This window comes from Balaenoptera physalus (assembly GCF_965194825.1).
Source record: "Balaenoptera physalus genome assembly, chromosome: 13".
NCBI classification, from domain to species: domain Eukaryota; kingdom Metazoa; phylum Chordata; class Mammalia; order Artiodactyla; family Balaenopteridae; genus Balaenoptera; species Balaenoptera physalus.
Genome location: NC_138892.1, coordinates 62,767,874 through 62,818,464, shown reverse-complemented (window position 1 = coordinate 62,818,464; position 50,591 = coordinate 62,767,874). Strand labels below are relative to the sequence as shown.

Sequence of the window (50,591 nt, the reverse complement as noted above, 5' to 3'; positions counted from 1 at the left end):
GGAGAGCAGATGCTAGACCAGAGACTCAGGCTCAGGAGGAAGTCGTGGAGGATCGGAAAAAGCAAAGTTTTAGGCCTGGTGTACTGTCTGACGTGTGCAGGTTCCTGCACGGAGGAAGCCCACCAGCTGTCTGCCCTCTCCCTGAGCAGTGTCACCTGCTGCCGGGTGACAAACACACAACTTCCTAACAGGTGTGAAGCTCCAGAACTCAGTGACCGAAGTGGGGCTTGGTGTCTCAGCTGAACACAGACCCTCTCAGGCCAGAGAGGAGCTCTGGGGGCTCCTTAAACCTGAATGGGATTCCAGGAGGGGGTCTAGCACCAGCCAGACAGCCCTTCGGAGTCTGATTGGAAGATTTTCCGAGACTCATGGCCACCAGAGGGCACCACCACCCCACAGTGTGGCATCCTGGGCTCCCCATCACCTCCCTGGAGAAACTGGGAAGATTGGGAGGGGGAAGCAGGCACGGGTCTCTGAGCTCTCAGCGGGAGCTACCAGCAGCTGAGTTAAATAGTCTCCAGAGTCAGGAGACCTGGGCTCTAGTGGGTTCTAGTGCCTGTTCTGCCACCGTCTTTCCCTCCCTGGTTGGCTTCAGTTCACCTCCTCCATTGAATAAGGGCTTGGACCACTTGGTGTCCTTTCCGGACCACGGGGCCCTTCCTGGCTCTGAAGTTCTAGGGTTTGAGGAAATCATGCAATGAACGTGACAGAAATTGCATCTCCTGGGCCCACCTTTATTCTGGGGTCCTCCAGGGCACCCTGCCTGGCGGGAGGCGGAAACTGGTGTGAGCTTCACTTCTCTGGTGCTGTTCTCTGACTTGGAGGTGGAGAGGCAGACTGGCCTGGATACGGACGGGCAGTCTCTGTCTCCACGTCAGTCTGAAGGAGGAATGTCTCTACAGGGCTGGCAGACACAGGTGCTGTGACACCCGTGGTGTCTGCTCCTCCAGGTTTCAGGCGAGGAGGTGTCCCTTAGGCAACCCTCTGGGATGGGTGGGGTGGCGGTACAGAAGAGCTTACAAGATGCCCTTTGGAGGGTCCCTTCAGGAATAAGCACGGAGTGAGGAGGATAGAAACCATTGCCTCTGCTGCCTTTGCCCGCCTCCCTGTCCCCACCCCCGCTGCAGATGCCGTCTGTCAGGAGCAGGCAGCAGACGGTCCAGGGGTCCATCTGTGCTAATGCTTCACAATAGAGTCCCGTGTTTCCCCACCAACGCCCCCTCAGCCCCTCAGCTGATGGCCACTTGGTGATGCCAAGGGGGAAGGTGGGAGGAGGGAGAGGAAGGCACTAAGGGAGCTAGCACTTGGCTCGTGGCAGTCCCCAATCCACACCCTGCCCCCCACCCAACAAGCATCCTGCCATCTGGACTTGTGTAATCACTGCGGGGTGGAGAAGCACCCCCCCCCCACACCTCCTGTAGGGGCTGGGGCCCCAGGGGCCTGGGGGTGGGGAAGAGACAGACAGAGTCAAGGAGACTAGGAAGCTAGAAGACGGAGACAGACCCATGGACTGAGAGAGACAGGAGACAGAAAGCCTTTCCTGGCCTCCGCAGGCTGATGGGCCACTAGCCCCTCTGTACTCCGCAGGCCATGCATCTAACACAGCACCGGTGCATGTATCACTCCCTACCTGACCAAGAGCCTTTGTAACCTGGCCCGGAGCAGGGCTTCAACATAGGGTGAATGAAGAACAGCGGAAGACAGCATCACATAGTGGTTAGATTGCAAGCTCTGCAACCAGGCTGCCTAGGTTCAAATCAGCTCTGCCACTGAGTGACCTAAAGCTAGTTACTTAACCTCTCTGGGCCTCATTTTTCTCCTCTGTAAGGGATGATAATGGTATCTATTTCATAGAGTTGTTATGAAGACCAAATGAATTCATTCATGGATGTAAAAGATGTAAAAGAATACACAGAACAGTGTGCACAGCACAATAAATGTCAGCTATAAAGGCAACAGATTTGGGAACACTGGAGGAGGGGACAATGTGGACATTCCTGGCTTCTGTTCAGTGGCAGACGTAGGGATGTGGGGCCCCCAGCTTGTGATGCTGACGCCCTGTGGTGGCTGGCCACTCTTCAGATGCCAGACCTGGCCTTCCACTTCCTCCTCTCACTTCTTATTCGGGTACCACTGACGACAGAGACTTCAGCTGGGCCATTCCCACCTCTCCCCTGGCCTGGCAGCCACCCCACCGGCAACACAGCTGGGGGTGGGGGGAAGATGGTCCCCAAAAAAGGTCAGATAATGGCTGAGCACCATCCCCCAACCCTGAGCAGCCACTCAGCGCGGTCACACCCCCTGCCATGAGTCAACCCCACAGGAAGGGTCTATCGGCTGGGAAAAGGATACCTGAGCTCCAACAGCAGCAGGTGAGGAAAGGTTTATCCAGGAGGAACAACTCCTGATCTTCTGAGGGGACAGGCCAGAATTAAGTCTACTACTTTTTGGGTTTCCCCCTCTTCCCTTTCCTCATGTCATGGGAAGGAGAGGCAGCCTCTTTGAACTCTTCTGGGACAGCTGTGTAAGGGGGAAACCCTGGACCCTTTCACTCCCTAGCAGCTTCTGCACAGTTAGTTCAGGGCCATCTCTTCCCTCCCATCAGGGACCTCACCCCTCCCCCTGCCTCCCTCTCCGTGCCTAAAGTCTCCTGCAGCCTCCTGGGTCTCCTAGAATCTTACTCTGGGCAGCCTCCAAACCTCCTCCTAAGGACTCCTTACGGTCGCTCCACGGCCAGACTCCTTGAATCTCCAGAGATATCCATCCCTAAATTTTCAAATCTCGCGCACAAGCCCCTTCACAGGCTCCCCGTCCCTCAGGTATCACGGAGACCCATGCTCCGCCCCGGGATGCCCTGGACCCCCCTCCCCTCCGCGGCTAGCTTTTTCCCCTATTGAGCGCTCCGGTCGCCAAGAGTTTCCCCAGCCTGGCATGCCTCGGGAGTTGTGGGCGGGGCTCCGGGACAGCGGGGGGGGGGGGTGGCCCCCAGGGGGGCGGAGCCGGCCGTGCGGGGGGCGAGGCCCCGCGAGGCCGCTCCCCGCTCGCCCCGCTCCCCGAGCCTATAAAGGGAGGCGACACACCACCCTCCCGGCTGGCATCCCCGAGCCGCCGCCTGGCCTGCCGCGCGGAGCGAGCGCCGCCTCCGAGGAGCGCCGGAGCCATGACCCTCCGCCGACTCAGGAAGCTGCAGCAGAAAGAGGAGGCGGCGGCCGCCCCAGACCCCGCTGCCCCGGCCCCCGACTCGGAAGCTGCTCCCGCCCCTCCGACCCCGACCCCGGCCTCGGGCCCCCCTGCCGCAGTAGCCAGCCCTGGGACCCCCGGGGACGAGCTGTACGCGGCGCTGGAGGACTATCACCCGGCCGAGCTGTATCGCGCGCTCGCCGTGTCCGGAGGTACCCTGCCCCGCCGAAAGGTGCGTATCCCCCCCAACTCCCGCGGCCCCCCCTCGGCTCTCGGTACCCTCCGGGGTCCCTTCCTCAGGACCCGCGCAACCCGCAGCAGCCCCCATTCGCGCTTGCCGAACCCCCACCATTCTCCTGGGGTCCCCGAGTCCCCCCATTCCTCCCCAGCCCGCTGATCCCCCACGGACACGTTCAGATCCTGCTGGGTCCCCTCGACCCTCTGCTCAGAAGGAGCAATCCCCCCTACCCGCGACCCCGGCTCCACGCCGCCCCCGACCTGGCGGCTCTCCACTCCCCATGCGCCCCCGCCCCGTCTCGCTGCTCTCCTTCCTGCCGCCTCCCCAGGTTCCCTTCCCCTCGCCCCAGCTGGTCTTCGGCCACCCCCGAGCCCCGCCTCCCCGTGTCCAGGCGTCTCGAGGTCCCCAGGACGCCTCGCCCGGGCTTCTCCCGTGGGAGCGGGGAGGCCCTGGGCTGGGGTCCCGCCGCTCGCCCAGTCAAGTTGAGAGTCCGCGGGTTCCGGGTGGGGAGGAGGGCGGCGGACGCGCCGCGTGCCTTCTAGCGGGGGAAGTACGTGCGGCGCCGCCGACCCTTCCGAGGGGACGCCCGGATTCCTGGACTCGGGGCCTGCCGCCTTGCCCTGCGTCTGAGGTGCGGGGCTCGAGGCCACCGCTCCCTGGAAGTCAGCCGCGACCGGACGCGGTGGGAGGGGTCGCAGGGCGCCCGCGGGGCAGGAAGGATGCGGGCCGCGCCCGCCCTTTGAGTCTCCCCCTGCGCAGGGCTCTTCCTCTGGCCTGAGGGGGACCCGAGCGCTCAGAAAGGGGAACTCAAGACCCAGGTTAAGGAGAGGGGGCTGGTGGCCTTTCCCAGCTCAGCCCCCCTCCTCTCCCCCTGGCCCCTGGCTCCCCCCAACACAATGAACAGCTTGTTGAGAATTTGCATTTTATGAAAATCGGGTGGAAAGACAAAGGGGTCTCTCTATGCGGCCCAGTCCTTCCTCCCTGGCCCATTTGGGAACTGTCCCCACCCCTGAGGCCAATCTTTGGTTCTGGAGAAGGAGAGCTTCCTTCTCTTCCTGGCCTTGGGGCAGCCTGGGGGGAGGGTTAACAAGGGCACCGACCAGGAAGGCCCTGGGATGTTTGGGGCACACAGGACGAGGGCTGGTCTGGGACTGGGCTTCTTCCAAGGATCAATAATTTAGGGAGGGAGAGAGACTGCTTTAGTTTCTCAAGGACCCAAAAGAGGTAGGGACCCTCAGCTCTGTCATCCGCCATGCCAAAAAAAAAAAAAAAAAAAAAGAACTCCCAATGTCTCTCCTTAAGTATAGTGAGACTTAAGAACAAGCTTGAGATCCAAGGTTTTGTTTTTTTGTTTGTTTTTTTGTTTTTGTCCCAGAAAGCAACAAAATATATGGCAACGTTGAGAGACCCAGGTGGAGCTGGGCACAGTTGGCCACCTGCAGCTGGAATCCATAGTTGGTCCCTGAAACAGTCTACTTTGAGGGAGGAGGCTGGGCCCCTCTGTCACCTGCCTTTCCATGCTCAGGCTGATAGTCCAGCCCTCCAGACCTGGGTCTCTGACCCCGGCTCCCCCGAGCCACTCGGTGTGAATGAGAAATTAGGAGAGACCTGACCGGCCCAGGGGCCTCTGGAGTGTTTTGATAGGCAAGCCCAGGGGCCCCCTGCCCTTCCCTGAATAACATCTGGGAGGAGCCCCTGCTTCAGCTTGTGGGGTCTAGGGGGCCTGAGCCGCCGCAGACGTGCACCCTGGGGGTGGAGACTGTTCTATCTAGAGTAATGAAACCCCTTACCATCCGGGTTGGGAACCAGCACAGGGCTTAGAGGTTCATGCATCTGGGACCCAGGCGACTGTTGTGTCCCCACAGTCCACCCAGCTGTGGGGATAGAGCTTAGGGAGAAAGCTGTGGAATGGTGCTGATGGTGGCACTCTGCAGATAGCTACCCCGGCACCAGAGTAGGTGTGGAGCTGGGGCCGGACACACAGGCAACAGGGAGTGGGGTGCTGGGTCTAGGGCCGGAGCCCAGGTGAGAAACCCCCAAAGGAGGGCTCTCACCATCTGCTCCAGGACAGCTCCCTCTCACCTGCTCCTTCCTGACTCTCCTTCCCACCCAGGGCTCAGGACTGCGCTGGAAGAATCTCAGCCAGAGTCCTGAACAGCAGCGGTGAGTCACCATTACCCCAGCCCCTGCCCTGGTCCAGAAGGGTGAGGCGCTGGGTTGGGGGCAGCACGACACAGCATCTCAGCCCAGCCAGGGGGGAGTCATTCTCCCACCCTTTCAGCACAGCACCCTTGCTAGGAATGAGGGGCAGGTGGAGGTGTGGGCTGTGTGAAGGGGGTGGCAGAGGAAGGAGATAGGGACTTCTGAGTCATCAGGTGCTCCTCAACCCACCCCCAGTCCCTGCCAGTTACCCCTCCCCGGAGAGAGCTGGATCTGGGAGGAGGGAAGCAGGAGAAGTCTTCGGGGCTACCCTGAGCCCTCCCAGCCCAGCAAACTCCGAGGGCCCAAACCATGGCCAAGCTATGTCCAGCTGCTCCAGTCTGTCTGCCCCATGCATCCAAAATCTCAGTCCTCTGCTGGTCCCATCCTGTGGTGGCCTCTTAGGAAGGGTCTGAGGTGAGGGCAGAAGTAGGTGCTGACTCAGGCCCCACTCTGCCCATGTCCCATCCTGATTTGGGCCTGGCTTCTTCCAAAATGGATCAGCAGACTGTGGCCCGCCGGCCAGACTGGCCTGGAGCTAAGAGCTGTTTTTATATTTCCAAAGGGTCGTACAAATAAAAACAAAGAACAATATAGGACGGAGGCTGTCAAATAATTTAGGTCTCGAAAAGAAAGGCTAAAATATTTACTGTCTGACCCTTTGCAGAAAAAGTTTGCCAACCCTTCCAGAAAACCAGAGAGCACTGGAGTAGACACAGAAGTCACCCTGCTCCCCGCCCCAATACACGTAGAGGGGGAAAGGCCTGCGTTCAAAGTAGGGAGGAGCTCAGGCTGGGGCTGGGTGTTGCCGCTCAGCATTTGGGGGGTATGTGGGTCAGCTTGGGCACTGAGAGGCCTGGGTCTCCAGGGCCTTTCTGAGGCCGTGAGGCTTGAAAGGGGCCTTTGCAGGCTGCTTTAACTCTGCCTCTGGCTGGGCGGGAAGGAAGGGGGTGTGGGGGTGGGCAGAGGAAACTCTGGGCTCCCCCAGCAGACGAGAATCTGGAGCTACTCCAGACCATTGTGTCCAGTGGGCAGGCCTGCAGTGCGGGAAGGGGCGGCCTCGAGGCTCCCCTCCCCCCAGCCCTCACATCTGGTGGGCTGGCCTCACCGCAGCTGGGAGGAGCAGCTGTGGTCTGGGCTCAGCCTCGTGACTGGCCTCTGGGGGTGGGGCCAGCCCTCTCCCCAGGGCCCTGGAGCGGACGGTGCTCCAGGCTGTGGCCGAATTTGGGGCCTCAGCTAGTCAGTATTCTGGGGCTCCCTAGAAAGCTGGGCGTGTGGCTGAAAAACTCAGCTAGTCCACCGGCTCTGGGGGTCAGCCGTTCCAGTGCCTCCCCCACCAGGGGCTGGATTGATGCTGTGTGGCTCAGTGAAGCTGATTCCAGCTGCGAATGGGAAAAGGACATTCTGACAACCTGTGATGAGTGTGACTTGTCGCTGGAGGCAGAGCCCTGCGTGGATGTTCCAGAGCAGACTCCCAGGATTAGCGGAGGGCCATGCTATGGGGCTGCCAAGCTCCTTTTAGTCCTGACAGTCTTGATGGGATGGCCCCTGTGTCTCCTGCAGGAAAGTGCTGACTTTGGAGAAGGAGGAGAACCAGACCTTCGGCTTTGAGATCCAGGTGGGAGAAGCTGAGTGCAGAGGGAGGGAGGGCTTGGGAGGCTGGTCAGAGGGATGGATGGATCTCGCCCCACCCCTGGGCTGAGGGTCCCCTTGTTTATTACAGACTTATGGCCTTCACCACCGGGAGGAGCAGCGCGTGGAGATGGTGACCTTTGTCTGCCGGGTTCACGAGTCCAGCCCGGCCCAGCTGGCTGGGCTCACACCAGGTGGGGCATGAACCCAGGACACAGGGCTCTGGGAAAAGGGGTATGACCTTACTCCCAAGCAGAGGGGGTAAGAAATCTCTTCTGAAAACAATTTCCCTTCCTCCTCCTATTTTGAGAAGACCAGAAAGAAGAATGGATTGGACTTAGGCAAATTTGCCATTTACTGTGTGATGCTGAGCAGTCCCATCTGCAAATTGGGGGCAATAACATGTCCTCACGTCAGTGTGGCGAGGGAATTCCCTGGGCACAGAGCCAGGGCCTGGTAAATGGCAGGTGTTGCTGCTGCTGTTTTTCCTCCCCCTGGCAATCTGGCAATCCAGCATGGGCAGGAGTTGGGGTGGAACAACTCCATTAGATCTGCTTGATATTGAGGATCAGGGCCTATCTTGCTCCCAACCTGGCCCAAAACTGGGGTACCTGTGATATTTCCTCTAACAAGAAAATGGTGCCACCGGTAGGAGACCCTTCGGATTGGCCAAATCTAGAGTCCCAAGTCCCAGGAAGGCACAGCCTGCGACTGCACAAACTGACCCCCACCCAGTCCTGTCACCATTTCCTTCCCTAAGCCCTTACCTCCCTGCCTATTTACCAGCAGCCCCTGGTAGCTAAGTGGTATATTGCAACTTTGCAAAGTAGTTTCACATCCACCCTCCCTCCTAATCCCCATGGTAGCCACAGCAGGGGTCCACACCCCCTTTTCCAGATGGGAAATGGGCCCTCGGAGATGGTGCCTTGCTCTGCCTGAGGTCAGGGGGCTCTGCAGTGGCCCAGGGTATCAGAAGCTGAGGCCTCTTATGCCTGGGGCCAGTGTTAGTTCCCAGCTTGGTGCTACTCACCCTGCCCCCTTCCTGTCTCGGCTGGGTCTCATGACAGCCTGTGGGCTGGACCAAAATAACCAGCTCTGGGGGCAGCCCAGGCTTGCCAGGAGGGCTCAGCCTTTGAGGACAGAGCTTCCTGAGAGTGAGGTGAGGATGTGGGTGTCTGAGGGCCTTGGCCCCTATGCTGGGGTGCCGGGCCTGGACAAGATCTCCCCAGAACCATGACTGGGGGTAGGGAGTTCAGGAGAATTTTGTGGGGTTATTACCCCTACCCTTTCTGGCGAAGGTGGCTGGAATTCTTCCACATGCCCCGTGGAGCAGATTCTGATCCTCTCTCTGCCTGGCAGGGGACACCATCGCTAGTGTCAACGGCCTGAACGTGGAAGGCATCCGGCATCGGGAAATTGTTGACATCATTAAGGCGTCTGGCAACGTTCTCAGGTACGTCCAAGTGCCGCGGTCCCTGAGGGATTCCTGAGCTCAGCTTCTCTCAGTGTTTCCCCACCCTGTGGGCCCACTCAGCCTTTGATTCCCCAACCTCCTCAGGCTGGAAACTCTGTATGGAACATCAATTCGGAAGGCGGAACTGGAGGCTCGTCTGCAGTACCTGAAGGTAAAGCAGCCCAGATAACGTCCAGTCGCCACCCTCCTCTTCCCAAGCCCCTGCCCCTACCGGCCCCACTCTTTTTTAGGGGTCTTCTTGACCCCTAAACTTGACCCCTATCTGCTTGAACCTCCTTTTATTTAATTTATTTATTTATTTATTTAAAATCCAAACTGTTTTATGTATGTATTTATTTATTTATTTATTTTTGGCTATGTTGGGTCTTCGTTTCTGTGCGAGGGCTTTCTCCAATTGTGGCAAGCGGGGGCTACTCTTCATTGCCGTGCGCGAGCTTCTCATCGCGTTGGCTTCTCTTGTTGCGGGGCACGGGCTCTAGGTGTGCAGGCTTCAGTAGTTGTGGCACGCGGGCTCAGTAGTTGTGGCTCGCAGGCTCTAGAGCGCAGGCTCAGTAGTTGTGGCTCTCGGGCTTAGCTGCTCGGCGGCATGTGGGATCTTCCCGGACCAGGGCTGGAATCCTCGTCACCTACATTGGCAGGCGGATTCTTAACCACTGCACCACCAGGGGTCCTGAACCTCCTTTTAACCTTAAGGTTTCTTCTGTGTACTCCCTGATCCCTCAGTCTGTACCCACCTCCTGCTAGTTTCTTGCTAGCTCCTGACAGTGAGGCGGGGGGTGTCTCTTACAGCAAACCCTGTATGAGAAGTGGGGAGAATACAGGTCCCTAATGGTGCAGGAGCAGCGACTGGTGCACGGTGAGTAGATTAGGGGTGTGAAGGGCCACTTGCGCCCCTACCGATACCCCCATTCCTGCTTCCCCCTCAGAACTAGTGGGTTACTTCCCCCTCCAAAGTGAAGAAGGGTTTGTTGAGCTACTACTTTGGGTACAATGCTGCCCCAGGCTGATGCGCACACATTTTTAGTTTATTCTCACAATTGTCCCCTGAAGGAAAGTACAAGATAGTACCATCTCCATTTTACAGGTGGGAACAGGAAGGCTCCAAGAGTTTGTTTCAGACCCCTTCCGTGGCTCTTGTGTCATAAGTGATCCTCATAAGGATCTGAGTGTATAATTCCTGTTTTACAGACAAGAGAAGTGAGGTTCAAGGTTGTGACTTGCCCAAGGGCCACACAGATGGTCAACAGGAAGGAGCTGAGGTCTCCTACCCGTGCCCTCTGACGGCCCTCCCTCGTGTCTTCTGCCCCGGCAGGCCTCGTGGTGAAGGACCCGAGCATCTATGACACGCTGGAGTCCGTGCGCTCCAGCCTGTACGGTGCGGGCCTGCTCCCGGGCTCACTGCCCTTCGGGCCTCTGCTGTCCGCCCCCGGGAGCTCCCGCGGCGGCGCGCGGCGGGCCGGGGGCGACGCGGACGACGCCGTCTACCACACGTGCTTCTTCGGGGGCGCCGAACCGCCTGAGCCCCCGCCGCCCCCGCCCCCCGCGCGCGCTCCCGGCCCGGGCCCCGCCGACGCTTCGGCCCCGGGGCCCCGGGCGGTGCTGAGCCGCAGCGCCAGCGTGCGGTGCGCGGGCCCCGGGGGCGGCGGCGGCGTGGGCGCGCCGAGCGCTCTCTGGACTGAGGCCCGCGAGCAGGCCCTGTGCGGCCCCGGCCTGCGCAAAACCAAGTACCGCAGCTTCCGCCGGCGGCTGCTCAAGTTCATCCCCGGACTCAACCGCTCCCTGGAGGAGGAGGAGAGCCAGCTGTAGGGGCGGGGGCGGGCGGGGGAAGGTATTTATTTATTTATTCTTTCCAGCCAGTGCAAAAAGGGGGCGGGGGCGGGCGCCCGGCCGCGGAGACTCTGGGAGCCCAAGGCGGCGGGAGAAGGTCCTCGCCAGCCCCAGCTGGCCTGCCTGGTTCCTGGCTTGTGCAGAGTGGTGAATGAACCCGAGCCCCAGGCCCCTTTACTCCTCCCTAAAACCACAGTGGGAGGTGGGCACGGGAGAACTAGGCGAGCTCGGGGTTGGGAGAGGTTCGGGGGCCAAAGATGGGGCGTGCCATCCTACATCTGGGTCAGTAGTGCCTTGTGGGGTGTCCAAGAAAACCCCTTCTCCGGGTGAGAGGACCCTGTCCCACGAAGCCCTCTCCTCAGCTTTACTTGCTCCCCACCCTTGGCCTTGGGGAGAGATGGCCTATGCCCAGTCGTTTCCCCATCCCCCCACAGACATAGTTCCAGTTAACCAGCGCTGGTCCCCCTCCCTCCCAGCCTTGACCCCTAAGGGCTTGGCCCCTCCCAGGAGCCTGTAACTAAGTGGGGTCTTGCCCGGCAGGGGTCCTGGGTCCTCTGCCCCTTGGGGGACAGGAATGGGCATGTCTGGGGGGGATGGAGGCAGCACAGACTGTTCCACCGTTTTGCATATTGTTGCTTCTGAACCACAGACTGTATAAAATCGACGGTTTTTTGCATCTGTGTCAGTGTGGTGACTGCCTGAAGGGGAGGATTGGGCCCAGGCAAGCTCTGACTCCACCACCCCGCCCCCCAGCGCGCGCGCGAGCACACACACACACACACACACACACACACACACACACTATATTTTGCATCTTATTTGCTCGGAGCCTGCAGCCAGGGAAACAGACTGTGTGAGTTTAACTTACATGTATGGGCCTGAACTAGAGGCCCCACACCCCTTCAGAACTTGGGCCTCGTGTTTAATGTATCTAGAACTTCCCTCCCCAAATACCACAACTGGTGGGGTCAAGGATCCTCTATAGTTGTTAACTATCCTTGTGTAAACAACTGCTTGGCACCCTTTCTCCCAGGGGTCTGGGGTCTCCCGCTTAGGAGACGTTAGCCATCACCCACCCAACCTGTGACAGGCCCAATCACTGGTCACTCATTGCTCTAGAACTCAAAGGCTTCCCATCACTCCTAGAATAAGATTCCAACTCTTATGCGGGGATATCTGACTCCTGCCTGCCTCATTTTCTTGCCTCCCCTCTCGCTCCCTGCTCTGGCCACTTTGCCCACGGTACACTTCAGATGCCCTGCCCTTAGGGTCTCTGCACTTGCTCTGTCCATAGCTGGCTCCTTTGGTACTCAGCTTGGCCTCCCCAACGCTGTCCCATCTGGTCTAAAATACTGTCGCACCCTCTGCTTTGATAGAGCCTTGTTTTATTTCCATCATACTACTCATCCCCATCTGAAACTGTCTTGACCCGGATGGGTTTTGGTTTTTGCCTGGCTCCCTTCCCCATTAGGATGTACACTCCATACAGCAGGACTCAGGGACCTCTCCTGTCTTACTCACTGCTTTATTTCTTGCCCAATGCTAGCACATAATAGAGCCTCGATAAATACAGTGTGTGCTCAAAGCATCTGCAAGAGGTGGTCACCACCTTCTTTGAGGTGACCCGGGGCAAGTGACCTGTCCAGGGTCACACAGAAAGTAAGTGGCAGAGTTGGGCCTGAGTTTTGAGCCTCTTGAGCCAGTGCTCCTCCCTGGCAGTAATCAGCCTACAAGGGGTGGTTTTGAGAGGTCTAAGTGGCACCAGGCAGGCTACCTCCTATACTCTCCCTCCTGCACCACTGTACTTGCCTCCTGAATGGCTCCCTGCTTCCTCTCTCACCCCTGGACCATCCCTTCACACAGCAGTTAAGGTGATCTTTCCAAAAAGGAAATTGGGTCACAACCCTCCTCGGCTTAAAACCCATTATGGCTTCCCCTGGAATAAAAAAAATAAAATCCAAACTCTTTATCATGGCCTAGCCATGATGTGTTGTCCCTCTGAGCAGACAAATTACAAAAACGCATCCCTTCCTGTGGGTTGACGGCAGCCACATGGGCCCAACAATTTGGCAACTGCGAGCCTCTGTGCAGTGCACAACCTCTGCGACTATACTGGGATGCCCTGCACGAGGCTCTCCAGGATCTGGGCCCTGCCGTTCTCTTCAAGCTCAAATCGTTTCTCCTTCTATGTCACTCATCATATTTAAGCCACACTATTCTTTCTAGTCCTATTCTCAAATATGCCAAGCTCTTTCCTGCTTCTGGCCTTTGCCCATACTGTTCCCTCTGCCTGGAATAGTCTTCTTTGCAAGACTCATTCCTCCATCCTCAGATCTCATCTTAAACATCACCTCCTTAAAGAGATGTTTCTGATCTGATCAGAAGAAGTTCCCTGTCCCCATTATTTATCTTGAGCCCTCTATTTTTCTTTCCTTATAACACTCCCAATTGGTAATTTTACTGACTTCTTTTGTATCTGCCTTTTGCCTTTCTAAGGCAGGAAACTCAGCTGTGTTACACTGTATCTCCAGGGACTAACACAGCCTAGCACATGGCAGGTGCTCAATATACGGGATTGCCTCCTTGGGGCCAGCCCTGCACAGGGGCTACCCACCTCTCAGCCCTGGAGGGTGGGGTGGGGAGGCCCCTGCCCTGCTCCATCTGTAGCTGGCATCTGTGGGCCCTTCTCACCAAATCCCTTCGGGGCTGGGTGTCGGCTCCAGCCAGGGCACCTGCACCTGGCTGCCCTGCCCTCCTTGGTCCTGGGGAGGGAGGACATTTGATTAAGAAAATGGAGCTTCCCCAAGCTCCCTGTTTGAACAGCTGCTCTGCAGTGATGACAAACAGCAGCTCCCAGGGGCCCAGGTCTAGGGGAGGGGCCCTCTCGCACCTTTGTTCCCAGAGCCCCCAGCTGCCAGGAGACCAGCTGCCTGGGCATAGCCTAGCACCTTCCTGGGGTTGGGGGGCTGCCAGGGCCTCCCTGGCTTTCCCCTCCCAGAATAGATTCCCAGCCCCTCTCTTACCAGCCTGTTCCTCCCCTCCCCCACCAAGCAGCTAGTGTTGGCAGTGATGTCAGCACCGCTTACCCAGGCTGAAGGGGGGCTCCTGGCTGGCCGTGTGCACCCCGAGGAGAGTGAGGGGGTGCCCAGGGTGGGGCTGGATCCCACCTCTCAGCTGACGGAATGACGGCACCAGCACAGCAGCCTCCTGCCGTGTAGGTGGGTGACAGGGAGTGACTAATGTGAGAGCTGTGATGCTAAAAATTAACCCAGGGATCGTGTTTGGTGGAGGGGTGGGGGTGGATGGGAAGGGAGCAGGGACTCGGAATATTGTGTGGTCGGTATTCCCCCTGCCCTTCCTCCCCTCCTTCCCCTCCCACCAGCCTTCTGGTCCTCTCAAAGCCTCAGGGGACTCTGTGGGAGCCCTTCCCCCTCCCCAGGCCATAAGGGGCCCCTAATAATTCCAGGAAGGAGGAGAGTGGATGCCACCCCAGGTCTCATGCATGGTAGACTGAGGACACAGCCCTGCAGATGGAGTTCAGATATGAGGTCCCCACAGAGCCCTGCATCTGCCCCATCCCCTCAGCATGGTGGCTGCATGGCCCTGAGTCCCCTGGTTTGTCCCCCTCTGCCCAGGCCAGAGCTCTGCCCAGGGGTGGTGGGGGGAGCGGAAGCAGCCAGTGCACAGAGACAAGGGCAGGTTCCTGACAGCAGGCTGGAGTTGGGGGACAGTGGGGGTGGCAGCTGTCCTGAAGGAAAGGACAGGAGACTGGCTCCCAGAGCATCACCTAGGTACCAGCACTGTGCTAAGCACGTCCACATCCATCACCTCACTTAGGCCTCACAGCATATCTGATAACCCATTCTACAGATGAAGAAACTGAGGATTAGAGAGGATAAGGTAGCACAGCTGGTACCTGCTTGAGCCAGCATTCTCTCAGATCTGTCTGTCTCTAGAGCCTAGACTGGGGAGAGGGAAGTCTTCCTGGAGGAAGGAGTGTGAGGACAGGGTCAAGGTGGTAAGGAACCATTTCGAGGAATTGAACCTCCAAAGGTGTAAGACTCATTCGTGGGGAGCAAGGTGGGAGCACGGAGGGTAAATGAAAGGTGGGACCTGAGGGAGCAGGGTCTGAGGTGTACCAGACAGCAAAAGGAGGAGGAGATCAGGTCCACAGGGATCAAGACTCCTGGATGTGGGTGCTGTCCTGGAGTAAGGTGGGGAGGGGCTCTTGGCACTGGGTTCTGGGGGGGTCACAGAAGAACTTGGGTTTAGAGAAGTGCTTTGTGGACACACATAAGAAAACCTGTTAGAAGGAGGGAACCTATAAACACTCCTGTTTTGCCTGGAAACAAAACCAGAGAACGTGAGCTGAACGGCAGCAGGAGGGGAAAAGGTGAGACAGTAGAAGACACTTTCTGCTCACCAGTCCGTCACTCATGAAGCTGGGGAAGTGAGAAGGGCTGTGGGACTCTCCAAGTGTCAGGAGAAACGTCAGGCTGTCGAGTTGGGAGCCTCCCTGGTCCTGCACTGATGGCTGGATGGGATGACCTAAAGGAGGGAGTGATAGGCCGAGAGAAGTGAGAGAGAAAGGGCAAGGGATCAAGGAAGATTCCTCAGAGAATAAGATAGCCAAGAGACGAGACAGACGCTGGAGAACAGAGCAGGTGCGCCTGACCCCTGGTGGTGACCTCAGAACACTGCACCTCTCAGCCCTGAGCTCGGGAAACAGGGTGGGGCAGAAGTAGGGTTCTCCCCTCAGCCAACATGCTGTGAAGGTAGCTCTCCGCCTTCGAGCCAACCTCTCCAGCCATGCTCCCACGCCCTTACAAGGCGGGGCCTCTTCGGAACCGCACAACCCATTTGAAGCTCTCGGACACCATTCCTGGGCCTGGTAATGAGTGGGCATTCAAAAAACACTGAAGGCAGGTATGCCTGAAGGGAGTGAACAATGAATTCAGAACTTTTAAGTCATCCAACTCCAATGATTTCAACCAGCTTGCCTTCTCTGCAGGGAACTCCGCATGGTCTGGAGGCTCTGGGACTGGGGTGGGAGGGGGGAGAGGGGAGGAAGCACAGCTGCTAAACTGCAACACAAAGAATTGCTGCTATAAGGGACACCTCCTAAATGGCAGCGAATTTTCTGTTACTGGAGTTTAGCCTTTCAGTAGAGAACACATAAATCTATGCAAAAAGTAAAAATTATGCAGACACTGTCCCTCTTTCCCCACTGCTTCCCTAAAGAGTCACTAACAGGGCCCCCTCCAACACACACAGCTGGCCAGTCCATTCAGCAACTCCCTTCCCCCACCAGAGTGACTGGCCACCCAGGTCCCACTTTCAGCTTTCTCCAAATTTCACCCTGATTGAAGGCCCAGATCAAGCCCCACTAGTTCTGAGGAACATGGTCTCTGGTTAAGTGAATGCAAGACCAGTGGTTACCAACTACAGCAACAAATCTCCTGGGGGACATTTAACCAAAGATAGGACCTTACCCCTCCCCATAAGATTCTTTTTTCTTTTTTTTTTTTGGCTGCATTGGACCTTCGTTGCTGCACGGGGGCTTTCTCTAGTTGCGGAGAGCGGGGGCTACTCTTCGCTGTGGTGCGTGGCCTTCTCATTGCAGTGGCTTCTCTTGCTGCGGAGCACGGGCTCTAGGCGCAGGGGCTTAAGTAGCTGTGGCTCACGGGCTCTAGAGCACAGGCTCAGTAGTTATGGCCCATGGGCTTCGTTGCTCCGCGGCATGTGGGATCTTCCCCGACCAGGGATCGAACCCGAGTCCCCTGCATTGGCAGGCAGATTCTTAACCACTGTGCTACCAGGGAAGACCCCCCCCCCCCCATAAGATTCTGATTCGGGAGTTCTGGGTCGGGGCTGGAGCATCAGGATTTTTAAAAACACCCCAGACCCTCAATAAGGGTTTATTGACTGGATGTTGAATGAAGATGATTCCAGAGGCCTCTGAGCTCCCTCCCACCTAGAATCTTGGCACTCCAAATACTGACTTAACTCAGGCCCCCCCTGAGGTCCTGTCATCCGTGTCATCCCGCGGGAGCTGAGGACCTGAGCCTCCCACTGGCACAGAAACACTTTCTGCTTCACGGTGTAAGTTTTGGGATGTGCGGTGGCCACTCCCCTGCCTCCGCCCCCTCCCCCCCAAACTGGGAGCTCTTGGGGAGCAAGGAGAGCCCACTGGACACATCTGTGTCCCTGCCTTGGTTGGAGTGGGGCATAGGGACACGACACAGGTATCCAGGACCTGCTGGCTGACTGGGTGTAGCCAATGGTGGTGGTGGGGGAAGGGGAGAGGAGTCTGGGGCTGAGCCGGGGTTCATGTCTAGACCAGCAATTAGGGTCAGCAGGGGGAGATCAGACTGGTGGTGGTGCTGGGGGGAGCAGCCCCATGAGCTGCCGAGGGGCTTCAGGATTGACCTTCAAGTTCTGGGCTTGGTTGAAATGGGGTGGGGGTGGGAGCGCCACTTCGGTGCACAAACTAGAGTCAGCTGGGCAGCACCCACCTTCGCCCACCCTGAGGCCGAGCGGCTGAGGGCTGAGTTGCGGAGGCAGGTCCCAGCCAAGGGGTGCAGCCGCCATTAGCTGGGTTGGGGGTGGAGAAGGGGACTCCGGGTTTCGTTTCGCTGGGAGGGAAGCAGGTGGCAAAGCCTGAGCGAGTAACCGCCTCCCCGGAGAAGCAAGTCTTGCCGCCTCAGGAAGTCCCACAGACACGCCGCACCCCCTCCCCCCGCCCACGCCGCGACCTTCTCGCTCCACAGCGGCGCGCGGTGCCCCAGCACCCTTGACCCCACTGCGGACGCCCACACCGTCCCGTCCCACCACCCCCGCCCCGCGCCCGGAAGCCTCTCCTGCGGGCCCGCCCTTCATCCCTTGCCCCACGGCCCGCAGACCCTTCAGAATCCGGGGAAAGCGGCCCCTGCGCTCCGCCCGGCTCCCTGGGTCTCGGGGAGGGGCTGTCCCTGCGGGGGGGGGGGGGGGGGGAGTGGCCCGGGTAGTTTGCAGAGCTTGGGGCGGTGTCGCCCTCTGCTGGGCAGACCCGGGAATTGCTTCACCTCCGTCGCCGCGTCCTTTCATTGCCCCCTGGGCCACTTATTATCGGACCTTCCTTGACTTCTCGGCCTTCTCTGTCCTTTCCTTGACCTGACCCTTGCAGGACTTCGACTATGTATATGTCGGTCCTGGTTCCAACTCTGTTACAGGCTGTCTGCGGCAGAGTCGCGGTCTCCCTGAGCCTTGGCTTCCTTCCCGGTGAAATAGCAGTCGTGAAGTCCAAATGCGGGACAGTGAAAGAAGACACTTCGTAAACTGAAAGGGAGCATCTGAGGATGAGGTATGGTCGTTGTTAAAGCTAAGGGCGTTCTCTCTCGCCTTCTGGAAGGAGAGGCTTAATTCATCCCTTGGGATCACCACATTTTGATGCATTGCTTTTCAGTCTTTTCTTAAAAAAATAATATACATGTAATATGTATGGTCACATTTGCATTAAATATGTTTATTACATAATACAAATATAATTATATAACAAACATATAGATCACATATGTGGCCATACTCTGCATGCTGTTTTACGTCCTGTCTTTTATTTTTCCAAGGGCACAAATCATCGTAAAAGCCTGGCTTCTGGAAGTCAGACAAACCCGGATTCAAGTCCTTGCTCTATGACTTTATATTTCCGTCCTTGGGCAAACCACATAACATTTACTTTTCTCAGCCTCAGTTTCCTCCTCAGCAAAATGGTGATAATGTCAGGAGTACCCACCTCACAGGCTTGCGGTAAAGCCCTGGGCATAGCCAGCTCAGAACCTGTTAGCCGGTGTTATCGTGCCGCCTGTGGTTTGCACAGTGCTCTTCTCCAGCCGCCTGATTCTCAGAGCACTTATGATGTTGTCCCTTCTCCATGTGCTATAACGGTAAGAAAGGGAGAAATCTCCATCTCCGAGCTTGCCCCACCCTGACACCATTCTTGGCCACGTGGGTCTGTCTCATTATTCCTCCAGCCCACCCAGAAATTCCCCTTCTGGGGCCCTCCAACTCATCCTCGGCCTCCTTAGCTTTTTCTCCAGAAAAGGTCTCTGCCTCCCCTCACTTCCCTGGGGTCCCTGCTACTTTGTTGCCTCCTCAGGGAAGTCTCTTTGACTGTTCCTTCACCATTAGCAGCCTCCAGTCATTCTCTAGACCTGCTCTGTTTTTCTTCATAGCACTTCTCATTACATGGCATTATGTTACATATTTTTTTTGGTCGCGCCTCGGGGCATGCGGGATCCTATTTCCTCCACCAGGGATGGAACCCGTGCCCCCTGCAGTGGAAGTGGAGTCAACCACTGGACTGACAGGGAAGTCCTACGTATGTGTTTTAAATTTATTTTATTTAAGTGTAGTTGATTTACAGTGTTTTGTTAATTTCTGCTGTACAGCAAAGTAATTCAGTTATACATATACATTCTTTTTCATATTCTTTTCCATTATGGTTTATCACAGAATATTGAATATCATTTCCTGTGCTATATAGTAGGATCTTGTTGTGTATCCATTCTATATATAATAGTTTGCATCTGCTAATTCCAAACTCCCACTCCATCCCTCCCCCACACCCCCATCCCCACCTGGCCAACCACAAGTCTGTTCTCTATGTCTGTGAGTCTGTTTTGCAGATAAGTTCATTTGTGTCATATTTAGATTCCACATATAAGTGATATCATATGGTATTTGTCTTTCTGTTTCTAACTTACTTCACTTAGTATGATAATCTCTGGGTCCATCCATGTTACTGCAGATGGCATTATTTCATTCTTTTTTATGGCTGAATAGTATTGCATTGTATATATGTACCACATCTTCTTTATCCATTCATCTGTCAATGGACATTTAGGTTGTTTCCATGTCTTGGCTATTGTGAATAGTGCTGCTATGAACATAGGAGTACATGTATCTTTTTGAATTATAGTTTTGTCTGGATATATGCCCAGGAGTGGGATTGCTGGATCATATGGCAACTCTCTTTTTAGTTTTTTGAGAAACCTCCATACTATTCTCCATAGTGGCTGCACCAACTTACATTCCCACCAACAGTGTAGGAGGGTTCCCTTTTCTCCACACCCTCTCCAGCATTTGTTATTTGTAGACTTTTTAATGATGGCCATTCTGACTGGTGTGAGGTGGTACATCATTGTAATTTTGATTAGCATTTCTCTAATAATTAGTGATGTTGAGCATCTTTTCATATGCCTGTTGGCCATCTGTATGTCTTCTTTGGAGAAATGTCTATTTAGGTCTTCTGCCCATTTTTCGATTGGGTTGTTTGCTTTTTTGTTATTGAGTTGTATGAACTGTTTGTATTTTTTGGAACTTAACCCCTTGTTGGTTGCATCATTTGCAAATATTTTCTCCCATTCTGTAGGTTGTCTTTTTGTTTTGTTTATGGTTTCCTTTGCTGTACAAAAGCTTATAAGTTTGCGTATGTTTTTATCTGTATCTCCCCACCAAATGTATCTCCCTGGAAGGTAGGGACTTTTTGAGTTTTTTCTCCACCTCTGTGGCTCCTAGGAGACTGCCTGGCACATAGGCCCTGGACAGATTTTTGTGCGAATATGAATAAATCTACCACTTGCCTTTCTTCCTTCAAAGAGGCAGCAGCCCAGTAGAAGCCACTTCTGTCCAGTAGAGGGCACCACCACACAGCATTTTGGGGTCTCCCAGGGCTGGTATTTATAAAGCCCACAGGCCTCTCTCCTCCCCCTCTGTGGGCGCTCAGTCAGCCCGGGACCGGAAGCAGGAGAGACCCCTGTGCTAATCTGCCCTGGCAGCAGGGTGCTGGCATGGGCTGGCCGCCTCATCGGGTGTGCTCCGGTGCCCAAGGTCGGAATACCCTGACTGCTGTCCTGGACACACCCCTTAGCAGCTGAGTCTTCTGGACAGATCACACCCTATCCTGAGCTCTGCAAAATGAGGGCAATGACAGGAGTTGCATGGCTGGCTCCTGGGTTTGCTGTGAAGCCCAAACAGGAATGTGTGTGAAATGTTTTCTGAATGTAAACACCTGGGAATATAATTTACACATGCCTTTATTGGTAGTGGCAGCAGATTAGCAACAAAAGAGGAGAGATTAGAGGGCACTTGCAAGGCTAAGTGAAGGTGGGTTTATGAAGGGGATTAAAATAGTGAAGGAGAAAGAAGTTAAAAATAACTACCTTTCACCAAGAGCTTATTAGGAGCCAAGGCTGAGGAAAGTGATCTCCAAACATTGTCTAATTATAGCCAACACTTAGATGGGGCTGCCCTGTGCCAGGCACTAAGTGCTTTATGTGTAGAAACTCATGGGACCCTTACAATTCAGGGAGATGGGTTGTGTCACTGTCTGCGTTCTACACAAGGAAACGGAGGCATGGAGAGCTTAAATAAACTGCCCAAGGCCACACAGATTGGGTGGGATTCAAACCTGAATAATCTGCCTCTTGACAGAATGGGTTCCTAAGCCCTCGTGATCACAAGCACATGGAAAAAGAGATATGATTTTTCATTTCCCATACAGGAAACTGAGGCTCAGCAAGCTGACAAAGCCTGCCCAAAGTCGTGATGTGAACACGTGTATCTGAAGCCTGCTTAACCTCCAAGGGATACTTCCCAGTCCCCACCGGAGTCAGGAAAGGGGCTTCGGGGATGGGTAGAGGCATTTGTTAGAGGGGCCAGCAGCAAACACACCTGGCTCTTCCTCTGAGCCTCAGGGGAGGGTGAGAGAGAGCAGAGGCCATGCAGGGCTCAGGGGTGAAGGAGAGGCTGCTTGGTGGCCTCAGGTCCATGGGAGGAAGGAGACTGGTCATCTTCTGGGCCAGGTTGGGAGGGAGGAAGTGAAAGTGTGCTGGGGGCCCCCAGGCTGTCCCCAGCGATTCCACCCAGGCCTGTGAGCTCCCGCCGCACACGTCCACACGTGGAACAGGGGCTCTGAGGGGCTGGCCTGACCGTGGGAGATGGGAGCAGCCCCATCCCTTGCCACAAGTGCCCCCAGCTCAGCCCCTGGCTGCCAGCCTGTTACATAAGCTGCTCCGCACCCTGAGGCTGGAAATAGCCGTGGCAGGGCCGGGCCGGGCTGGGGGCATGATGAATGGTCTTCAGGCACATCAGCTGACCTCTCCTGAAGTGACCTGAGGGCCTGCCGGCAGCTCAGGTTACCCAGCCCTCTCTGGAAGGAGGCCCTGCCTGTCCTCTGTGACTCTGTGTCTGGACATTTATGGTGCGAGCGTCTGAGGGATCGTCCCACTCTCAAGCCCGAGTGGCTGAGGCAGCTCACAGCTACAATGCGCCCACTGCGGCCACCCTGGGTGCTGGGAGCCAGAGCCTCGCCCAGAGAAAGTGTTTTGGAATCTCTGCAGCCAGCACCAGGGAAGGCTGGGATCTCTGCTCCTCGGCGTCCTCTGCTCAGGGCCCCAAGAGGAGAGCAGGAGGAGCCAGAGAAATTGGGGGTGGGAAGGGGGAGGCCGGAGGCTGCAGGCTCCATTATTCCAGGGCTACACTCCACTCCCACCCCCATGCCTCTATGTCACAGCCCGCTCTGTCACCACGCTCATGACCCCTGGACCCAAGCAGGTGCCCACACACTCTGATGCCCACTGGAAAGGACACAGCCCTCCAGAGGCAAGGCACATACACTCCTGCTCCTGAGAGCACCCTGGGCAGACTTTCAAAGACCACCCAGGGTGTGGGAGGGTGTTCTCCCAGTGTAGGGTGATGTACGGTAAGAATTATGAGGATGGCTATTCCAATTCTTAGTCTTTAAGATTCCTACCCCTCAAAAAGAAAAAAAAAAAAAAAACCCTCCCTAAAAGTATAGAAATGATTTAAATTACCTAACAGTTAAATCGCCTAATTATTCTCCCCCAAATCCTTCAGTGGAACGGGCACTCCCAGGGAGTTAGGACCTCTTTACTCCGTGACTCCAGAACCCTGTGACAGGTAGGAACCCGCCAACTGGAGAAGGGTGGGAAATTTTACAAAGGAGCAATGGAAGGCTGGTGAGTTGCTTCTCCTGCTTGATGAGATTCCCTGCTCAATGATCAGATATAGACACACACACACACACACAGACACACACACACACACACACGGCTGCTCTTCTTGGTGCTCAGGTGTGGGGACAGGACCCCCTCCCCAAGCTCCTACAGCAGCTCTCCCTGGAAGGCCCCACCTGTGCCAAGGCGCTGCGCATGCTCTGCTACCCTCCTGTGCGCCTGCGCGTCCTGGATTTCTGAGCCCATGGCATGGGGAGACAGGCCCAAAGTTCGCCAGAGAGCTAAAGGATACCCACCCCCCACTGCCAGGTAAACCAGTATACGAAAGGGCTTGGCCTCCCGTGTTCTCCTGCCTGCCTCCCTGTCTCTCCAGGCCCTCCCCTGGGAGTTGTCACTGGTAACCAGAGCTGGATCATCTGGTGAGAGCCGGAGGAGGAGCAGTGTCGCTTGGCAACCTGAATAGCACACAAGATTCGGCTAATCTGGGCTGATCTGGCGGGCCAGTCCCCTTAGAGTCTCCAGGGCAGCCGTCTGCTGGCTAGCAGCAGACCCCCAGAGGAAGACGCTTAAAAACTTCTACCTATTTCTGGGCTTCTCTGGTGGCGCAGTGGTTAAGAATCCGCCTGCCAATGCAGGGGACACGGGTTTGAGCCCTGGTCCGGGAAGATCCCACATGCCACGGAGCAACTAAGCCCGTGGGCCACAACTACTGAGCCTGTGAGCCACAACTACTGAGCTCATATGCCACAACTACTGAAGCCCGCGCACCGCAACAAGAGAAGCCACCGCAGTGAGAAGCCTGCGCACCGCAACGGAGACCCAGTGCAGCCAAAAATAAATAAAATTAAAAACAACTTCTACCTATTTTCACTTCAGTAAACCCCAAGTTCTAGGCCAAGGTCTGGGCAGGGAGGACCCTTTGTCTCCCCATCCTCCCTCCCCTCCCTCCCTGTCCTGCTCCTCATTCTTGAGCCCCACCTTCCTTCACAACACAGTGAAAAAGCTGCAGACCTCTCTGGAGGTCCTATCTCTGTTGCAGCCATGAGATTCGAGGCAAATCACTTCACCTCTCTGAACTTCAGACTCTAATCCGGGAGGCAATAACTAGTGGTTCAGTGCATAGACTTGAGGCCACATCAGCCAGGATGCAAATCCACCCTTTACATTTCCCAGCTGTATGACATTAGGCATGTTATTTAGCCTCTTGGAGCCTCAATTCTCTCAGTACTAAATCGTACCCACCTGAGAGGGCTGTTGAACAAAGGAAGAAGAAACAAAGCAAGGAAAGTGCTCAGCAGTGTCAGGCACACGGCCCTCCACGATGCTTTTTCCCACCCCTGGGCTTTCCCACATACTGCCTCTCCCTGGAACACTTGGCCCTTCCCCCCACTCTGCACCTCATCAATATTCCTCAGTTGAAAACTTACTTCCTGAGGAAGGAGAAAAATTACTTCCCTTATCCACCACCCCACTTGTAAATTACAGCTCCACATTAAATATCGCATTGGCACCCTGCAACTCGTTTTCTCTTTACATCGCTTAGTACTTATTTGCAAGATGGTTTAACAGCAGTCTCCCCCACTGGGCTGTAAGTAGGGGCGGAGACAGGAGCTGTGTCTGTTTTGTTCTTTGCTGTGTCCCCAGCGAGAGGGTTGGCCTAGATGTTCGCCAAAGTACGATCCAGCTTTCTGTATCTCTGTATTTCTTATTTCTTCCTTCTCTTCGTTTCCAAGTTGACTTAATTTTTGCATCATTTCTTAGGTTCACTGAATCTCCAAGAAGCAGGGTCTAACTGGAAAGATAGCTCAAGAATTAAGGGCGCTTGCCCTTAATTACACTCTATTCTCCATAGGAGTGGCTGGACCAGATTTGGGATGGAAAGTCGCAAACCAGCCCCCCTACGGAATTCGAGACACGCTTCTTCCTCAGCCCAGGGTCTCCCCACCCTGGCAAAGAGATCTGTTTGCATACATCAGATCCAAAGGAAGCAAAAGCCCCATGGCTGATTTGCATACGCTCGTGCTATTGGTTGGAAGGGCGGCCCGGTAGCCAATGGTTTGCAGCGGTGTTTACACGGCCGCGGCTCCGCGCAGCCGGGTGATGCAACGGAATCCCGGCTGGACCCCGCGCTGTACTCCCTCGGGTCCGCCTCGTGAGGTAGCGGCTTCCCCGGGCCCCACCCGGCCCACCCCGGCCCGGCGCTGGGCAGCGCGGCCGCCCCCGGGAACGCGACGTGGGGCACTGCCGAGGCCGCAGCGCTGCAGCGGGGCCCGGCCCTGTTTCTTTCGGCCTAGCGTTCCGGTCCCAGACCCTCTGGGAGGGCCCGCTGGGCCAGACCTGATCTCTGGCGACGTGGAGAGAAATTTGGAAGCAGACAGCAGAGGATTATCAAACTCGACTCCTCTGGGAGTGGATTACCGGCCTCTCACTTCGTAAATCACGCAGTCCTGTAACGTTTTGCATTTGTTTACAACGAGTCTGTTTGATTTTCTAATTAAAAAAATAAGTTACAGAGGATTTCTGTTTGTTTTTAATAAAGAGCCTGGCTTGGATTTAGGAGAAATCTTGACATTAATTCCAGCTCTGTCACTTCCAGCCTGGTGACTTTGGCCACTTTTTCATGTTGGCCCTGATGGCCTTCCATGGCAACTAGGGAAGAGCAAATGTGGAGGCACTTTTAAAAGCTCCCAGCGGGGCCCCTCCTCGTCCTTATGTAATTCAGAGCAAGTACTCTCATCCGGGTTTTGTCCGTAGAAGGCCATGATCCTTGCGACAGCCCCTGGAAGGCCCTGTCTTTGTGCCTCCATTTTTTTTTTTTTTTTTTTTGCCCTTTAATTGCTCCTAAACCTGGGGAGTGGTGGGAGGACCCAAGCCAGGTATTTCTCCATCTTCAGGATAAGGAAGGGAACCACAAAGGGAACCCCCTCCACAGCCCCTCTCCTCACTGAGGGCTGGGGCCTGGACAGGGGTGCCCCTTCAGGGCCCAAATGGGCTGGGGAACCCCCTTGACATCCTTTTACCACTGCCCGCAGTGGGCCAGGGTGGAGGTGAGGTGGAGTGGTGTCTCCCTGACTAGGTGGAGTTGGGTCATGAGTTTCTGCTACTTTGAGATGGAAGGGCATATGGGGAACACCACTAAGGGTCTGGTTGATTGTCCTGGGTCCTGGGGCTTTGCACCCCCAGGATCTCAACCCTGCCCCCACCCTATCCCTGTGAACTTTGAGGTCAGTCTTTCTCCTCCATGGGATACCCTCCCTTTTCGCTGCCTTGCCTGGTCCTGTCTCTCCCTTCACACTGTGCCCATGTTTGCTTCTTCCAGGGAGGCCTCTTGTGTCCTGCTTCCCCATCAGACTAGGATCCATCTTTCTGTGGCAAAATCTTGTCCTCTCCCTTAGGAATTTCCCAGAATGTGGGACAGCACTGGCTGGGGTGTCTGTTTTCCCCTCTAGCCCTAGCTCCTGAGCAGTGAAAGGAGTTGACCTTCTCTCCCCTCAGTTTTCCCATCTGCCATGTGGGCTCTGTGGTAGTTCCTGGAATTTGTGTAGAAAGAGGAGAGGCTAAGTTATGAAGGGACAATATGGTGCATACAAATTAGAGCACTGGTCTGGGAGTCAGAAGACTGGGGCTGTGGTCCTGGCTTGGCTGCTGACTAACAGGGTCAAGGAGACAACAAGAGGTTTGAAATTTACTGGACATCTGTCATGACATAATGAGGTGAACTTGCCCTCATCTGTGCAGCTCCTCAACCCCCCTGATAAACATACCAGCTGGCAAAGCCAGGGTGAGTACTTTGCGTGTGCAGCTTCAAGACAAAGTCCCAGCCCTGCCTTCCCCCAAATCCTCCTATGTGGAAATGGCAGGTCTGCTACTACGTGCCAGACTCCTTGCTGCATTCTTATATCTACTATCAAAGATGCACTCTTAATGACAACTCTGTGAGATGGGTATGTCGTTATTCCTGTTTCAAATGAAGAAACTGAAGGCCAGAGAAGGTGAGTAACTTCCCTGAAGTCACATAGTTGGTAATAGTTGGAACCAGTGTCAATCCCAGGCCTCTTGAGCCTATGTTCCTTCCACCATCTCAGTCTGCCACCACGAGCCACAAAGGTGTGTGTGTTTTAGCATTACATATTTTAATATGTTTTTTATTTCATTATAAAACGGGAGAGTATATAATAAAGCCAAGTTGTGCTGAAGTATTTATAGAAGGGAGAGACCTCCGTGGGCTGGAAGCCTTCATGGAAAAACTGGTAACTGAGACGTTTAAAAAATTTTATCCTTCCTGTCCAAATAAATGTATTTCTCCTACACAGGCAAATATTTTTAAAATGTATTTCAAAAGTTAGATTTCTGGAAAAAGAAAAGGAGGAGGTGGGGGTAGTGGCTTCTTTAAAAAGCCCATTTGGAAGGAACTCCTGGGGTAGGCAGGAGAGGAGGGTGGTGAGGGAAGGAAAAAGCCAGACTCATAGCCTCCCCGCACCCCCGACCTTGCCGTTTTTGAAGACTCGGTTTCTTTATCTCCATATTGGCCTAATATTTGAATCTGGGAAAGAAACATAAAGGTTCTGAGAAGGTGATTTTGAGACAAACCAGAGATTCTTGGGATCGTTTTCAAGAAGGAGAGAAAGGGGCTTCTGAGTTGCAGCAGGAGTTCAGGACAGGTCCGGGAAAGGATTTCTGGGGGTGGGCAGGGGGGTGGGGAGAGGAATGTGGCCCCTGGAATGAGGGCTGAGTGGAGGTATGGGGCCTCTTTTGGAGAGTTTTGAATGCAGAAGAGATTCTTTGCTGCGTGGGGCCTGGCCTGGGTGCTGGGATTGATTAGCATGCTCATAATTTAAGGTGGCTCCAAAAATGAGTAGCGGCTGATGGCTGGGGCCTGCAGAGCACAGGACTGGTCCTGCCTGATGGGCGTTCCCCAAGGGCCTTGCCTGCCGGGCAGCACAGGGGCAGACACTGTAACCCCAACCCGACCCAGCCAGACCCCCGCCCCACTGCTCCGGCCTTGGCTTGGCTTCCCTGAACCAGCCCCTCCTAAGTGGGCTGCTGCTGGGGGAGAAGGATTTGTTTGCTCAAGACAAATACAGTTCTCCCATTTCCAAAGAGTGTGCCAGTCAGGTGGGAGAGAGAAACCTTCCAAGCACTCTCACTCCCAGGCAGGTTCTTACTGGGGAGAAGAATATGGTCAGAAGAGGGTGGGCCACTCGGGACTTCTGGCCACTGTGGCATGCCTCTGTGTATTTCTTTCACTAAGCACTCCTGTGGATTGGGGAAGTCAGGTTCCTAGAGGAAAGCAAGGAGGAGAAAGTATGAGTAACTACTGTGTACAAGGCACCTCCACAGTTGTTCAATTCTCCTGACTCCTGATAACTGGAAAAGGTGGCTAATATTATCATCCTCATTTTGATTGATTGAGTGATTGACTGGCTGCGCTGCGCGGCATGTGGGATCTTAGTTCCCTGACCAGGGATGAAACCCGCGCCCCCTGCAGTGGAATCGCAGAGTCTTAACCCCTGGACACCAGGAAGTTCATCATCCTCATTTTATAGGTAAGAAAACTGAGGCTCAGAGAGGTGAAGTGACTTGCCCTAGGTCACACAGTAGTATGGGAGCAGCTGCCTCTGGGAATGCTTCTCTCCAGGAGAGATTTCACCTTCCCAGAAGTCTTTCTCTAAGCTGCCTTCTTCTGTGAACGCTGGACACCCTGTTGGCTGGGCTCCTTGCCCTTGTAGTGGCATGTAGGCCAAGTGATGCTGGTGGGGGTGTCCAGGGCTCAGAGGGCCCCAGTCCTGGTTTCTCAAAGCAGCCTAATTGCTGTGTGACTTTGGGCCGCTGCTGAGCCTCTCTGGGCCTCACTTTTTCCACCTCTTCCTCGGGAAGCCCCCGGGTAAATTTATTTATAAGTCAGCGACAGGGTCGCTGCCTGGGAAGATGTCAGCAAGGCCGCAGACGCCTCACCTGAAAAACAGCTCCCCCACCCAGGCCACAGGGGGGCGGATTATGTAACATGGTGTGCGGCGAGGGTTGGGGAGGGGGGCCCGCGGGGCGGGGCCGGGCCCTCGCGGCTATTCCGGGCGCCGCTATTTTTAGCCCCATTGATGAGGCTGCGTCGGCCACGCCGCCGGGATTCCGGAGACGTCAATGGGCGCGCGTCACGGTCCCCGCCCGCCCGCTGGGGGAGGCGAGCCCGGGGCTGGGGCGGCGGCGCTGGCGGCTGCGGGGGCGGGGGGCGCGGTCGCGGCCGGAACTGGGGGGCGGGGGGGCTCCCCGGGGGCGGGGGGCGCGGGGCCGCGGCGGCGCGGCGACAGGAGCGCGAGGCGGCGGCGGCGGAACAGTGGGGGCCCCCGCGCGGCGCCCGCGACCCCCGGCCGCCCGGCCATGGGCGCTCCTGCGCTGCCGAGCCGCTCCCAGCCGGCGGGGGCGCGACCCCGGAAGGCGGGGGTGGAGAGGCGAGCCAGGCGAGCTGGGCAAGGTGAGGGGGCCGGGGAGGGGGCTCCGGGCGCCCCGGGAAGGATGGGGTCTGCGCGGGTGCGTGGCGGGGGTCGGGGCTGCGCCTTGAATCCCGCTTGGAGACCGGGGGGCGTGGGGACAGGGACTGGATTCCCGGCGGAAGCGGCTAGATCCGGGTCAGCCCCCGAGTGTGGCGGCCAGCGCTTTCTCGCCCCAGCCCGCCAAGGGTGGGGTTTGGCCCGCGAGGGGTGCTGGAGGTGGCCAGGCCGGAGAAATTCCTTCCATTTCCCCGCTGGCTTCCAGGAGTTAGGGAGCTCGGCTGCCAGGACACCGAGCCGGGAGGGACCAGAGTTGCCCGGTGCAACCCCTTCGTGGGACTGAGCCGAGAAGCCGAGCCTGGAGAGGGTCTCGTGGAGTAAGGAGCGGACCTGGGATTAGAAATGCTGCAGAGGTGGCTTCCAGTGGAGTAATAATTTGGGTTGGGGGCTAGTATTAGGGGTGTGCTGGGAAAAGGAAGGCTGGGCAGAGGTAGGTGGATTGAGAGTAGTTATGCCCAAAGTGTGCTGATGTAGTAGGAGGCTTCAGTGGTGACTTCAGGCTTGGTCCTAGACCCACACCAAGTGAATTGGATGAAGACTTGAAAGGGAAGCCAGCCGACTCTTTGTAGTGACCTAGAGGTGAGAGGAATGACAATGACAAATGTATAGTATGGTAAAGCCAAGATTCCAAGCGATGGCAGCCAGGCAGAAGGATGGGCCAAGTCTTAACAGGATGAATGAGACTGATTATGAATGTTGAGGCCTGTGCTGGAGTTAAGAAAATTAGCTGAGAGGTTCAACCCAGCAACCCAGGCCCCGGAGCTTCCCACTGGTTCTCTGGTGTTGGCTGTCAAATTGCTCTGTGCCCACTAAGCAGGTCCAAGGAGGGAAGGGGGATGCCTGGCCCTGGGCTCCCTGGTTGGGCTCCCTGGGTTCTAATCCTAGCTTTGTCACTTCCTAGCTGTGTGACCTTGGGCAGATTGCTTAACATTTCTGTGCCTTAGTTTCCTCCTTGTTAAAATGTTCATAGTAAGAATAATGCTTTTCTCACAGTGTTGTGAGGCTAAAATGAGAACACGAGTGTAAAGTGCTTAGTGATATATTTAGCATATGGTGTTCAACAAATATTAGCTGCTGTTGTTATTGTTGATAATAGTAATATGCCCATTTCTGGGTGGGGACATTGGCCAATGCACAGTTTATGCCATCAGGAAGCCACCAGGGCTGCAGAGGGTCTGTCATTCATGTCCTGTTGCAAGGAGTTCAGATAAGAAAAGACTTAGTTGATAGGAAGGAGGAGAAGGAGGTTTCAGGTGGGTTCATGCAAGGCTGGGATCCAGGGCTGGGGGCTCTTTAGTCAGTCGTGACTCAACATAGGAAAGAACCCTTGGAGTTTGGGTCTGCCCCCAAATGGAAGGGACAGCTCCTTAGCTGCAGTGTTCTCCCTGCCTCCTTCCAAGTGACTGTCTGACCCTCCTCCTAAACCCGTCCTGATGCAGGCATGTCTGAGTCCCCCTCTCCCGCATTCCACAAATACTTACTGAGCACCTATTAGTACTGAGCTCTGGTTTAGAGACTGAACTGTGCAGCAGTTGAGACAGATGCGTAAACAGATGCACAGCATTAGTCCTATGGAGATGATAAAAATAGGTTCATGTGGCGGGGTGGGAGTGGAGGTGAAATGGGAATGGAAACCTGATTGATGAGAAGGCGCTAGCCATACAGACATTGCAGGCAGTGACTCAGAGGCTCTGAGTGGGGAAAGAAAGCCCATGGGGCTGGAGCACAGCAAGGAAGGGGAGCAGGAGCTGGGTACTGAAGTCTGGCCTGAGCCTCCCACTTCCTTTGGGGGGGAATCACTTTCTCCTCCTCCAAGCCCGCTCAGCCCTTGGTTTGTCCTCTGCACAGTGCTGATTGTAACCGACCTTGATTCATTCCTGCCTTGTAACCTCCTGGGGCCCAGGGATCTTGATTTGCTGCTTCTTGGATCTCCCACTGTTTGAAGCTCACTGTCTGGCTCTCAGTAGGCCCTCAGTAAATGCTTGTGGAATGACTGTTGAGGATGGGATTTTGATGGGGGGGGCAGGAGGTGGGATCAGATGCCTGCTCTAAGATGTTATGAATCACTTTCTGGGCACCAACTGGATCCCCTACTCTGACCTCTGTTCTCAGATACAGGGTCTTCCCGGGCACTCAGGTTGGGCCTGACTGTGGTAGGAGGTGTTTGGCCCTCCCTACCCTTTGTCCTCAGCTGTGGGCTGGAAGGGAGAAAAGGGAAGGTTGGTGGGGTCGGGGATGGGGGGAGGCTAGGGCATGACCGCAGACCATTTCTGGGGTACGGGAAGATGACAGGGTCATTCTGGGAAGCAGGTGTAGGCTGTGGGCTGGGCCAGGTTTGCAGCCTGGTTCTGCCTTCTGTTTGGGGTCGGACTCCCTCCAGATGATCCAGACCGCCTTCCCCTTCTTCATGCCCTGCTCCCCATTATACCCACAGGGATATCGGGGTGCTAATAGCTCTGTAAGAGGAGAATCTGGGTACCATGGGCCAGAGGAGCTCCCCTTAGCCTGTGGACCCTGGGACAGAGGTTAGGAGGGTGAAGGAGTCCCTCACCTACCCTCTGGGACCCCCTCCTCCTCACTCCTTCTGCCTGCCACCGTGGAAGCATCTACTTCTCTTTTCCCAGATCTCATCTCGGCCTGAAGGGCATCCTGATAACCAGGGAAGATCACGCCTTGGCTGGTCCTGCCCTCACCTTGGGGCCCGGTCAAGAGAGGCGAGGGCTGAGTAAGGGTAGGAAAAGGGAAGGAGAGAAGTGGGGTCTGCGTTGCCCTGGCTGAAGGCTTTGGCACCAGCAGGGTCAGGGGGAGAGCTTGAAGAGGCTGGAGGGGTGACACACACAGGTGGCTCTGGAAGTAGAGGCCAGGTGCCCAGAAGTGGCTTGGAATAGGAACCAGGGTCTGGGGTTAGCGTTTATGTGTCTTCATTCAATTTCTCCTAATAATGATAGCACCTATGTATATCTAGCACTGTTTTAAGTCCTTTACACATATGAGCTCATTTTAAGCCTGCTGGTAACCGTATGGTTGTTAATTTTAGAGATGTCAATTACAGATTCGCTTTTTCTTTTTTAGATTTATTTATTTATTTATTATTAATTTTTTGGCTGCATTGGGTCTTTGTTGCTGCATGCAGGCTTTCTCTAGTCGCAGCGAGCAGGGGCTACTCTTTGTTGCTGTGCACGGGCTGCTCATTGTGGTGGCTTCTCTTGTAGCAGAGCACGGGCTCTAGGCACACGGACTTCAGTAGTTGCAGCATGTGGGCTCAGTAGTTGTGGCTCGCAGGTTCTGGAGCGCAGGCTCAGTAGTTGTGGCGCACGGGCTTAGTTGCTTTGCGGTATGTGGGATCTTCTCAGACCAGGGCTTGAACCCGTGTCCCCTGCATTAGCAGGCGGAGTCTTAACCACTGCGCCACCAGAGAAGTCCCACAGATTCTCATTTTCACCGATGAGTAACAGAGAAGTTATGTAACTTGCCTAAGGTTACAAGTGATGGAGCCAGGATCTGAACCCAGGCAACAGGGATGCAGCGTCCGTGCTCTTAACCACTCTACCCCAAGCTGGACCTTCCAGTTTTGTGACTGGAATCCCTTCAGAGAGGATTTCCTGAGAGTCCCCGTGGCTCGGATTAGAAGGCTGGGCTGCCTAGAGATGGGGGCATGGAGCCCTTGCTCTGCGGCCTCTGAGGCTTTGGGGGCCAAGTTGGAGCCCCTTAAAGGAGAGAGGGGTATTCTGCTCTGTCCTCACAATAGCTCCCTTTTCTCTGCCTACAACATGCCCTTTTGTGCACGTCAGGGAGCTGAAAGCTGGATTGAGGTACGCCCCTCCCCCCAGGAGTGGGATGTGAGGCTGAGGGGCTGTGTCTCCAGGGCCCTGAGATGCCCCAGACACTGTCGGCAGCTCCTGGCCACACCCCACATTCCCAAGTGCTGTTTGCTTGCGGTGTGGGCCCCCAGCCTCTGACGCCCAGCTCGGGGAGGCCCTGGGGCTGGCTTGTCCCCCCTTCATGGCCTGGGTCCTGCTTCTGTTCCCACTCCTGTGTTTTCTGGCTGTGCTGTCTCCAGGGAATGGTCCTGCCGGCTGGTTCCTCCTCTCTCGCGTGGACTCTCCCTCTGTAGGCCTCCACCGTGGACAGAGGCCAGCCCCAGCCCCTCCCTGGTGTCAGCGCCTTCTGCCAGGCCCTGAAGGCCCGAGGGATGGTCGAGTGTTGTTCAAGGTCTGTTGGTCCATCCAGAGTGGTGAGTGCCCTGCTGTTACCCTTTGTACACCCCCGGGGCCTTTGAGCGGGTGGCTGGGGGGCTGAGGTGGATGTGGATGGAGCTGCCTGAAGCGGATGTGGTTTGGGGGATGGAGGGGGAAGCCCTGCAGAGGTGGTAGGCGAGGTGCTGCTCAGCATGGGGAGATCTGATTTCTTCAGTGGTGGGGGTAACACGGGGGCAGGGAAGGGGGAAAGCCTGACTTTCTTAGCAGGACAGACTGGGGGGCTCTGGGCCTGGGTGTCATGGGGTTGTCGGGGATGACAGCTGCTCCCAGGGCAGCATGTGTCTGGTTCCAGGAAGCCGATGGGGTGGGGTTGTGTAGCTCAGGCCAGGCTGGGAGTATAGTGGGGCAGACCTGGGGGATGGGAAGCTGCCTTGTTCCTAGGATGTAGACACTGTACCAGGGGAGTGCATGAAGGGAAACTGGGACCACCCCTTGCCTCTCTGAAAGGGTGATGACTGCCCCCTTCTGTGGTGGGCCTATAGGTCCTGTGGGGTCTGGTATGGGGAGATGGCTCTATGAATGGGGAGGATCTTGCTGACAAAGGGCAGGGACAGACCCTTCACTATTCATCCAACATCCCTGAGAGGGAAAGTCTCAGACTTGTGGTCTTGGCCAGAGAAATCCTTGGCCGTCTAGCTCCCCTCCTCTTCTTATGGCTGAAGAAACTGAGTTAGAGAGGGGAAAAGGCACTTTTCAAGGTCCTACATTGAGGACATGTAGACCCAAGCTCAGAATCCAGGTCTTCTGGATTCTGGGCAAGCTCAGTGGCCTGGTCAGCTGGTGGAGGACACACCTTCCTTGACTGAAGATGCCTCCAGAGAAGACACAAGCTGATCTGTGGGTGAGGGGTGGAGTGTGGGAATGGGATTTCCACGAGGCCTTTCCTTGGGGACTTGAGATACTGGGGCGGGGTCAAGGGTACATAGTCCTGGTCACCGTGTTTACCTGAGAGAGCTGGAGTTCAGCTTGGCGCCCTGGACAGAGACCCTGTTATTCCCTTCTTCCTTCCCCAGAAACGGGGGTCATCTCTGAGCAACACCCCCTTCAGGCCTTGAGAGATCCCCGGATGAAGCAGGAGCTGGCTCAGTATCCCCCCCTGGACCCTCAAACCCTGTTGCCTCTTGTGGAGTTGGTGTTCGAGGTGTAGAGAGTCCCAGAGAGGTGGCTGGGATGGGGAGGATGGGGTACCAGCCCTCCAAGCCTGGAGGGAAGGAGGGAAAGCCCTGGGAAGCAGGGCCTCCTGTTCCGGGGGCTGCGCTGGGTATGCACCTGGCCTCTTGCTGGCAGCAGGCACTGTGCCACCAACCTCGGGCTGGGGCAGGGAGAGGAATTACTGTAAGTGGAAGAAGCAGGTGTCCCTGGTCAGCTGGACATCTGGACTCGGGAAGCACGTGAGTGAAGATGACAGCAGCGGCCGGGTGTCTTTCCCTCCGCTCAGCCCCCACCTCCGCCCTCAGGTCAGATGCGGCCTGCTGAGCGCCTAGCCTTCCCTCTGGGTACCCAGTGGCTCCTGGGGTCAGAATTCCTTGCGGTCAGTCCGTTGTCTGGGTGAGGGTGATGATTGGGTCGAATTCCCATGCCAGAGACGCTGCCAAGGCCACCGTGAGGGCTGCCAGCGGGGGCTCCATGAGCGCTAGAGCTGCTGGTCCTGTGACGTGGGCACCTGTCTGCCAGGCCCGGGCATGGGCCCAGGGTCACGCTCATGCCGGGGCTCCCGTCAGCTGACTATTTTAGGCTCTTGCTGACCTGGGCCAAAGTCAGGCCTCAGCCAAAAGGGCCCTGAGGCAGCTCCCCCTGCCCCCAGAGGCCAGCTCTGGTTTCAGCTATATAAACAGAGGAGGACATGCTGGCTTGGAGGCCGCTCCACGTCCTGAGTCCACTCAGCTGGTGCACAGCCTCGGTCGGCAGGACGGGCTGACTGGGCGGTCACGTCTCTTCCCGCAGGGCTTCCTGAGGCCACCGGGAAGAGTCCCCAACCAACCCCGGGATTCTCCCTTGGTGCAGTTGTCCAGGACCTCAGAGAATCAAAGCAGATCGTGTGGAGGAAGCTGGTGAGTCTTAGGAATGGGGAAACCGAGGCACAGGGGCTGGGCTGTTTGGATCTTTTTCCATTGTGACTGTCCGCATTGTGGTTTCTTTGGCCTCGAGAGGAGGAGGGGCGGAGGAGAAAGCAAGGGTGGCCGACCCTCCCAAGGAATGAGAGTAAAGGCTTGATGGCACTTGGATGATGGGAGTTGGACTTCGACCACTTTGTGGTTGAGAACCAGGAGACGAGGAAATAGGTGATGCCATCTCTCTCCTTCCTCAGAGATTTGCAACAGGGTCTTCCATCCTCCTGCCCTGTTGACCCGGCCTGGATAACACTGGTCGGCTCAGGCTGGGGAGGGATGCTGGAGTGAGCTGGGTGTCAGTCAGGTACCTCAGCACTCGTCCCTGAGTAGGGTCCCTGGCCCCCCAGCTGGTTGGGACTTGGGGTCTGAACTTGTGGATTGACGTCCCTGAGCCCTCGGCCCCTGCCCCGCCCTCCTTGCCTGGCTTTCCGCCTGGTTTGGTGCCTGAGAAGCGGGACTGGAGCGAGGCTTGGCAAGTCCGCCAACCGGCTTGCCACAAACACGCTCCCCGGGAGCCGGGCCAGGGGCTTGGGCCGGCGTGGAATAAGCGGAGCTCCTTACGTGGGAGGCTGTGTGCTCTCCTTCTCGGTTCTTGAAAAAAATTTTTTCCCTTTCTGAACGTGAGTCTTTAAACGAATCCAGAGCCTGTGACTAAAAATACTTTAACAATAGGAAAATGCATCAGTCTTTCCGGCTGGGCCTCGTTATCAGAGGGTTTTTATTTTGGAATTTGAAATTTTGCCCAAGGAGGCTGGGTGGAGGCCTTGGGCAGGGACAGGAGAATTTGGTGGGTTGTTGATGTTGTGCAAGGTGGTGGGAGAGCCCCCACGGGTGGGGGAGAGAAGAGCTGGCCAGGAGCTGAGCAGACTGAAGGGCATGGAAGGAGATTTTTTTTTTTTTTTTTTGCTGCGTTGGGTCTCCGTTGCTGCCCGCGGGCTTTTCTCTAGTTGCGGCGAGCAGGGGCTACTTTTGGTTGTGGTGCACGGGGTTCTCATTGCCGTGGCTTCTCTTGTTGCGGCTCTAGGCGCACGGGCTTCAGTAGTTGTGGCACGTGGGCTCAGTAGTTGTGGCTTACAGGCTCTAGAGCACAGGCTCAGTAGTTGTGGCGCACGGGCTTAGTTGCTCCGCAGCATGTGGGATCTTCCCGGACCAGGGCTCGAACCCGTGTCCCCTGCATTGGCAGGCGATTCTTAACCACTGTGTCACCAGGGAAGCCCATGGAAGGAGATTTGAGGAGGCTACAAATGAGGCGTGGGCCACCTCTTCCCAGAGGAACTCCATGATCTTGTCTGTGTTTTCCAGCTCTGTCTGAATGTTCTTCCTGAAGTCTGATCTTGTTCCTTTATGTTGTATGTTGATTCCTTCTGGCCTGTTAGCAGGCTGGGGGTTGAGAAATCACTGGACTGAAAATGACCTCTGTGGAGAGAGGTCTGACCTGCTCAATTAACCAGCTTTCTTCAGAGTATCAATTGAGCACTTGCTGCATACAGTCTGGAATTTTCCTGGTGCTGGTTGGAGCCACATCTCTGGGCATACTCTCATTTCCTTTCACGCAGCCCTGGAGAGGGAGAGGTGGGGATGGGGGTACTGTTTATCTCAGGTTCTTGAAGAAGGAGGGTGCTGGCTCCCCAGTCGAGCTGACGGCTCTGGTGTCTCCTTTCTGTGCCTGCCTCGGGACCCTGCTGCAGGTCCCTAGAGCCCCAGTCCCCAGACAGTGCTCCCATTTCACTGCGAGCCTCCCCCTTCCGTTAGTGACTTGAATTCTAACAGCGCCGGGACGAGTGATGTTGTCAGCATTGGGCAGATGAGGAAACGGTCTCGCAGAGGGCAAGGGACTGGCCCCGGGTCACACACCAGGCTTGCTGGCTCCAGGTCAAAGATGCCTCTGAGAGTTCCTTTATCTTTTGCCTCTGTTGGGGGCTGGGGTGAGAAGTGGAGGGCGGCGGCTGACCTGCCCGTGTCCTTGGGAGCCTGTTTTCTGGGAGGTAACGACACGTGTGGTCATGGCAGGGCCTGGACAAGGGCCAGAAGATCAGACCTGGGCCTGCCCCTACATCCCCAGTGCCCAGAGCTGTCCGTGGAAGCCCCCTGGGGCAGTAGGCAGAGCTTCCCTGCCCACCGCACAAATCCCCCTGCCTGCTGCCAGGGCAGGAAGAGGAAGTGGCCGGGTCAGGCCTGGTGATAGGTCCTGGGGCTAAGGTTGGGAAGCTCGGGGAAGGAGGCAAAGCTCACTCCCTCTGCCCACCCTGTGGGAAGGGTGTGGGGGCCCATGGGTGGGGATGGCCTTGGTGAAAGTAGGGCAAGTTCCTGCCCTTTGCTCAGCAGGGGCAGGGGCCAGCCTGAGGTGGGCGGGGCAGCGTGGGAAAGGGGCTGTGCAGTTCCACTTCCTCCATCTCCTATTTACCCACTGTCTTGGCTGGGGGACGATGGTGTACTTTGGTGTACTTTGGTGTACTTTGGCTGCCCATTTGCGGCCTGCCCTGGGCCTGCCCTGCCTGTTGAGGATGCATGAAGGGGCCTCCTGCCAAGGTGGGAGAGACAGGGCCTTGCCCTCATGTTCACACATTGGTTGTCGGGGGAGGGATGGCCTGAGCACGAGAGTCCCCGAGCCCCACAAGATTTGACTAGCAGGGGCCAGGCCCGAGCTGAGTGGTTCAGAAAACATACTGCGAGAGGACCCCTTTCTAATGTCAGATGCTGCAGCCTCTCCTAACCGTAGCTGTGCTCGAGTATGTGTTGATAGAACAAATACATAATGAGAAACAGCCACTGTTTCTCTGTGATTTCAGTAAATTCCAGCGGCATCTGCATCCATGTGAATAAATATGCCTCTCCCATTTAGGTGTGGCTATTTTTGTAAATAAACTTATATTTCTGAAAGTATAACATACATACAAAAAAGCATACAAATCATAGACGTTGAAATCTTAAGAGTATATAGTGTGATTACTTTTCCATACTGAACACACCCAGGTGACCATCGTTCAGACTAGGAACCGGGATGCTTCCAGTCCCCCCAAAGACGCCCTCATAGGCACTGCTGTGTTCAGTTTATAGGCCGTGTGCGTACCAGCTCTGTGGTGCACTTGTAAGAATCAAGGCTCATGGGGCCAGAAGCCACAGCTCTGGAGTTCAGAGTTGAGGGCAGTGGGTCTAGCACAGAACTGGGAGTTAGGGGAGTCTGATTCCTGGCCCCTAAGCCTCCACCTCCTCATTTATAAAATGTAGGTGGTAATTCCAAACATAGAAGGTTAGGGAGAGGGTTAAGTGGAAGAATCCATGTGAAGTGCCCTAAGCCGAGGTCTGACCCTTCATTGGTATTCCTCACTCCCCCTCCCCCCAAACCCTCCAGTGAGAAGGTACTTATTATTTAGAGTTAGGCTGGTCCAGGAGGGTGTTATGAGCTGAAGTCTTAGAGGATCAGTAGGATTAGAATAGAAGGAAGAGGAACAATGTGCCCAATGGGTGGTGGGAAGGTTTAGCCCAAGGTCTTTATATTGGGGCAGTGGGGAGCCTGGGGGTGGTGAGGGTAGATTGGTGGGCTGTGCTGTGCGAGCCTGACCTTGGGCAGCTGTCTCGTCTCCAGCACAGCATCTTTCCCTGCCCTTCCTGTGTTACCATGGCCCTGCCTTACCTTCTGGTCCTCACCTCTAGTTTTGGATACCTCTGCCATCATTACCTGTCTCTTTCCAACCCTTACCTACCCCACAATGAGCTGTTCACTCTGACCTTGCTCTTAAAGGTTGGGCTTAGTGGGGTCCCTTGGAGTCTCCGTCCAGCCTTCGACCAGCTTATGCTCTAGGTCTCCCAAAGTCTGCATCAGTTATGCCTTTTCAAGAGTTCCACCTTGGCCAGATTCCACCTCAGAGCCCCAGGCCACCCTCCCTGGAGGGCATCTGGCCAGCAGGGATGAAGCCTGAGGTCCCCAAGCCCCTCTCGCCTCTCCCCCCTCTGTCTTAGGCTAGGTGCTCCCTGGGTGTGTTCCTAAAGAGGGACTGCCTTTTTCTCCTTATTTACTTATTTTCAGAGTGTAGTGTGTTCCAAGCCCCCAGCATCCCCCACCTCCACAAGCATGGCCAGGTGGCAGCTGCTGTTGTCTCTTCCACCCTCTGCCTTTGGGGCAGCGAGACTGCAGCCTCCAAACCTGCAATCTCCCGCGGAGATGGGGCCTGGGCTGCAGGCACAAATCTGGAGGCTGGATGCTGAGACGTGGAGATTTAGACTGGGAACCTGGACAGCTCCTCACCGCACTTGAGTTCCCTGGGGCTTCTGGGTGGGCCTCCCCATGGGAAGGTAGGGGACGGTCTGTGTTGCTCTTTACAGATGGAAAGTGGTGGGGAAAAAAGGGGGTGCTAGGGCTCAAGGCTAGGTCAGCTTTCAAAGAGCCATTAAGGCTGCAGCTAATATACTTTTTCTTTTTTCTTTTTTTTCTTTTGCTGATGAGTTTTGGAGGGAAGAACATTGACCTGGGAAGAACATTGGCCTGGCTAATCATCTTTTGCTAACACATTAGAATTGTTTTTATTTTCTGAGGCTGCGGGGGGCTAGGTGGGGAAACCAGCCCGTGACCCAGCTGGGTTAGTTTCACCAGCCCGGACTTGCTTGTGCTTCTGAGTAAGGTGCAGCTCTTCTGGGAGCCCTTGGGTCCTAATCCGCAAAATGGGAAGACATGAATTATCTTAGTGGTTTCAAACCAGTTTTAAGCTGTGGAATCCTTTTTATCCAAGTAATATCTTCTGCAAAAGCCCAAGACAAAGAAAAACAAAACTTGGGCTAAACGTCAGCCTGCCCACACTTCACCTTCACGCAGGTGGCCGTGAAGCGTCTTTGGAAGATGTTTTAGCAAAGGCCAGAGCTCTCTGAAGACTGCTGGTCCATGTTGAGACTGTGTGCTGCAATGGGGGAGCTATGCTAGGTTCTGACCGGATCACCGAAGGATGCTGGTGTTACATGAAGACTGCTCCATCCGTGGTGGACAGTAGGGTTTGGAAAGAGGAGGCAAGCTGGTGAAGGGGCAGTTTCTTAATGGATGTGGGCAAGGAGAAGGGGAAGTCGCTGGCCTCAATCAGCTGGTCTGCTGCCTTCAGGCACCAGTGAGGCATGGGCTCTGGCTGGCAATACGAACGGAAGATCCAAGAGAAGTTCCAAAATACAATTTCAGGAAAAGGTGAAAAGTAGCATGTGGGGCATCAGGAGCAGAGATGGGTGGCAGGCAGGGAGTGCAGAGACGGCAAGCTCTGTCTGGAATGGGTGACGTTTGAGGTGCTGGTGGGATCTTTGAGTGGACAGAAGTGGGGGCTGGAGAGCAGGGTGTGGGAAACCTGAGACGGAGGTGAGAGTGGAAGTGAGGAGCATGAAGTGCCTCAAGGGTAGAGGAAAGTGCTGTTGGGTGACCAGGGGAGGCCAGAGTGGGGTCCGTGGGCGCAAGCTCAGTGTTGAGAGGAGAGAGTGGGAGGGGTGTGGGGAGGGGCTCTCTTCTTCTAAATATTAGCCTTTTCTTCCTTCCTCTCCCACCTCGCAGGCGAGGGCTCCCGGGAAGGCTGCAGGTGGGAACTCCTTGATCATGGACAGCGGAGGGTGTGAAGGGATCCCCTAGAGATGTAGTCAGGTTCCACCCCAGTGTGCCACCACCTTGCTCTGTGACCTTGAGCAAGTGCCATTATTTTTCTGAGCCTGTTTATTTCTAAAATGGGGAAGAGTCGGCACAGATTCGAAAAGATTTCTCAGGCTCCACCCGGTTCTGAAATTCTGTAATTTCCCAACTAGAGTGCTTTCACCCTGTCAGGGACTGGGGAGGGTAGTGGTGAGAAATCAACTTCAGCTGTGAAGCACAGCCCGTTGGCCTGTCTTGGGCTTGGCGAATCCCTGCCCTCCGGAAGGTACTTTGCATGAGAAATTGGGGGGAGGGAATAGGCGGGTGTGTGTGTTTGTGTGCGCGTGTGTGTGCGTGCGCGCGCGGTGGGGGTAGTGTGGTGTCTGACGTCCCTGGGCAACCTCTCAGCCCGAGACCCCGCTGGGGAAGAAGGGTCAAGTGCAGTGGCAGCGCCTTGGGCTGAGGTGGGGGGCGCAGGTTCCCCAGGGTGCGTCCCTGAGTTGCCCGCCCCTGCCCTAGGCCTTCTCTGGGCCGCACAGGAGGGTAGTGGGCACCCCGGGCCCGCAGGAAGGGCTGGGGAGGGTGCAAAAGCGGAGCCGGGCGCGGTCGTGGCTCCCGGGAGCAGCCGGAGGGTGAGGAGCTCCTCGTCCGGGGAAGCCCCGCAGCCACGGCGCTAGAGCACCCTTTTCTCGGCCTCTGGCCCTCGGGCTGCTTATTTCGGCTCCAGGGGCCCCGGGCCGGTGCTGGGTCCGGCCGGAGGAGCCTCGCGAGTCCGCGAGCTGCTATTTTTAGCTGGCGCAGAGGGTGAGAGGGGACTATTTATAGATCAAACAATCCGCGCTCCCTGCGTCAATGGAACCCCGCGTGCGTCACGCGCGCAGACATTCCAGGCCCCCCCTCTCGCCCCGCCCCCTCGGGCTCTCCGTCCCCGTGCCTCCCCCTGGCCGCCTCCCGCCGGAACCGCGCCGCCCCCCGCGCCCTTGTATGGCCAAAGCTCGCCGGGCCGCGTGCGTCAGTGGCGCCCCCGCCCCTCCCCGTGCGTCACGGAGCGCATAAGAGCAGGGTCCGGCGCGACCGGAGTCCCAGTGGTGGAGGCTGCGAAAGTTGGGGGAGTGTGCAGGAGCGCACGCGGGACCGGGCTGCGACTTGGGGCGCCGGTCCTGGGCAGGGGGAGCAGGAGCCAGCCGGGTAGGTGACCCCCGGGAAGCGTGTATCTCCACAGAGCTCTGTTTTGGGTTGGGGGGGGTTGCTGCATGAAGGAGATGGGTGTTCGCGCGGGCAGAAAGGGTGTTTTAGGGTCAGCATGAAGGAGGGCGGGGGTAGGATGCAGCTCTGGCGTTGGGGGTTAGCGGTTGGAACGGTATGAGGACCCAGGGGTAAGGACCCAGATCGGACTGGAGTTTACTGAGCGCTGTGTGTGTGTGTGTGTGTCGGGGGCGGGGGGATGTCCGTGCAAGGTGGAAGCCACAGAGGGTTAGGTTGGCGCCAGCAATGGGGACCTGTTCAGTAGGAGACTGGCTAGAGTTGTCTCCCAGGGTCCTTTAGTGGGCACAGGGCGCCTGGGACTTAGTTGCTGGTTGGGGTCTCAGTACGGTGTGCGTGGGGGAGAAGGTGCACAGAGCTTGGGCTGCTGGGATGTATCTGACTCCTACCAGGATTGAATTTCCACAAGGGTCTCCTTCTTCCCAGCTTGTCAGCTCGCACCCCAGCCGTTAGTTGTTAGTTGTTTTCTTAACACTTTAGAAGCTGTGGCTTAGTTTGTGGTGACCCCCAGCTGGAAGTTTCTGCCTGAATTATCTTAGGAGAGGTCTAGATTGTTGAGGTCAGCATTGGCTGAACTGTGCAGGGGGTGCTGCTGTGTGTTGCAATAAAGGAGTCTTCTCACCGGCAAGAGCAGGGTCTCTGGAAGCGTAGGGAAGATTGTTTTTACTGTAGCTTGGATCTGTGTCTGTCTGTATGTGTGTGTGAGAGAAAGAGGGAGCGAGGGAGGGAGAGAGGTGGAAAGCGTCATTCTTCGGGATCCTTGGTAGGCAGTTGTTAATGTTGCAGTCTCTGGTGTGGTACCACCTAGAGGATACCACCCCCGCCCCACTCCCGCCTCAGTTTGTGTTGGATCGTACAGGTAGGGTGCAGCCTGAGGCTTGTTTAGCACAACAGGTGCAAACCACATTGTTGCCAGGACCCGCCTGAAGCTGGATTCTCCTTGCTCCCTCCTTCAACCCCACCTCTTCCTTCTCTCTGTGCTTCCGCCAAAGGCTAGACGTAGGTCCATATCTTGTGTCATTAAGTACCTGCGTGAAGGCAGGAGTGGGGGTAGTTTGGTGGGGATTGATCCGGATGTGGGACGTCCATGTGGAGAAACGGGATTTGAATAAGGCTGGAACACCCAGCCCAACCCTGTGTAGCTGCTGCCTCTTTTCCTCCACCCAAACCCATCCCTGCCCAGGCTGTCGTAGTGCAGGCAGACGTGGCCACCCTTATCTCTTACAGGTGCTCAGTGCCTCTGGACGGGTGCCACTGGGTGCGTGGGGCCAGAGTTTCTGGGGGCTCTGTTGTCTGGGTTGGTTGTGGGAGTGTCAGGTCAGGGGTGGAGCTGCCCTGTCCAGGGCCCAAGGAGGTGGGAGAAAGGCTAGAACCAGAGGACTCCCTGGGCTCTTGGCCAGGAGGTGATGCCAGCCTTTGCCCCCTCCTGCTGTCCCCCTTGGTTATGGCACTCTTTGTTTCAGCTTGCTTTCTTACCCAGCCTCCCTCCCTGACTGATGAGGCCCAGGTCACGGAGACCCCCAAGCCAGGACGTGGGATGGGGAACTGTCCCGGAGCCTCCTCTGTGTTAGTTTTCGACTTGTCTGCGAACTTAAGGATCCCCCCTGAATGATGCTCTTTCTGCTCCTTCAGGCTCCTCAGGTTTGGGGCAGGGTGTAACCCCCTTTGCCTGAGCTCCTGGTTTCTTCAGGGCACAGAACTCTTTAGTGGAGGGACCCAGGCTTCCGTCCCTCACCAGCAGGCTCCCCTTCTTCCCTGCATAGCCACCTCAAGTCTCCTGGACTCTGAGTGCTCTCATAAAAGTAACAGGGGGAAATGCTTTGCGGGTAGCAGAGGAATTCCTCTTCAGGACTTCTCCTGGAAGTCCAGGGGCTGCTTTCTCCCTCATGCTCCCCCTTCCAGCATATGGCCTTTAAAGGTCTGGAGCCAGGTTACCTGATCCCTTGGGGAGCTGGGGACTGGGTAAGGAGGCCGGGCTCCCTTTCTCTTTGCTTCTGGGAGCATCCCAGGCAGTGTAGAGTGGGTGCCTGTCCCCAGATGGCAGGACTGGGGTGCGCGTGGGATCTGCAGCCTTTGCTCAGTACATAGGGTGGGGACGGGGGTGGGGTTGGGGGGTGGGGGGTGGAGGGGCACAGGCTCACTGCTGCTTAGGCTGCTTTCGTAGGCAGCTGGGCCTTCACTCCCAGCTCCTCTTCCGTTTGCAGGATGTCCTTCAGCCCAGGCACTGGCACTGTGTGGGGAGGAGGAGAGGGGGTTCTGGAGAGGCTGGGCCATGCCTGGGAATATTCCCAGAAGTGCCAGGTTGGAGGAACAACATATCTGCTGCCGGGACTGGGCTCAGGCTTTGCCCGGCTGCCTCTCCCACCCACCCTTCTCCCAGCCCCCACCCATGCCTTACCCGGTGAGGGAAGGGCAGGGGGCTGGAGGAACACAGCTTTCCCCTGTTCCAGCAGAGAAATGCTGGCTGGATGCCTTCCCTAGGGTTCCCAGGCTGCCTGGGGTGTGGCTGGCCTTCCGACTTGAGCCCACTCTTGCTGGGCCATTGCCCAGGGGCTTTGTGACATGGAGGTCGAGATGGTGCTCTGGCCGGGAGCCAGGATTCCTGGGTTCTGTGGTGGGCTGTGGCCCTAACGCCTCGTGTCCCATGTCTGGCTGGGATTCCTGCCACCTGGCAGCTCAGGGGCCTATACTTAGAGGTCAGGCCTCAGGCTTCTCTCGCTGACTCCCCCGCCTCCCCACTCTTTGGTCTCTTCCTTCTCCAGAGATGCCCTGTATCCAAGCCCAGTATGGGACACCAGCACCAAGCCCAGGACCCCGTGACCACCTGACAAGCGACCCCCTGACCCCCGAGCTCAGCAAGCCCACCATGGACCTGGCCAGCCCTGAGGCGGCCCCCGCTGTCCCCACTGCCTTGCCCAGCTTCAGCACCTTCATGGACGGCTACACAGGGGAGTTTGACACCTTTCTCTACCAGCTGCCGGGAACAGCCCAGCCGTGCTCCTCGGCCTCCTCCTCGGCCTCCTCCACATCCTCATCATCAGCCACCTCCCCTGCCTCTGCTTCATTCAAGTTTGAGGACTTCCAGGTGTACGGCTGCTACCCCGGCACCCTGAGCGGCCCTCTCGATGAGACCCTGTCCTCCAGCGGCTCTGACTACTATGGCAGTCCCTGCTCAGCCCCATCCCCGTCCACGCCCAGCTTCCAGCCGCCCCAGCTCTCTCCCTGGGACGGCTCCTTCGGCCCCTTCTCGCCCAGCCAGACTTACGAAGGCATGCGGGCATGGACAGAGCAGCTGCCCAAGGCTTCTGGGCCCCCCCAGCCGCCGACCTTCTTTTCCTTCAGCCCTCCCACCGGCCCCAGTCCCAGCCTGGCCCAAAACCCCCTGAAGCTGTTCCCCTCGCAGGCTGCCCACCAGCTGGGGGAGGGAGAGAGCTATTCCATGCCAACAGCGTTCCCAGGCCTGGTACCTACTTCTTCACACCTTGATGGCTTGGGGATGGTGGATGCGCCCGTGACCTCAGCCAAGGCCCGGAGTGGGGCTCCGGGTGGAAGCGAGGGCCGCTGTGCTGTGTGTGGGGACAACGCCTCTTGCCAGCATTATGGTGTCCGCACCTGTGAGGGCTGCAAGGGCTTCTTCAAGGTACTGGGCTGCCTGGGGGGTAGCTTTTTATGAGTGGTGGGACAGGCCGCTCTGTCACCCCTGCGGGGTCTGTGGTGGCTTCCCTTGGGTTCTCCTCCCAACAAGTTCTGCTCTTTTAGATGAGGGCAGGCCTGCCAGATGGGCCACTGTCCTGGGAGCAGGGAGTTGGGACCTGGGACCTTTTCATGCTGGGACTGGGGCTGTAGAGATAATGGAGGGAGGGATGAGAGCTGGGCAGAGGGTGCGGGCTGCAGGGGTACCCACGAGGGGAAGTTCAGTGACCAGCCTCTAGCTCTCCTCTGCCTGGCCTCCCCCCAGTCAAGGTCCTGGTGGGAAGGGGGGCCCCAGGCACTCGTGTTCCTGGCACAAGATGAAAGGATCTGAGAAGAGGGCTTGGTGCTTGAGGGCTGGGGGCGGACTTGGGAACAGGCTGTGTGTTTGTCCCAGTGCTGGGTGCCTGCTTCGCTTCCCGTCCCCACCCCCAGCCCCTCCTCAGCCCTCTCGTGTCTGCCCCAGGGAAGGGGCAGGCGGACGCAGGCACGTTAAGAAGTACCGGCTGCTGGGGAGCCCCGAGCCCCTAATCTTGTGTCCTGAGGGTGAGGCCGAACCCTCCCCCGGTGTCCCCAAGACTTTTCTCTTCCTTCCCCCACCCATCCATCTCTCCCTCTCCTGCCACCCAAATGTTAGAAAAATAGCTGTGAACAGAGAGCGCTTTTGTCTGCGATGGCAGTAGGATGTGGACGCTTCCCTCCCCTGGGCTCCCCCCATCCCCACACTCTGACAGCCTGTTCCGTGTTGCCCCCCCGCCCAGCGCACGGTGCAGAAAAATGCCAAGTACATCTGCCTGGCTAACAAGGACTGCCCTGTGGACAAGAGACGGCGAAACCGCTGCCAGTTCTGTCGCTTCCAGAAGTGCCTGGCTGTGGGCATGGTGAAGGAAGGTGGGTGGCTGGCACAGGCCCAGTGGGACAGAGGCGGGCCTGCGTGGGGTGGGGCCGGCAGAGGCCCCCAGACATTTGTTCTGGTGGGCCGCAGGGGAGGGCATGCCTGGGCCCTACTTCCTCCCTGACCTCTGGTCCACCTGCCTGCCTTGTGGTGGGGGAGGTCCCTGCAGAGTCCCCTGGGTCTCGGGGGCTCTAGGTCCTTGGACTTGGGGGTGCTGCCCAGCACTGCTGTGCACGGCTTGGGCCGAGAGTCCCTTCCCTGGGTGCCTTCCTCCCTTGCTCACCCCTGCCCATTTCTCTGCAGTTGTCCGGACAGACAGCCTGAAGGGGCGGCGGGGTCGGCTCCCTTCAAAGCCCAAGCAGCCCCCGGATGCCTCCCCTGCGAATCTCCTCACCTCCCTGGTCCGGGCACACCTGGACTCAGGGCCCAGCACTTCCAAACTGGACTACTCCAAGGTGAGGCCCCGCCCACCCCACATTCAGCGCTTTCCTGCACATTAGAAAAGCCCCCCCAACCCCCAGTTCCACAAATTGAAAAGAGAGGAGGCCCCTGCAGGCTGACCAGATGGGAAAATGTACCCCTTTGGGCAGTGGCCAACTAGAAAAACGTGCTCCTTCCAGCAGCCGTGGCCCTGGGTTAATATGTGAAAGTTAGCAAGCAAGCGTGGGCGGAATCTCAGCTCCACTCTCACCCCAGGATCTGGCATCCGAGGGAGGGAACGACATGGCTGTACGTGGCGGCCTCGGTGCGGCGCTTTTCCTGGGGTCTGACCCCGCCAGGCCGCTTCTTAGTTCCAGGAGCTGGTGCTGCCCCACTTCGGGAAGGAGGATGCCGGGGACGTGCAGCAGTTCTACGACCTGCTTTCGGGTTCCCTGGAGGTTATCCGCAAGTGGGCTGAGAAGATCCCCGGCTTTGCCGAGCTGTCCCCTGGGGACCAGGACTTGCTGCTGGAGTCGGCCTTCCTGGAGCTCTTCATCCTCCGCCTGGCCTACCGGTGAGCTTGCAGCTGTCTGCTCACCCCTCGCCCTGCCGCCCTGCCCTCAAGCCCCTCTGACTAGTGTCTGCATCCCTGCCCACCAGGTCTAAGCCGGCTGAGGGGAAGCTCATCTTCTGCTCGGGCCTGGTGCTGCACCGGCTGCAGTGTGCCCGCGGCTTCGGGGACTGGATCGACAGCATCCTGGCCTTCTCTCGCTCCCTGCACAGCTTGGTCGTCGATGTCCCTGCCTTTGCCTGCCTCTCTGCGCTTGTCCTCATCACAGGTGGGTGGCTAGTTCCACAGACCTGGGGAGACGGGGAGGGCTTGAGGGCCTGGCCCTGGATGGGCGGGCATCTGGCGCTTCCTGGGCCCCCACCTTGTGGAGCGAGGGTGATTAGATGCAGAGAGGGGTAAGCATGGCTCAGGGCAACACAGCTGGCAGGTGGCAGAGCCAGGGTTCAGGCCCAGCTGTGGCTGACTGCAAACCAAGCCAGCCTGTGAGTTATCCCAGAGAACCGAAGATCCTGATGGTGTAGGTGTCATGTGTGGCCTAAAGTTTGGGTTTGCTTTTAAAATCTTACTGAATCGTGTTGCACACAGGAAGTTTTTGCAAACGGAGCATGTGCACATGAATAGCACCCAGATCAAGAAACAGTCATGACCGGGACCCCAGAACCCCTCCCTGTGCCCCCTTCCGGTCATTAGTTCCCCCAAGGGTGACTGCCATCCCGACTGCTAACAGCGCAGATTAGCTGTGCTTGTTGTGTACGTCATGTAAATATAATTATGCGGGATGGAGTTTTTGGCATTAGATGCGGAGATTTTCGGGTCTCTTTATTTTTTAAAGCACCAGAATCTGCCCCCACCTCTTTTTCACTTAATGTTTTTAACTGAAATTTCACAAAGCTACATAGGACAAAAAACTGTAGGACAAAATCTGAGGCACTCTAGGCTGCAGAGAGAGTATGGTGGGTTTTGAGGCCTGCTTTCCCTGGAGGTGGCCTCTGAAACACTGCTGCTCAAACCCAGGGTTTCTCACAAACAGTCTGGGGGGAAGAAAACCAAAAAGCAACACTGGCCCCGTCAGAAAACCTGCGTAAGGTTTTATTTCCTTTTTGCGACCTTAGGCAAGTCATTTAACCTCTCTGGGCCTCCCTTTGTCACTTGGAAGATGAGGATAATGAGCGTTGCTGCCTTGCTAGGCTTCTGCTGGGGCTCAGAAATGGGCTCCTGTGCTTTTGCACAGTGCAGAGGGCTGTGGGGCCTGGTCACTGGCGGCCGTTCCACAGACCTGGGAGAGGCTGGGTCTGCAGGGGAGAGGGACGTTTGCTCCTCAGATGTGCAGCTAATCCTGCACCTTCCCCACAGACCGGCACGGGCTGCAGGAGCCTTGCAGGGTAGAGGAGCTGCAGAACCGCATCGCCAGCTGCCTGAAGGAGCACGTCTCGGCCGAGGCAGGCGAGCCTCAGCCGGCCAGCTGCCTGTCACGCCTGCTGGGCAAGCTGCCTGAGCTGCGGACCCTGTGCACCCAGGGCCTGCAGCGCATCTTCTACCTCAAGCTGGAGGACTTGGTGCCCCCTCCGCCCATCGTCGAGAAGATCTTTATGGACACGCTGCCCTTCTGACCCCAGCCCGGGAACACGTGTGCACTCTGTGTGCACGCTCATACGCCACCCCACGTGCCTTTAGCCCACGGCCCACGGACCCCTGGAGCACCACCCCTCAGCTTGGGCCTGAGCTGCAGACTGGCCGCCCCTCCCCGCCACCTGCTCTGGGAGGTCGGCAGGGAGTTCATGCCCTGGGGGAGGGGGGGATGCATTCACAGGGGTGACCCTTACTATTTGTCTTACCCCCCAGCCCAGCCCTGGTCTTCATGTTTTTGTAAGATAAAACCGTTTTTAACACACACACCGCCATGCTGTAAATAAGCCGAATGCTGCTGTAAATACAGGAAGGAAGAGGTTGAGGTGGGAGTGGGGTTTGGGAGGGAGGGACGGGCCCCCACCAGCCTCCTCCTACTTGCTCTCTCTTCCCGCCCTCCTTCCACGTGTACATAGACTCACTCTAGGAGGAAGACAAGTGACAGATTCTGACATTTATATTTGTGTATTTTCCTGGATTTATAGTATGTGACTTTTCTGATTAATATATTTAATATATTGAATAAAAAATAGACATGTAGCTGAAGCTAGGATCCTGTCTCTCTCTGACACGCTCCCCCCATACCACCCATCCCCAAAATGGCATGAGAGGCAGGGGTGGCACCCATAAATCTTGGATGTTACTAACCTGAGCTTACTGGCCTCAGTTTACTCATTTGTAAAAGGTGGAAATAATCGCAGCTGCTTCATGGGGTTGTTATGCAAAGCACTGAGACTAGTTTCGGTCGCGGAGAAAGCCTCTGGGAAACAGGCCTGGCTCGTGGATGGGGCCTGCACCTGGAGGCTGATTCATCCAGGGATAAGAGCACCGGCTTTGGCTGTAAGTTCCTAACCTGGGGTGATGGCCTCTGATTCGACTTCCACATCTGTAACACAGGGAGGAGGGCATTCCCCACCTCACCTGGCTGCTGGGATTGCGAGAGTGTGGGTGTGGTGCTCACCATAGGGCTGGGTACAAGGCAGCTCAGGATGGTGATAGCAGCTATCATTACCCAGTATAAGTTTTTTTCCCATCCCCATTTTCAATATTTCTC

At 56.5% G+C, this 50,591-nt stretch overlaps 2 protein-coding genes and 1 long non-coding RNA gene across 8 annotated transcripts; all 3 read left to right on the top strand.

Moving 5' to 3' along the window:
* The first annotated feature begins 3,069 nt into the window (after nt 1–3,069).
* TAMALIN (trafficking regulator and scaffold protein tamalin) lies at nt 3,070–11,226 on the top strand. 3 transcript variants are annotated; one of them, XM_082419210.1, is made up of 9 exons: nt 3,340–3,412; nt 5,532–5,581; nt 6,285–6,392; nt 7,181–7,235; nt 7,341–7,443; nt 8,609–8,702; nt 8,808–8,874; nt 9,513–9,579; nt 10,036–11,226. In XM_082419210.1, exons 5-9 carry the CDS (start codon nt 7,380–7,382, stop codon nt 10,527–10,529), a joined length of 786 nt encoding a protein of 261 aa, XP_082275336.1. In that variant the 5' UTR covers nt 3,340–3,412; nt 5,532–5,581; nt 6,285–6,392; nt 7,181–7,235; nt 7,341–7,379; the 3' UTR covers nt 10,530–11,226. The 3 variants fall into 3 exon arrangements, with proteins under 3 accessions (XP_082275335.1, XP_082275337.1, XP_082275336.1); XM_082419209.1 differs by lacking the exon at nt 6,285–6,392 and having other exon boundaries at nt 3,070–3,412; XM_082419211.1 differs by lacking the exons at nt 6,285–6,392; nt 7,181–7,235 and having other exon boundaries at nt 3,328–3,412.
* A 5,172-nt stretch (nt 11,227–16,398) lies between these two features.
* LOC309640486 lies at nt 16,399–25,116 on the top strand. The gene is made up of 2 exons (XR_014252265.1): nt 16,399–17,892; nt 24,326–25,116. It is a non-coding gene; the product is annotated as an uncharacterized lncRNA (long non-coding RNA).
* Nucleotides 25,117–29,003: 3,887 nt separating this feature from the next.
* NR4A1 (nuclear receptor subfamily 4 group A member 1) lies at nt 29,004–50,083 on the top strand. Of its 4 annotated transcripts, XM_082422498.1 has the most exons (9): nt 29,004–29,033; nt 33,170–33,343; nt 35,313–35,419; nt 45,098–45,975; nt 46,787–46,916; nt 47,224–47,375; nt 47,712–47,914; nt 48,001–48,179; nt 49,265–50,083. In XM_082422498.1, exons 4-9 carry the CDS (start codon nt 45,100–45,102, stop codon nt 49,519–49,521), a joined length of 1,797 nt encoding a protein of 598 aa, XP_082278624.1. In that variant the 5' UTR covers nt 29,004–29,033; nt 33,170–33,343; nt 35,313–35,419; nt 45,098–45,099; the 3' UTR covers nt 49,522–50,083. The 4 variants fall into 4 exon arrangements, with proteins under 4 accessions (XP_082278624.1, XP_082278623.1, XP_082278621.1 ...); XM_082422497.1 differs by lacking the exons at nt 29,004–29,033; nt 33,170–33,343 and having other exon boundaries at nt 34,934–35,419; XM_082422495.1 differs by lacking the exons at nt 29,004–29,033; nt 33,170–33,343; nt 35,313–35,419 and adding an exon at nt 40,404–40,646.
* The last annotated feature ends 508 nt before the right edge of the window (nt 50,084–50,591 follow it).

What these genes read in the sequence shown, in the direction of transcription:
- TAMALIN (XM_082419209.1), top strand. Translation starts at nt 3,161, where the DNA reads ATGACCCTCCGCCGACTCAGGAAGCTGCAGCAGAAAGAGGAGGCGGCG. An exon ending in GTACCCTGCCCCGCCGAAAG is followed by an intron (nt 3,413 to 5,531) that starts GTGCGTATCCCC and finishes CTTCCCACCCAG; the next exon opens with GGCTCAGGACTGCGCTGGAA. An exon ending in CAGAGTCCTGAACAGCAGCG is followed by an intron (nt 5,582 to 7,180) that starts GTGAGTCACCAT and finishes TGTCTCCTGCAG; the next exon opens with GAAAGTGCTGACTTTGGAGA.
- NR4A1 (XM_082422495.1), top strand. Translation starts at nt 40,580, where the DNA reads ATGGGCTCTGGCTGGCAATACGAACGGAAGATCCAAGAGAAGTTCCAA. An exon ending in AAATACAATTTCAGGAAAAG is followed by an intron (nt 40,647 to 45,097) that starts GTGAAAAGTAGC and finishes TTCCTTCTCCAG; the next exon opens with AGATGCCCTGTATCCAAGCC. An exon ending in TGCGCTTGTCCTCATCACAG is followed by an intron (nt 48,180 to 49,264) that starts GTGGGTGGCTAG and finishes CCTTCCCCACAG; the next exon opens with ACCGGCACGGGCTGCAGGAG.